At 42.2% G+C, this 70,490-nt stretch overlaps 3 protein-coding genes and 1 long non-coding RNA gene across 5 annotated transcripts; 3 read left to right on the forward strand and 1 right to left on the reverse strand.

The window, feature by feature from the left end:
* Positions 1 to 215: 215 nt before the first annotated feature.
* SEC23B (SEC23 homolog B, COPII coat complex component) lies at positions 216 to 16,627 on the forward strand. Of its 2 annotated transcripts, none has more exons than XM_084514826.1 (20): positions 216 to 394; positions 567 to 802; positions 1,796 to 1,853; positions 2,500 to 2,586; positions 2,800 to 3,036; positions 3,297 to 3,382; positions 4,169 to 4,313; positions 4,845 to 5,003; positions 5,835 to 5,950; positions 6,747 to 6,870; positions 7,347 to 7,427; positions 7,785 to 7,874; positions 8,363 to 8,469; positions 8,646 to 8,799; positions 10,202 to 10,279; positions 10,563 to 10,724; positions 11,521 to 11,607; positions 13,038 to 13,193; positions 14,195 to 14,260; positions 16,205 to 16,627. In XM_084514826.1, exons 2-20 carry the CDS (start codon positions 582 to 584, stop codon positions 16,292 to 16,294), a joined length of 2,304 nt encoding a protein of 767 aa, XP_084370952.1. In that variant the 5' UTR covers positions 216 to 394; positions 567 to 581; the 3' UTR covers positions 16,295 to 16,627. The 2 variants fall into 2 exon arrangements, with proteins under 2 accessions (XP_084370952.1, XP_084370951.1); XM_084514825.1 differs by having other exon boundaries at positions 216 to 389.
* Positions 16,628 to 16,661: 34 nt separating this feature from the next.
* LOC311434582 lies at positions 16,662 to 21,077 on the reverse strand. Its single transcript, XR_014691573.1, has 2 exons — positions 20,730 to 21,077; positions 16,662 to 19,548 (listed from the first exon to the last, which is right to left on the reverse strand). It is a non-coding gene; the product is annotated as an uncharacterized lncRNA (long non-coding RNA).
* A 15-nt stretch (positions 21,078 to 21,092) lies between these two features.
* On the forward strand, positions 21,093 to 21,912 carry SMIM26 (small integral membrane protein 26). Its single transcript, XM_084514831.1, has 2 exons — positions 21,093 to 21,269; positions 21,499 to 21,912. Exons 1-2 carry the CDS (start codon positions 21,152 to 21,154, stop codon positions 21,684 to 21,686), a joined length of 306 nt encoding a protein of 101 aa, XP_084370957.1. The 5' UTR covers positions 21,093 to 21,151; the 3' UTR covers positions 21,687 to 21,912.
* A 915-nt stretch (positions 21,913 to 22,827) lies between these two features.
* Positions 22,828 to 43,172, forward strand: DTD1 (D-aminoacyl-tRNA deacylase 1). The gene is made up of 6 exons (XM_084514829.1): positions 22,828 to 23,172; positions 24,043 to 24,133; positions 26,362 to 26,597; positions 32,101 to 32,198; positions 41,508 to 41,684; positions 42,557 to 43,172. The coding sequence occupies exons 1-5, from the start codon at positions 23,130 to 23,132 to the stop codon at positions 41,661 to 41,663; spliced, it is 624 nt and encodes a 207-aa protein (XP_084370955.1). The 5' UTR covers positions 22,828 to 23,129; the 3' UTR covers positions 41,664 to 41,684; positions 42,557 to 43,172.
* Positions 43,173 to 70,490: the final 27,318 nt, after the last annotated feature.

The raw sequence follows: 70,490 nt of genomic DNA on the forward strand, positions 1-70,490 counted from the left end.
CCAAGTGTAACGCCACGCCTAGGAGTGCGCTGCTACGGGGAATTTTCGTCATCCCCTCAGCCAGCCCCTTCCTCCTCCGCCCCCCAGCCAGCCCAGCAGTGCCCGTGAGGGAGCGGACGCCGCCTCCCCCATATTTACTAAGGGCACCCATTTCCCTCCATTCGCCTTCTACCCTTAGCCAAGATGGCCTCCCGACGCCGCCGCCGCCACGTTTGTTGTGGTCACCCCTTTCGGAACGCTATGCGAGGGGCGGGTGCCCTTAAGCAAGATGCCGGCGGGGCGTGCCGGCGCCGCCATCTTGTGTGCGGGCAGGCGGCGTCCCGCTGAGCTGGCCTTACCGGCGGAGCGGGGCCTGCCGGGACCGGGCGTCAGCGGCCGGGAGCGCTGAGGTGAGGTGAGGGCAGGGCGGGTGGGCGGCGGGGAGGGGGCTCCACAGCCTCCTCACGGCCTCGCAACAGCGCCCACCTCACGTTTGGGCATCGACTGTGGGATTTTCGTGTTTCTTTGCTGGTTTTGGTGAGTTTTTAGCCAACCTGCCTGAACGTGCTTTGCTTCGTTCCTTCCAGAGCTGCTGCAGCCCCATGGCGACCTACCTGGAGTTCATCCAGCAGAATGAGGAGCGCGACGGCGTGCGCTTCAGCTGGAACGTCTGGCCCTCCAGCCGGCTGGAGGCCACGCGCATGGTGGTGCCCCTCGCCTGCCTCCTCACCCCGCTGAAGGAGCGCCCCGACCTGCCGCCGCTGCAGTACGAGCCGGTGCTGTGCAGCAGGCCCACCTGCAAAGCGGTGCTCAACCCGCTCTGGTACGTGGCGCTCGGCTGGGGGTGCTGGGCGAGAGGCGTTATCCTCATCTGCCTCATTCCTCCTTTTCCTCAGCCTGGCGCTTGTCAGCGTTCTTCGTGTAGTTGTAGTGAGTCTGGTAAAAGCACGCTGGGTGTGTTAAATGTCAGAACCTGAAGAGAGAGGATTGTCTTCAGGAGGGCTGTTAAGCTGAAGGTAACATGAAAACAACCAATCCTGTTACCATCCCAGAGAACTTTGTGGTAAATGATGAAATGAACAAACGAAAATGCTGGTTATATTGACGTTGTCCTCTGGGCCACGGCGTTCATTTAGTTTCCTGGTTTTATACACATCCTATTAGTCGTGGGTTGTCTCCAATACGAGCATCTAGGTTATCTTTGCGGTTTTCCTAAGAATTTAAGATGAAATCTTTGTCCCAAAATCACATGGTGATTATGCTTACGTGGAGCGTAGCATCAGGCTGAGGAAAAAGGAAGGAAACTAGTTAGAGGAAGTAGGAAGAGATCAAAGCCATGAAATAAGAATATGGTCAGGCTTTACTGCACTAGCAGTTATTGTATGTATTGGGCTGAGGAGAGTAAACTCCTCGGTGCAGTTTGTTCTGCGTTTATACAGGATGTGGGTGGGTGGCTCCTGCTGCTCTGTGACTGGAGCACTTGTGTGCTGCAGCTATACAAACAACGGGATCACTGAGATAGGCCCAAGCGTAGTGAAAGAATAATAAGACGTAAACTTTTGTCTACCAAAGCTGAAGCTTCAGAGAGCCGTTGGTGGTCCCTCATGCTGACAAGCCTGGAAGCAGCCAGGCTGGCTGAGCTAACAGCCTTTCTGACATTAGAACAAGAGTCTGAATCGCTACAACCCTGTCATTCAAGCTGTACCGTCTGGTGTTTTGTTTCTTCCTCAGTGCCATGAAGCAGTGTAGATAACTGTGAAGCTGGGCTGTAAGGTTGTTCCTACAGTTGTACTAATGCCTTGCCTTTTCCCTGCAGCCAGGTTGACTATCGGGCCAAGCTCTGGGCTTGTAACTTCTGTTTTCAGAGAAATCAGGTATGTTGAAAAAAGCCTCAGCCTTCCTATGTTTTCATTGAGTGTTTTATTGATGGCCTCCCCTGGCAAAGGATGTTAAAAAGAGCAGAAATTCCACCTCTCTAGATTTCATCCCTTGGCCTTTTTCTCTTAATGAACCCAGGCCAGAGTACTTGTTAATGAGCCTGTTTTATGTGACATTTTGTGTGTTTTCAACATTTTTGTCAATGATTTTACCAGCATGGAGGGCACACAAAAGAGAGAGCGAGCTTTTCACGTGTTTCCAGTGTGGTTCTTTTTGTGCTTGACATTTACTGTCGTTGCCAAGTATGCACCTTAGTAGGTTTGGGAAGACTTCTGCCATTAGAAAACTTTGCATGGTTAAACAATTTTTCGCTAACACGTGGCTACTGCTTTAGTCCTGCCTTTCACTTAGAGTGGGGTGAGTGAGTAGCTGTCTGTACTGCTTGCCACCGATGTCTGTGCTTAGGAAAGCAGCAATATTAGGAAAGCCGGGCTCTTGTCATGAATTAATCAGATTGGTGTGGTGGTAGTAAATAGGATTGAACAACCACATCACAAGCAGGGCAGCCTCTGTACTGCAGAGGAGGGCCCTACATTTCTGCCCTGCAAATTCCTTGTCCTAATTTTTGGTTCTGTTTTTCAGTTCCCTCCAGCGTATGCAGGCATATCTGAAGTCAATCAACCAGCAGAGCTTATGCCTCAGTTTTCAACAATTGAATACATTGTGCAGGTAAGCGAGTCATAGGCAAGTTTGCAGCCCCCAGAACTGTCTTGTTGGTGATATCTGTTGTATGTATTTGTTTTAATTAAGGTAATGGAAGTAAGTATGACTTATGTAAGATGCTTAAGATAGGGCTCATTTTATTCTTTTGACTGGAGTCATGATAAGAAGTGTCACCTAGCATGTGTACATGCGTAGTAAACCCATCTCTTTCCACACCAGCGAGGTCCACAGACACCGCTGATCTTCCTGTATGTTGTTGACACGTGCTTGGAAGAGGAGGACTTGCAGGCGCTGAAGGAGTCCCTCCAGATGTCCCTGAGTCTGCTGCCTGCTGATGCTCTGGTGGGGCTTATCACTTTTGGCAGAATGGTCCAGGTTCACGAACTGAGCTGCGAAGGGATTTCCAAGAGCTACGTGTTTAGGGGCACAAAAGACCTGACGGCTAAGCAAATACAGGTATGTCCTGCCATCTGTCAGGCCAGTGGCTTGTTCCTGTTAGCTCTGTTGACACCGCTGCTGTCTTTCAAGCTCTAAGGGAGGAAAGAAGGTTCAGTGCTCTTTATTATTTGTTATGCCATTACCTTCCCAGTGCCTCCTATGTCTTTTTGTCATTGTGAATGTTTAGAAGCTTGTCCAAGATAGAATGTTTATATCTTGCATGACTGATCTATTGATGATTTCCTAATTTCCTAAACCTTTTTTCTTTTGTTCTGTAGGATATGCTTGGGCTTTCAAGACCAGCTGTCCCCATTCAACAAGGAAGACCTCTTCAGACTCAGGAGCAACCTGCTATTTCAAGCAGGTAGGTGCTACATCAACACAGCAGAAGATCAGGGAAGATGTTTTACGACCCTTTGGGATCACACTTCTAAACCTAGGTTTCCTAAGAGGATTTTTTTGTAAGATGACTTAAATGGTGTTGTCTTGTCACAGTTATTTCCCTCCGTCATGGGATATGTGTGGATGGGATTTACTAGAGCTATGTTTTAGGCTCCTGTAGTATCTTGGTTTTGCAGTTGCAAGAATGTAATTGCCATTTGGGCTGGATTGCTACTTGAAAAATATAAGGTAGCAGTCTTTGGAACCCATATTTATTGCTCAGGGGTTGTATGTGTTTAGAGCAAGGTCTTTTGGTTCACCAGCCAACAGGGACCTTGTTTGAGTAACACGTCTACATGTCACCTTCTGTTCCTTGCCCAATCAAGTCCAAAAAATGATTGGCTGGCAGGCAGTGACCGTGAACAATGAAGCTGTATTTGCCTTTGTTGAACGTGGTGTTTTCTTCCTCAGTTCCTCATTTTCAATGTGTTTTGGTATACAAAATCACCAGTGAAGTCCCTTTCCTATGCTTTGTGTGTTTTTTGCTTTCTCATTGGTTCCTGATGACTTGCTTTGGTCAGTTCTGTTATTTTGCCCAGGCCTGTTATCTTGGAAAGTTTGTACATGTAGGAGTGTGCCACATGACTTTTTGCTTCTGATAACTCTGTCTCAGTGCAATTTAAGTGTGCAAGGAACAGAGGCACTTTTCTTCTCTTAAACTGAAGGGATTTGTAAGCAGGAAAACATTTCATTTTATTTTTTTTTTCAGGTTTCTGCAACCAGTTCATAAGATTGACATGAATTTAACAGATCTCTTGGGAGAACTGCAAAGGGACCCGTGGCCAGTGACCCAGGGAAAGAGGCCTTTACGTTCCACTGGAGTAGCTCTTTCGATTGCTGTTGGCTTGTTAGAGGTACTCTTGCTGCTGCTGTTTCTTTGAGATGAGCTGTCTTTGCTGAGACACGTGCAGGTCCCAGTCCAGCTTGGTTTGTGGCCCCTTTACACTGGGACGCAGCGATGCGTTTTGTCTCTACTGGCATTTGACAAGAGTTAGCACCAGCTGGTGCAGAGTGGGCTGGGAATTTACATTAAATGTAAATTACATTACAGAAAATGCAGGTGTTTAAAGGTCTCTGATCCTTGTGCATATGGCCACGTGGAGTCGATTGCATGTACTGGGCTTATCTGAGGGTCATCTGAGATATATGTAGAAAGAACAGAAACTGCCTGCTTCCTGTTGTGACGCTTGATGTAGCTTGAGCCTAAACCAGAGGGTGCCTGACAGGAAATGCATTGCTGTTTGTCAAGGCTGCCTGTAACAGCGATCAGTTCCTAATGATATTGCAGAAGAGCAAGCAGATGCTCCTCTAAATAAAGTGTTGTCTGTTTTAAACACCCTTTTACTCTCCCCACTCGCTAATGTAAGGCCTTATTTTTATTTTAGGGCACGTTTCCAAACACAGGGGCCAGAATAATGCTATTTACAGGTGGGCCGCCAACGCAGGGACCGGGCATGGTGGTGGGAGATGAATTGAAGACACCCATTCGTTCGTGGCATGACATCGAGAAGGACAACGCAAGGTTCATGAAGAAGGCCACCAAAGTAGGTGCTGGTGTCAGCTGGGGGCAAAGCCACCGGCAGCAGCTTAGGCTTGTTGCATGGCACAGTGTGTGTGTAAAGACAAAAATGGTGTTGTGAGTGTTGGGACGTGACATAAGCCCATGTAGACAGCTGTCCAATATCCTTCTTCAGGGAACAAACATCCCATTTTCTTGATATGGGAACAGTATGTCTGTTACACATACAACATACGTATGTTTGTATGTGTCCATGAAATGTATGAGTTTTTCTGTGTATTAAGGTCGAGAGAACGGTGAAAGAGACTTGCTGTTAGTTACTTCTGCAGCCTGGACTTGTGCCTTCCCAGAGAAGTATTTCAGTGCTACTTCCTAGCTCGTGGTGGGTGGAGATCTTTGAATCTCCTTCAGAGAGGAGGATAAAATAAAGCCTGTACTCCCAAGATCTGGTAGCTTCCTCAAAGGTTGCTTTGTCTCTTGACATATGAAAGAACAGTCAAAATTTCAGGCGTGAGATGTGCCTGGCAGCTTAGAGGAAGCAGTATCATACGTGCCCTCTTTACTATCAGCTAGAAACCTTTGAATTTCTTGTATGTTATCACAGATAAAGAGCCTGTGTGTGGATGAGGGTAGCAGTTCATGTCTTCTCTGTACCTGTGACTTGCAATTCAAGCTTATCCAAGGGAGACATCCTAGGAAGGAGAAGTGTGCTCAGGCAGACAGCCGTTTACCTTTACACTCCTGCTATTGGTTTCATTTGTGCTTTGTACCTCAATGTGTTGGCCTCGGCTGGAGAGCAGAAGAGACATTGCCTGATGCAGCGTCCTAAAACTGTGGTGTTGTCTCTTCTCCCCAGCACTATGAGACTCTGGCCAACCGCACTGCAGCCAACGGGCACTGCATCGACATCTACGCCTGTGCCCTGGATCAGACCGGACTGCTGGAGATGAAATGTTGTGCAAACCTCACCGGGTATGTTCACGGCAGGAAACACAAAGGTGGCACCTGCATTTTTTGGAGGGGAAGAATGGTTCAGAAAGCAGCTAGTTTGCAAGACAAAAGGGAGAGATTTTTGTCATTTTATTCTAAACTGTGGTTTGAATTTGCCAGGAGTTATGTGGCAAAGCTCCCCTGATCCCAGTCCACATTTCTGAAGTCTCACAGTAGCACATGAATTAACACAGCTGGTAGAAAACTTGATGTCGTGCTTTTGAGAAAGGTATTCTAAAGCATGGTGCAACATGTCTTTTGCAAACGCCTTCTGCCTCCTTCAAATGCCTTGGGAGGTAACAAGCGTCCTTCACAGAATTGATGGGATGTAGATCCCATGTGTTGTGGTGCGTGCATGACTGAGGCACCATCAGAAGAGCAGAGCTTCAGGCACGGAGGGCAGAAGCTTTCTTTGTGTGGGCAAGATTTTCTCTGCTTAACAGCTCATTGCGCTTTCTCAGGGGAAGTAGGCTGAGCAAAGCTCTCTTTGGGTTGAGATGTTTGTAACCCCTGAGCATTTTTAAGGCAGATGAAAGGATGGCAAGAAATAAATTGAGAAAGCAAGCTGGAAAAGAGCATTAGCTTGTCTGGCTTTGGAGGCATTTATTAATCTGTGTTCTCTAATGTGAATTCTACCTATGCAAATGCATGCTTTTAAAACAGTTTCTGCCCATGTTTTCATGCATGAGAGTTGGGGGGGTGTATCCTTTGTGGTTTACTTCTGTTTTCCAATTGTTTCAATTTCTTTTTTTTTGTTTTGTTTTTGTTTTCCTCTTAGAGGACACATGGTTATGGGAGACTCCTTCAACACTTCTCTCTTCAAGCAGACCTTCCAGCGGGTGTTTAACAAAGGGTTCAATGGGGACTTTCGGATGGCTTTTGGTGCAAGTTTGGAAGTGAAGGTGAGAGTCCAGTTAAATTGGCTGACATTAATTGGAAAATGCAAGTGCTGTTGATTGGAAAAGCTGGTTAAATATCTCTGTGGTAGAATTTTCTACTTGTTTGAGGTCAGCTGTAGTGCCTGCTTTGCAAAAAGTACTATAACGGATTGAGCGGAGGGTTTTATGTTTGAAAGTTTATTAATTTTTTCCTCTTTCTTAAAAGTAAAATTCTGAATTCTGCTTTTCCTCACTCAGCAAGCAACATTTCATACTCTCTCATGGTGACTATGGATATGTCTCCACTGTTAAAATGTGGCCATGTAGATTCTCCTATGTTCACCAGCTGTAGCAGTAGGTGACCTGGGAAGGTACTCAAAGGTGCTTTCCCTGGTAGCCATATATATTAAATTTCTGATCAAAGCTGAGCAGCTGATTCAGTCTCTATATGTTCTGTTCTACTAACTTTCTTTTTGAAAACTTTTTTGACCTTGTTCTAGACATCTAGGGAGCTGAAAATTGCAGGAGCTATTGGACCATGTGTATCCTTGAATGCTAAAGGACCGTGTGTTTCTGAAAATGTAAGTTTCCAATCTGGTAAGAAAACAAACAAACAAAAAAACCCCACACCTATACTGAAGTAGGAAACAGTGCAAAATTTCTGGCTAGACCTAGAGGTCAGCTAGAATGTGAGAGTGTATCTTGAATCTTGAGATTCAAGAAGAGTGATTTGGAAAGGAAAAGGCATTTTTTCCTAGATTAAGTTCTTGCCCTATAAAATCTTTTTGTAACTGCATGCCCTTCCGTAACTTAATCCATACCCGGAAGATAAGAAATGCAGAAGGACTGCCATGACTTGTAGCTCTGGTTGGAATTTAACGGCTTGCCTTACCCACTGCCACAGACAAAAAGGCTTTTCTCTTTTCAATTCTGTGCAGGAACTTGGAATTGGAGGAACATCTCAATGGAAGATTTGTAGTTTGGATCCCAGCACAACTCTGGCCATTTACTTTGAAGTGGTAAATCAGGTCAGCCCTTGCTTTTCTCTTTTTGGTCTTCATTTTTACAAGCTGAGTAGTTGTAACAGGGCCAGGAAACAAAATGGCATTGCTTGTGTTTTCGATGGATGGCTGTAAAGTGCCAAAGTAATTTTCTTAAAGGTTGTTTCCATATGCATAAATTGCATGATGTTTTTATTGTACAAATTCTTGTACAAGAACTGCATTGTTTCTTCTTGTCTTCTTCTGATGGCATTCATTCGCAAAGAAGAAATAGTCTTTTTGCTGTTAGGTGCTCTGGAGAATAAACGGACAATTGCTTTCAAATTCTTGGAGAATTGATCCTCTGAGTTGTAATATGAGATGGCTCACAAGCAGATGTTTTTCTCTTCTCTTGTCCATCTCAAGCTTGAATTTACTGTATGATTATTCAGTTGATGCCCTGGAGTTGTCCCTGTAGTGTACAGAGCTAAGTCAAAGCCAGCCTGTATTGAAGGCTTACCTTATTTCATTTGCAGCACAATGCACCGATTCCTCAGGGAGGCCGAGGGGCAGTGCAGTTCGTCACTCAGTATCAACACTCCAGTACACAGAAACGCATTCGTGTCACCACCATAGCCAGAAAGTGAGTATCTCGTGCCAGTTCTTTGGCAGAATGGCAGAAACTTCAGCACAGACTGTGCTGGAATTGTTTTAGCCTTTTATTGCATGCATTGGCCACGGAGTATTTGGCATGGGGGGGATAAATCTGGTTTGGGTTTTGCTGACAATGAACGCACTAACCCTTTACTAATCCTTCAGCTGGGCAGATGCACAGAGTCAACTCCAGCACATAGAAGCTGCGTTTGACCAGGAAGCAGCTGCTGTGCTGATGGCACGGCTAGGAGTGTACAGAGCTGAATCTGAGGAGGGGCCTGATGTCCTGCGGTGGCTGGACAGGCAGCTGATCAGACTGGTAAGACCAGTAGGCTGCAGTTGGGTGCAGTCTTAATTCAAATAAAAAGGGTCTATTGGAATGAAAACACCTTTCTTTTTCCAGGTTGGCTTGTTTCATTGTGCTCTGATCACAGTCCCGTAGTTGTAGTGATACTTGGAAGATGATATGATCAGTAAATTTGTGGTGGGGTAGGTAAGCATCTCATTGTCCTGAAAGGGCCAAACCTGAGATGAAAGAAGTGATAGTGGAACCGTGATGGTGCAGGTGGGAAGGGACCTCTGGAGGTCTCAGCACCCTGTTCAAGCAGGGCTAGCTTTGTATTACAGCAGGTTGCTCTGGGTCCTGTTCAGGTCAGTTCTGAAGATCTCTGAGGATGGAAGTTGTCTTGCTTCTTGACAGCCCGTTCCAACGTTTGATCACAGTTACTGTGACTTATTACTTTTGCATTATATGCAGTCAGAATTTCCATTTCTCCAGCTACCCACTAGGTATCAGCAGACAGCACAGTATGACCCCAGGTCCCACTCTTCACTAGGCTGAACAAACTCAGCTGCTTCAGCCTCTGTTCCTGCATTGGGTGCTCCAGCCCCTGACCAGTTTGGTGGCATCTGCTAGGCTCACTTCAGAACGTCCTCTTACGTCTTGCACTGGGAAGTCTCAGACTGGACGCAGCCTTCAGATGGGTTCTCACCAGTATCAACTAGAGAGGAGTTGTCACTTCCCAGCTAATGGCATTGTCCTGTGTCCTCGTTCTGTCTCTGTCTTCAGATTTCACAGGCTGGAATTACTTAAACCAAATCTGTTCCAGGATTGTCTGAACATGTGTGCAGATTTGATACTGACAGTTATGGCACATCAAAAACTGGAAAAAAACAGCCAGTGTCAAATAGGAATTTGAGCACTGAAACACACATGGGCATGCCACATGCTGAAATGATTGTGGAGTCATTTATCATTGATAAAGAAGTTCTAAATTGATAAAGAAATTTAATGAAAATGCTTCCTGTTTTCAGTGAAGCAGTTAGTGAAATTCCAGTCTGCCTCTGCTCTAGAAGGAAGCAGAGTTGATGCAGAAGTGTTTCATAGTGTACAAAGCATAAGTATGATGTAGTATCCCTGATCCAATGGAAAAATGGATGGTACTAGAAGCACCATTTCTTTAATTCTCAGATAACTTCGAATCTAGATTCAAAACTCTAGATTTTTCTTAGTGAGTTGTCGTTCTCATTCCAGTTAGATACAGAAGTCACTGATATATATAAACTTAAAGGCTATTGTTATTTTACTTCTTGTTGCATTCATGACTTGGTTGCTCAGTTTAAAAACATAAAAATCCTTTCAAAAAAAAAAAGTTAATACTGAGGGGTGTGTGTGTGTGGGGAAGAGAGAGATAACCAAATATGCATTTTGCTTTCTACAGTGTCAGAAATTTGGACAGTACAACAAAGATGATCCCAACTCCTTCAGATTGTCAGAATCATTTTCTTTGTATCCTCAGGTAAGAATTTATCTTCTTGAAGCTCTGGGAAAAATGTGCAAGGGTGAGGGAGAGTGATGATAAAGCATCTAGTACCGTGCCTCAGATTCACAAGGGAAGGAACAGATGCTTTTGGCTTTGGTGGGCTGGTCCTGTAGTTCAGTGCTGCAAATGACTGGTAGTGAGGATTTCACTGGGAGATTTTTTCCAAAGAATTTGTTGTTCACTGATACAAATTTCGGAGTACAGAGCTTTTAGCATAACCTTACTGACACTTCTCTTCTTACTCATCTTTATGTTGCAGTTCATGTTCCATTTGCGACGCTCCCCATTCCTGCAGGTCTTCAATAACAGTCCAGATGAATCTTCTTATTACCGTCACCACTTTGCTAGGCAAGATTTGACCCAGTCTCTCATTATGATCCAGCCCATCCTTTACGCTTATTCTTTCCATGGACCTCCTGAGGTAAGCCTGTGTTTAACAGAAAGAGGTGGATCAAACCAAAACAACGAGCACTCAGTCAGAATAACGATAGTTTGTCAAAAAGGCCACTGTGTTTTTTTTAAATCAAGGTTATTGCTAGAAGATGACTTGGGATGATGTGAAGTATACATTATATTTTCAATAGGCTTTCTTTCAGTATGTAAATCATACTTTCAGTAGGCTTTTAAAACGCACACATATACACAGCAAAGAAAAACCACCAAAAACCAAACACCTGGTGAATCTTGAAGCTCTCAGTAGCAATTCTGTGTCTCTGCCAGAGACTGCCTCCTCCACTGTGTAAGTCAGCAAGCCTCAGCCCTTGCAGGTCATAATCTCTCACCAGCTGCTTGTTTTCAGCTGTTTATGCAGCACTGTTAAACTGCTGGACAAGCCCTGACAGCTACCTTGAGTGGAGTGTGGCAGGAAAGCAACGCAGAAGCTGCTGGAGTAACACTTTAAAACGTTCTTGGCAGTATTTGCCAGAGTCCATGTATATTTTTTTTTTTGAAACTTTTGCTTAAGATCACTTCAAACTAAATTTGATAGCTATAGAAATTGCTTTCACACACATTTCGTACAGTAGCTGAGGACCTGCTGCTCCATTCAGTGATGCCCCAGGAGGCTGATGGTGCTCTGCAAGGCATTCTCATGGGCTGAGCAGCCCTCGGCAGTCTCCTCTGTACATGCGTGGCTGAGCAAACTGTTCCCCCCCAACTGTGAAGGTTAATACAGTTCTGAGGGTGAAGTAGTGACTGACCTTCTTTGTTTTCTGCAGCCGGTGCTTTTGGACAGCAGCAGTATTCTTCCTGACAGAATCCTACTGATGGATACCTTCTTCCAGATAGTTATTTACCTTGGTGAGGTATGGTGAAATGCATTCTTGCTCTCTGTTTGCACTCTTCCTCCTGCCATGCAGGCAAACAACGTCACTGTTAGTACAAAACAAACTGCTTGTAAAGCCTGTGCTAGCATAACGATGTCATACACACGTTGCCAGTTGTAAGGCACAAAAACCCTACTGGAGTAGCTACGGATGTGTTCTGCAGTGAGCAACAGCTGTCATGTTAGCTTGGTAATGCAGGTGAACTTTCCTTGCCGTGCCTGGAAAAGGCCAGAGAAGGATGAAACTCAGCAAGGCAGAGGGAGCTGCAGTGTTTTTCATCAGATACGTGACACAGTTGGTTCTTGGGTTTTGACACTTAAATACTGCTACTCTGAAAGAAGTCAGTTACGAATTTTGGCAGTTTCTGCTTGTAAATATTGGATGCTCTTGAAGTCTGCTCCTGCATTCCTTCCATCATCACTGATATAAGCACTTAGGTGCAGGCTCCTTCTGAACCTTCAGATTTAGGTCAATATCCAAAGCCTTGAAGCTGGCTTGCTTTCTTCTTCTTTCTCTGGAAATACCACTTTTATTTGATATCTTTTTAACCCCCCTCATATCCTTTCGGTCCTGCCTGGGGAGTAGTCCACATGCAGTTTCTTCTACCTAAACATGAAATCAAATTTAGAATTTAAATGAACTCATCTTGGCTTATGGTCAAACATTCCTATTAGTTATTTTTTTATTGGAGGAGGTGTCTTAACTCTTCCCTTCATTTTTGAACTGAGCTATTGATATTTAATGACTGTTGTTAGAATGCTTAAATTTTGGTATGATAGCTTGCAGCAGCTCCATTATTGGCTCCCAACATTCCTCCACGTAGTGTTTGTTCTCTCTGAGAAGAGAGCAGGGATATGCAAGTGAAATGAGCAGTAGAATGGTGGAGTCAACAACAACAAATCTCCCAAAGTCACCTTAACTGGTGTCTACATATCTTAAATGTTCTGAAGTAACACACTCAGCAGCTGGGTAAAATTAGACAAAGGAAGAGTGAGGTGTGTGATCTGCGTATGTGAGGAGCAATTGTCAGTTACCAGTGTCACTTGAAAATAGTGTAGTACCGTGGTTGCTTTATTTAAGACCAAGTCAAATTCCAAATGTCAGTGATTTTATAGCTGCTTGGTACTTCTATGTCAATGCAGGCTGACACATAATGGCTTGCAGTTTTCTTTGAACAAATTGTTCTTGTATTGCACAGTCTGCTACCCAATTTTGTGTTGAGTGCCTTTTCTTAAATTAAGGAACAAACAGAAACTAAACAATATTATTGACAGAACAGTGAAAGCTTGTTTGTCTCGTATTCTGTAAGAGGAAGTATGTGTGATGTTCTGTTGCCTGAAGAAGCCCCAGTTACAAAGGGGAGGCTTGTAGACATCTCTACCACTTTTTATCTTCCTCCCTGTCAATAGACTATTGCACAGTGGCAGAAAGCTGGTTACCAAGACATGCCTGAATATGAAAACTTCAAGCACCTACTGCAAGCCCCGCTGGATGATGCCCAGGAAATCTTGCAGACTAGATTCCCAATGCCACGTTACATCCACACTGAGCATGGGGGCAGTCAGGTAAGGAGGTTTATTCAGGAACACTTTTTGTTGAATAAAGCAAATACCTGTCTTTTCCTGCTTTACAAAAGGAGTGGTTTTGTAAGTTAAGTACAGTGGTACTTTAGCTTTTAAAAGTATAGAGCTTGTATATTTTCTCATGAGCCACTTTTGTCTTTTAATAAGCCAGTCACTCTCGATGTATGCTTTTGAAATCTGAGAATGGAAGGTGGGGGGATTATTCCCCCAAAAAGAGGTGGGAAATAAATGACTTGGCTACGTATCTAAGCTTACTCAAGACAGGGAGTGCGGTTAGTTTGCCATGACCATAAGTCACACTGAATGATTGAACATCTGTTCTTTTATTCTTGGATGCTAGATGAGGATATAAAATAGTTCCTATTTTTGTTCTTTCCAGAACTGCAGTAGTTCAGTGCTTCTCTGTGGCTGGGTTGTTTGTAGGGGTGAAGAGGCAGGAATCCATACTCCAAAACTAAATTTTGGTGTTAATTTCTGATATTGTGAGTGTTACCTTGGTTCTCCATTGACCTCTTTTCTGCAATGCAGATGGGGACTTGCACGGGACGCTTCTGGTGACGTGGCTGTGTCACGTGGAACCAGAGCTGCCCTGCCAAGCAGGCACCGCTTGCTGCAGCAGAGCTATGTCCCTTGGGCAGACCTTCAAGGTGACATCCTTGCTTTCGAAATGGAGGCGCCCATAGGGAGCTGCCACCACCTGGTGGTAAACTCCCTTCCCTGCTGTTACTCGGTAGATAATGCAATTAGCAGAACTTGCAGTTTTCTTTTTCAGACAACAGGAAGATGCCCCAAGTTTTAAGTTCAGTAAAATTGTCTTTAGAGTAGGGCTATTTCTGAACTTCAAACCTGTTTAAGTTAAACTATCATCTTGCTTGTAAAAGCAGAGGAAAATCACTATTCATGTATCTAAGGTGGTAAGTCTTATGAAAGCTGACGAGGCTGCCCTTCTGTAAAAACAGTTTTCCCATGTTTTGTTTTAATAGGCCCGGTTCCTCTTGTCTAAAGTGAACCCTTCTCAGACCCACAATAACCTCTATGCATGGGGCCAGGTAAGCAATGGAAGAGCTGCTTATGTTTAGAAATGCTGTAAAATGTACATCTACATATCTGTCTGCATAGTGGCAGTCCTGCTTCATCACATGCTATTTGGCCACAAACTGGCTATGTTTGTCCTGCTCTCACCTAACAGCTTTTTGCAAGACATCTGTGGTTGGATTTGAAAACTTTACAGTGCTTTGCAGCACAAAGCAGCAAGGTCACTTCTATGCACCAAAGGATTTATGATGGAATTACTGGCTGAGATTGTAATAGGTGTAGCATGTAAAAGACACAACTGACTTACTAGATTTGTCTAGTAAGGTTAAATTTTCATTCAACATGATTATTTGGGTCCATAGTTGTTGATAGTTGGTACTGGTGGGAGCGCTAGATGACAAGATATTCAGAATAGAATTTTCAATTGTAGATAGCAAAACTCCTGCTTCTGTTCTTTGGTGGAACATTCTCCTCAAGAAACTGGCTGCTCTTGGCTTGGACTGGCGCACGCTTCGTTGGGTTAGAAACTGGCTGGATAGCCGGGCCCAAAGAGTCGTGGTGAATGGAGCCAAGTCCAGTTGGAGGCCAGTCACTAGTGGCGTCCCCCAGGGCTCGGTGCTGGGGCCGGTCCTCTTTAATATCTTCATCGATGATCTGGACGAGGGCATCGAGTGCACCCTCAGTAAGTTCGCAGATGACACCAAGTTAGGTGCGTGTGTCGATCTGCTTGAGGGTAGGAAAGCTCTGCAGGAGGATCTGGATAGGCTGGACCGATGGGCTGAGGTCAACTGCATGAAGTTTAACAAGGCCAAGTGCCGGGTCCTGCACCTGGGGCGCAATAACCCCAAGCAGAGCTACAGGCTGGGAGAGGAATGGTTGGAAAGCTGCCAGGCAGAGAAGGACCTGGGAGTGATGGTGGATAGTCGGCTGAATATGAGCCAGCAGTGTGCTCAGGTGGCCAAGAAGGCCAACGGCATCCTGGCTTGTATTAGGAACAGCGTGACCAGCAGGGCTAGGGAGGTGATCGTCCCCCTGTACTCAGCTCTGGTGAGGCCGCACCTCGAGTACTGTGTTCAGTTTTGGGCCCCTCGCTACAAGAAGGACATCGAGGTGCTTGAGCGGGTGCAGAGAAGGGCGACGAAGCTGGTGAGGGGCCTGGAGAACAAGTCCTACGAGGAGCGGCTGAGGGAGCTGGGCTTGTTCAGCCTGGAGAAGAGGAGGCTCAGGGGCGACCTTATCGCTCTCTACAGATACCTTAAAGGAGGCTGTAGTGAGGTGGGGGTTGGCCTGTTCTCCCACGTGCCTGGTGACAGGACGAGGGGGAATGGGCTTAAGTTGAGCCAGGGGAGTTTTAGGTTAGATGTTAGGAAGAACTTCTTTACAGAAAGGGTTGTGAGGCATTGGAACAGGCTGCCCAGGGAAGTGGTGGAGTCACCATCCCTGGAAGTCTTCAAAAGACGCTTAGATGTAGAGCTTAGGGATATGGTTTAGTGGAGGGCTGTTAGCGTTAGGTTGGAGGTTGGACTCGATGACCTTGAGGTCTCTTCCAACCTAGAAATTCTGTGATTCTGTGATTCTGTGAACCCATCCCCCCTGTTTTCAGCATTTTGTGCTTAGGACACTGTATTGTTTTGTAAGAAGTAACTAGTATACGGATACATACCTAATTTTTCTGCAAACAACAGGTATTTATATTCTTGTATGTGTAGAGCTTTGGGCAGGAAACTTCCTATTGCTTTAGAAAGAAGAGGCTTTTTTGCTGTAGGTGCAGACGACACGGAAGGATGTTGTCAGTGCAGTTGTCAAAGAGGGGTGTCTTTTGAGTAGGTCTGCCCTTTATAAGGAAAAGGTGATTGATTTAATAGGTGATCAGTGTTAGTAGACTGCTAACTTCTGATTTGGTTTCAGTTAGTCCCTGGTGCTATTTGAGACTCATTATTTTTTTAAATTGTTTGCAGGAATCAGGAGCTCCAATCCTGACAGATGATGTTAGCCTCCAGGTGTTCATGGACCACCTGAAGAAGCTGGCAGTGTCCAGTGCATCATGACTTGGATCGAACAGAGAAGCAAGAACAGAAGAGTTACGTGGATCATGGTGATGACAAAAGTGGAACGATCTATTTACATTTCCTTCTCTTTTAGAATACTGTTTTTAAATACTGAATGAAATAAATATGCGGGGAGAGTTTTGTACTTTGCCCTTTTAGATATTAATTTATTTGTATTCCTTTTTGTCTCTGTTGTTCACTCCACATCTTTCATACTGTAATTAGAGCTGAAGTAGCCCTTAGCAGTCTTTACCTTATGTTGTAACATTCTTTGCTTTTAAACGGTGTATTTTAGCAACCTGCAATAACGAAAAATAAAACTGGGTTGTTATACGTGGCGGTGATGAATCAGAAGAGCCAATCTGAATTATGGTTCAGCAAAACAGAATTTATTCAAGCAAGTGATCAAGCAGATAAAACAGCGCTGGGTGACCGGGGAGTCTCTGCTCACCCTTGCCAGAGTCCCCGTTTTCTAGGCTAGTAGTTCTGGGTTTACGTGGCACATCCTGGTTCCTGGTATCCTCTGCGACTGCTCATCCTGTTGCTAGGGGATTGTCACGAGCCCCTCTGGTGGTCGTGGGGATGAAGGTCGTAGTCTTCCTCTGCGTTGTGGATTGTGGCCTTGCTGGTTGGAGCACGCGCAGTATGTGCCAAGGATCGTCTTTTCCTTAGTTGGACATTCAAGTTACTGCCTTTTATTTAACAAGATATTGGGGTTGGGGACTTTTCCGGCTATACAAAGTTGCAATGGTTGAACCATTTTGTAAGATGAACCCCATCAGTTTGATTGACAAATTCATCATGCAATATATATTACAATCCCCCCTTCTGGTTTTTATTATTTTGTTCATCAAACCAAGTAATGGTTTCTCGGGCTAGGGAGAGGATGGGAGTTTCTCTATTAACAACCTCATCATCCTCTTGGTGTACATATTGTTTAAATATCAACATTAGGGGTGCTGCCTCCAATCTATTCTTTACTAATCCAATGACCTTATTCAGTATACAGGGTCCAAAGGTTAAAATAAGCATTAACAGTACCAACAGTCCAGTTATTGGCGATAGCAAGGTAGTTAACCAGGGAGAACTTCTAAACCAAGACTCATACCATCCTTGTTGAGCTTCTCTTCTACACTTTCCTAGCCCTTCCCGAATGCTGCAGAGTCCCCCTTGCTGTAGGAAAAGGATATCCATCCCTGTCCTGTTCTGTAACACTACCTCCGATAATGAAGTTAGAGACTTTTCCAATGCTGTTACTGACTTTTCTGTTTGTTCCAAGTCCTCGTCTACTGCTGCTCTTAGGGAACTAAACCCTTGTTGCTGTTGGATGGGAGAAGTTATTCCAGTTCCTGCCCCCACCGTCCCGAAGCCCAATAACGTGGCTATTGTAACCACCGTTATAGGTTCCCTTTTTATGATGTGATGTGTTTCAGTGTCCCCACCCCTTCTGGATGGTATAATATCCGTGGAATAATAGTGACTTGCATGCAGTATTCTCAAGAGGCATTAAACACTTCAGGGGATACACACGGGTTAAGCCCTGTTTTAGAACATATCCATCGAGCTCCCTCCTGAGGAATGACCCACTTTTTGTTAGTTTTGTTGATAGGGGGTTGGAGGGAGCTACAAAGCATTTGCTTAGATTTCGGTACTTTGCAAACTCCTGTCCCAGAGAGGTGTTGCATGGTTATCCCGGTTTTCCTCTCTCCCCAAGAGCACTAGGAGGGTGAGGCGTCAGTGCTCACTAGTTTCATTCAGGGTATCATGAGTAGCTTGCATTGCTTTCCAGAGAGGGTTTTCCTCAGCTACACCTGTAGGAGGTGGTATGGTGTTATCCATAACCAGGGTTACTGTGCTTGTCGCAACTGGGAGAGGTGGTATCTTTATCTCGGGTCCTTCGAGGACTTTATTGGGACCAACTTCCTGAGGGGGATTCTTTACTTTTTCCTTCTTTATAAATATTAAACCTCCTCTATCAGCCCCAGGTTCCCAATATCGCACCCCCCATGTTTGCCCTGTGAGCCAGGCAGGGTCGGTTGGGTTCGTTACATTTACATAGAGTTGTTCGCAATTTCCATAGGGCATCCGAATCCCTCCGCTCCAGTCTCGGCTTGGAGGTGTACACCCGTAGGGTCCGTATCCTACAGTTAGGAACTGATCCTGCCCTGCTCCTGGACTCCAATCCGAAGCAATTGTTTCACAGCCCCAATAAGCACAGTAGTAGGAGTTGGGATAGTCGCAATATCCCCTTCCTGGGTTCGAGCTGGGGCAGAAGTAAAAACCCTTTTGGTTCAGACACGGACTTATGGGTGCTAGTTGACAAAGAGATGTGAGGAAACTTGGTGCACCTGCCGTAGTCACTTGCTTAATGATAGTTTGGTCGTCCCACCTAATTAAACTCCACTTATAGAGCTGGTGGGGGCTCTCTTCTCCCTTTGCTACATCCAGCCAGATTATCAGGAATCCCATTACCCATACAAACCAAGTTAAGCCCGAGAAAAATGGAGGGGTCCTACCTTTACTACGGGTATCCCAGAGTTCTTGGTGGGCGCTTTGTCTTTTACCCTTACCGCTTCCTGTAGAAGGTGGGAGGTGTTGGGGAGGTACTGGGGTAACCTGGCTTGGAACTGGCATTCCAAGGGGCCTCGTGGGCTGATTTCGGAGGTGGTTCACCAACCTCGATCCCCACAGCATTACGTCTCTGCCTCCTCGTTTGCTTAGAGCAACAGGGTGTACCATCTTCTTGGCAGCAGCCGTAGTCTTCAGGGGAACCTCCTTCATCATTAGCCAGCCCACCTTAATTAATAGGCTTCACTCCCCTAGCTCCACACCTTACCCTGGCCACTGTCCTTCTACAGGCCACTTGAAGGGTTTTCTGCCTTCATTGGGCAGAGCTTGCTAACACAGAAGCGATGCTTCTCAGGACTTATAACACCACTCTCTGGATTCCTTTATGATTTTCCCGGTTGCCACCCCCACACGCAGTACCTGTCACAATCACCTCTAGGAAGATACCCGTAGGAGCAATGAACCCTCCACTTTTCTTTACAAACAGAAGGATAACAAATACAGAAATCGGCCCAAAAACCAATGCAAAAATCGGCACAGAAGATAGTTTCACCTATCAGTTTTTCTCCAGAAAGTGATCTTCAGATTGTCGGGGTTTCTAACCGTCTCCCAGTGAGATTCTTGGACGGGTCCCTTTATCCTACTAGCACGCGTCCATCCTCGTTCAACCGTTCAAACTGTGGTGTCTGTGGTGAGTAAAACGAGAAAGGATCCTTTCCAACGAGGGGTCAGGGAGGATTCTCCCCAAGCTTTAATCATTACCCTGTCCCCTGGCTTAATCTCGTGTATTGCCATATCTAAGGGTGGCCTCTGTACTACTAATCCCTTCTTTATTAGCTCCCGTCTTCGCTTCATGAGCTCGATGATATACTCTTTTAACTTTTGGGTGTTCAACTGATATTTCTAAATCATAAGGCATCCCGTACAACATTTCAAAAGGGGAGATCACAGTATGGGTCCGAGGTTGTGTTCTCAGCCACAAGTGCCTGTACTCCCCAGTGGGTCTGCCTGTGGAATTCTTTCATTATTCTCCATGCCTTTAGGAATAACTTCCCTGCCATCGGGGAGTGCCCACCTTCCTTCTTTATCAACAATTCCCATTTGTTGCAGTTTTTCTGCCTCTTGGGCAATAAAGCTCTTGCTACCTCCTGCTGTTTCTCTGACCTGTTCTGCTTCTTTTATTACCAGTAATGCGGCCCGTTTTGCTTCCTCATCAGCTAAGCTATTTCCCCTGATCTAAATAGACGTACCTCTTTGGTGACCTTTCACATGTACAACCGCAATCTGTTTAGGTCCTCTCAAGGCCTTCAGGGTTTATTTTATCAGAGCCTCGTGTATCAGACCCTTCCCCTGAGAATTTATTAACCCTTGTTCTTCCCAGATTTTCCCAAAGGTGTGAACCACTCCAATGCATATCCAGAGTCAGTAAACACAGTCCCCAGCTTTCCTTTCAGCAGCTGTAAAGCCCTTAATACTGCATATAACTCACATGCCTGGCCCGACCAGGTTGCGTCCAAAGGACCAGATTCTTTTACCTCCGAGGTGTTCCCATCTATTATGGCGTAACCTGATTTTGGGTTCCCATTTATTACCCTTGATGATCCATCTACAAAAAATCCGTTTCCCACCCCACACCTGCATACAGTAACGTACCACCTTTTCTCTACTTTTACCTCGTCTGGACGGCCAATCCTCCCAGTGGGCAATCATTAGCCCCAAGGGACTATCTGGTGGTATATTGGGCAATCCTGCCTTAGGGTCCCCCATGGGGTCCGAAGGCTTGCTGTCCACACTCACTTCGCCCCTCAGGACAGTCTCATTCAGGCACATTTCGGGAATCCCACCGCGGCCGAGCGGAACCACTTACCACACTTATTTCAGTCCTGAGCCTTCGTTTGGATCTTTGTGCACAAAAAATATGGGGTACTGCAGCGTTCTTTTGCCTGCTTGCCTGATTTAGGGTACAGGACTTGGACGGGGTGTCGTCCACCCGGGGGCCATCTGAAGATGGGGGCGCCTCCCCTGAGCTTGGATCCCGGGCCAAGTTAACCCGTATCCGAGTCACGGCACCAAATGTGTTATCGGATTGGCTTGGCCTGCCTCCTTTCCACTTCCGAAAAAAAATAAGAAAGAAAAAGCAGTAGGAAATATTAAAACTAATTTCAGCCGCTGATTGCCTGAGCGCTTTCTTGGGGAAGCTGTGAGGGAGGGTCGGAGGGCGGGGCGGGCCCGGCCGCGTAATGGCGGCGCCGCCGCCATGTCCCGCCCCTCAGGGGGCGTGAGGGGATAATGGCGGCGCGGGCGGCCGTGTGGAACGCCCGCTGGGCCCTGATCTACTCGCTGGGCGGCTGGACGGCGCTGGGCGGCATGGTGCACTACAGCTACCGCAGCGACGGGGCCGGGGACGGTACGGGGCCGGGAGGGCTCGCCTGAAGGGCTGGGGGTGCTGGATGTAGACCCCGGCCCCGGGGGGTGAAGCGGGGGGGGTCCGGGGGTGCTGCTGGCTCGCTGTGACTCCCCCCCCCCGAGCTAGGCCCTCCTCAGCAGGCTGCTGGTGGGAAATAACAGGACTGAAATGTTCACAGCAGTGAAACACTACAGTACTAAACTTTTTTTGTTTTTCTTTTATGCCTTAGAGAATGAAAATCATCCTCCAGTAGAAGACTCGGATTCTCGGGAAGTAGTCGTTACAGATACGCCTATAGGGATAAAAATCACAACGGTAGCAACGTATAACAAGGACTTTGTGCCTCCTGCTACTCGGCTGCTCAGGCGTGTGAAATCTTTCTTTGACCCTACTGACAGCCCTCCTTCTGAAAAGTGAGTAGTCTGGAAAACTGAACTCTGTGCTGCCGGGGGAGAGCTGCCTTGTCTGAGAAAGTCGTCTTGGAGCTTGGCATCGCACCGTCGGTCAAAAACTCTCTTGTTTTGTTGAAACAGCAGCTCCATCACTGAAATCACTTTGCAAAACTTGTAACCTTCTCGCCTGCTTAGATCAATGCTATATTTGCACTTGTGTTCAAGTTATTAAACATGAATAAGTCATCTAAGAGTGGTGTGTTAATGAGCCTGTGTGCTGCCTGGTGTCCTGTGCCCTGTAGTCTGACCATGTACCCGCTGCAGCTTTTTGTGGAGATTTCCCAGCTCAGTGGTGGTGCTTGTTCTGTTACAAGCATGAAGAATGTTCTGAAAGACCAAGCAAGCTTTGTATTGTGTAACGTGGCTCCAGGAGTACTGCTTCCTATAGCAAACAGCACCTCTATACGAGAGACCTGCTGTCCCCTCGCAGGTCTTTGTGGGCACTGTGTTCAGGTACAGGGACCAAGTCTTGTGATTTGACCCTGTGTGCAGCTGCCCTCAGTCCCTATACTCATTACCTCTTTCTCTGAGTTTGCTAACTTTCATTTCTATAGGGGTTTCCCCTCCTCTTAGAGCTTCTGGGTCCCTTTAAAGGAGGTTGCCTCTGCCAGGCTCTTGTTCATATATGGGTATCCCTAATCCTTACACATGCTGCCTCCCACTGCTGTGACTGTAACTTTTGTTTCTATAAGGTTGCCCCCATGTCCTTGTGGACATAGCCTCCTTTTTTTGGGGGCTTCTCCTGTATGCTGCCTCCCATCTGAAGGAAGCTGACCGCATCCCCTGCATATGCAGACCTTCCTTTCTGTGGGGACTGCCCCTGCCCTTGCAGACACCTCCCTGTTTCTACAGAGGCTTCCCCCTTTCCCTTTGGCCTTTTCTAGGAGGATGCCTGTTTGCTGCTGATCTTTACACAGCCTCCCCACAGACTGCAGATGCCACCTTGGTGTATAGAAAGCTGCTTCCCAGCCCTCCAGCCCGTCTTGTAGGGGGCGTTTATACACACAGCTGCCCCACCCCAAATTCCCCAGGGGCTTTTATACCGCATTGCCTCCAACTTACAGACACACTTTAACTACTGGCTCCCCTGTTCCTACACCTACCGCCTCCTCAAGAAGCCTTCAAGAAGTTTCCTGGGCACCTACAGACACCGTATTCCCACAGAGGGAGTTCCTACGGAAGGCTGCTGGTACCTCCCAGCAGCTTCCTCGCCTAAAACCCTAAAACCCAGGGTTTGGGGGCTTCCCTTCAGGGTCTTCCCTATCGGCACCACCCTCGGCGCCCCTCCAGGGCTGCCGCAGCACCTCCGCCCCGCCAGGGGACGCTGCCAGCCCCCCCCCGGGCCTCCCCTGCCCAGCTCCGCCGCCGCCGCCGCAGCCTCCCCGATCCGGGCCTCCGCTGCGCCACCATGAAGGCCATCGTCCAGCGGGTGGCACAGGCCAGTGTCACAGGTCAGTGGGCGACACCGGGACCGACAGCGGGACACGGAGCGGGGGGCAGAGGAGGAGGCGCTCCGCCCGCCCCCGCCACGCTCCGCCCGCCCCCGCCTCCTCCTCCTCTCTCTCTCCCCCCCCCTCCGTGTCTCCCCTTCCACACCTCGCTCAGCCTTCAGGCTGTGTGGGGAGCCGTGGGGAAATGGGGTGAATTCGCGGATATAAGTCACTGGGGGGGATTTTGGCGTTTGAGGGGAGTCCTGGTGCCTCTCGGTAGCGCTGCTGAGCTGGTTGTGGGCTGTGTGCGGTGTTCCTAAATGGTGAAGTGAGTGTGGTGAGCAGGTGCCTCACTGCTGAGACCCTGCATTTGCAGGACTTCTCTGATACCTTACTGGAAGGGACATCAAAGATCAGCATGTTCCAAGCCCCCTGCCACACACAGCGATGCTACCCACCACATCAGGTTGCCCAAACCCCATCCAGCCCAGCCTTGAACACCTGCAGGGATGGGGCATCCACAACTTCTCTGGGCAACCTGTGCCAGTGCCTCACCACCCTCACAGTGAAGAATTATCTGTATATAGCACAGAATCATTAAGGTTGGAAAAGACCTGGTCCAACCATCCTCCTACCACCAATGTCACCCACTAAACCATGTCCCCAAGCACCATGTCCAGCCTTTCCTTGAACACCCCCAGGGACGGTGATGCCACCACTTCCCTGGGCAACCCATCCCAATGCCTTACTCTCTAGTAAAAATAAGACTGATAAAAAGGGTTCAGAATGATGTTTTCTGTGGTGGTTGTACAGCTGAAATTAATACTTACCTGTGTCACAAAATGAGATAATGCATTTAATCTTTTTTCTCTTTTTTTCCCTCTTCCCTAGTGGGTGGTGAGCAAATAAGTTCAATAGGACGAGGCCTCTGTGTGCTGCTGGGTATTTCGTTGGAAGACACGCAAAGAGAACTGGAGCACATGTAAGTCATGTATTTCCTTTTGCCTTGTACTCTTTTGTTTGTAAATTCGTGACTCTGAATCAGTAATGCCTATGCTGCTAGTCAAGGAAATGAGGCACTCCTGTTGGGAAACACAGATTTGCCAGTGTTAGTTCTTGAGATTTTACCTGGAATGCAGTTTTTTTTTAGTTGGTGTTTTTTTTTTATGTCCCATTGAGAAAATAAGTTTTTCAATTCCTGTTTATGTGTATTTTTTTTTTGTAAAGAAGAGGAAGAATCAACATTTTCTTTTTTTTTTTTTTTTTCTTCTTATCTCCCTTATTTGAATGTCTGACCTTTTTACTTTAAGAGTTTTACCCTAGAGGACTCCATGCTTCACGTACGGTACATATCAGAAACCTCAGACTCAGTTTGTGCGTGACAAATTCTCTTGTTCCAAAAGACTGGAAAATCCCATCAGTTATTTTTCTGTAAAGATGAATCAATTTTGGCAGCCTGGAGGCCTGGCTCTGCCATCCCTTCCATGGCCACAAAATACTGCAATTCAGCCACCAAACACATGAGAGAGAGTTCTCCAGGCGATTATTCTGTCTCCTTCAGGCTTTTTATTATTCTGGGGCTGATAGCAGTTTATATAAAGACAAAGAAGAAACAGATAATTCAAGAAGAGGGAAGACAGTGAAGAGTGGAGAATGTAAGTGAAGGTGAGAACAATGCTTAGCAGATAAGGAAGAGAAAGTACAATGTGAGGGTGCAAACTGAAGGTCGGAAGGTCTTAGGAAATCCATGGAAAATGGCAGAAAAGCTGAAGACACTTTAATCAAGACATGCTCCAGTGTCTTGCCTTTCTGTTTGTCTCTTCGGTGTGTGGCATTCAGTATATTGTTTTTTCTCATTCCTGCCTTGATGAATGACAGATGCTTTTGAATATTGCAAGTGGGTGATCACCAACGACCGTGCTCGCAACGCCAGGATGTTTGGATGGGTGACGCAGAAAAGGCAGGAAGCCGGCATCTGAAAAGAACAAATAACAAGAAATCAGCTTAACCAGGCTCTTCAAGTGCTATTAAAGGAAACTTTTGTAATCCTGTAGATGAAACAGCAAATACCTTTTTCATTAAAACACAGCTGTGATGATAATTTAAACCTATGTGCCAGGCCTTTCAAAGCTTCTAACTGTGCTTCATTCAGAAGCTGTTTCTGTTTGCCTTTGACGTGCACAAATTGGCAGGGATATTTTTCTGTGACTGTGCCTTAGTGGTGGCAAAGCCTGAAGCTAGCCCATAATAAAGTTTCACCTTTACTTTATGCTACCTGCCTCACCTCTTGTGCAGGTAAAATGTCTGGCTGATGGCTGCAATTGAAATACTTTGCACTTGATGTGCTTTACTTGGCAGATGCTGCAGGTGTGGAGAAGCTAAAAGAAGAAACTAAAGACTGGAGAGTAGCATGCGTTCACTCTTGTAATCAAAGTCCAACCATTGATTGGGTTGTACATCTGCCTGCTGCTTTTTAGGATTCATTTGTGAAAGGCCCCTTGTCCTTGTCCTCTTTGAGCATTCAAACCAGTCTTTTCTGGCCCCCACATCCAAACATCAGCCCTAATGCAAATCTAAATGACAAATCCCGGTCACCACTTTGCTGCTCCCTCTATTTCTGCACTGTTCCCAGCTTTTCTTTTGGTCCTGATGGAAAAGTGCTTTCCTTACAGGGCTTGTGGCATCTGGTTTGGGATGCATGCTAGTGGGAGACCAAGCTGGAGGAGTGTGTGTGAATCATGTTTGGTAACAACCATAGTTCAGGATGATCTCATTTCATAATGAGTATGATTTCCCAGTGCAGTAGGAGGAATAAATTGCCAAAGCTCTACTTGTTAAATAACGTTGTGACTCGTAAAATCAGATAGTAAAGAATAGGCTTTCTGGCTTATTATCCCATCTTATGGCACCCTGTGATGGATGTGCAGTCGTTCTGTCCTGATCTTGTTCTCTACAAAAAGACGGAAGATGTTAATTAATGGTCAGATAATATTATGTCTGTGTGCAAGACTTTCTTTGTTACGGCTCTACCTAATGTGAGGATATTTCTGTGGTTTAGGAAGGAAAGGATAAAGGGATCTGTTATGTGGAGACAGAATGAATGTGCATCTGCCATCCCCTTTATCTCTTCCTGTGTGGTACGTATTACTTGTACTCGTTGATCCTGCATGGGACAATTCAGAAATTTTGTAAATCTTTTTCTCCTTCTAGGGTTCGAAAGATCTTAAACTTGCGAGTGTTTGAAGATGAAAGTGGGAAACACTGGTCCAAGAGTGTGATGGATAAACAGTACGAAGTGTTGTGTGTGAGCCAGTTTACTCTCCAGTGCATCCTGAAAGGAAACAAACCCGACTACCACATGGCAATGCCCACAGAGCAGGCGGAGAGTTTTTATAACAACTTCCTAGAGCAGCTAAGAAAAGCCTACAAACCAGAGCTTATTAAAGGTAAGGGTGAAAGGTTGGTAAGGTCCTTGATGCGACCAGTAGACCTCATATGTGTGTTCTTCTGTGATTGTTACCTTATTCTGTGAGTGTCTGTGTTGCAAAGCAGCTGTCTTTATGCAGCGATAGATGAGCAGTTTTACAGTGCATTTACAAGCAGCCTGATGGGGTGATCAGTCCAGCTTTCCTCTAGCCAAGCCATTTCTTGGTGTTCCTCTGGAACAGTTTGATGTTTAGATGTTCCTGTGTTGTTGTCAGATGTACAGCGTGAGCAGTGACTGACCACATAACCCAGGGAGGCTGCAGCCATGAGAACGAGCTCTGGGGTTGCTCAAAGGCTGGATGTCCTGGTGCCAGGCTCACCCAGGGCAAGCATTTCTTCTGAGGGGTAGGTGGTTGGCCAGGCTGGAAGGCATTGCCGGCGTGTGCATCTCAATCTGTCACTTTATTTTTGCGTTCTGGTAAGTGATAATGAAGACAGTGGGAGGTGTAATGTGCTGCTTGAAAACAGCGTTTGATGTAGACTCTCTTTCCTCATCTATATGCCATTTATGCAACAGTTTTCTCTTTACCAGAAAATGCCTGGCTTCCCTTTGCATTTGTGCTTTATCCACCTTTAATCTTTTCTGTTTGCTTTCCATCCATTTGCAGATTTAGACTTGAGTTTTTGATACGGTTGTCCAGAAGATGAGTGTAGAAGGACTTTTTTTTTTTTTTTAATGGAGGTTATTAATAGACTGAAGCGGAAAAATTGAGATCATGATATGGTCAGCCTTACTTTCCTTATGAGGGAAAAGGGGAAAAAAGGCAGAAAAATAGCTGGGGGAAGGTTTAGAGGTTAATCTCAGTGTTGACTGTAGATGAAAGATAAGGTACCGTTACTAAGAAGTGTTTTCCAAGGAGGTGCAGTGAAACATGTGCATAAAATGCTTGTCTTATGTCAACTTTCCAATAGCTTGATATATTCTTCCAGTCACCCTTTGCTGGTGATAAGGAGTGCACTTCTTACACCCCTTCCATGCATTCCTTTTGGTCCGTAACAAAAAACTTCTCGTCTAATGAATTCAGAGCGTGTGCTTTTTGAATTTTTATCTTTTGTTGAATTGTGATTAAGTTAGGACCCATTCCTGTGCCTCTGAAACTGATAACAGAACTTCCTGGGAAGCCAATGGGAATAAAATTTGCTCTGGTAAGATTTGATTAAGTTGGGCCCCTTTGTCTGGGTAAAGTAAAAGCAGGTATGGGCTTGCTTCTTTCACTTAAACAAGGTCCATGAAGATTGATCGTATCAACATCTTTACATATCCACATCTTTATCCTTGGGATTTGGAAAATGTTCTGTTTCTCAAGTATTTTGTGTATTCTGACAGCAACTTTTTAACATTCTCTTTTCAGTCAATAAGTTGTACTCCTGAAATGAATAGCCACTGCTGTTGAGTGCCCATATCTTGGCACTTGATTGCCAGTGTTTTCTTCAAAGCCAGCCTTTGCTTCTGTTCTTTTTTTTCATGCTGAAAACATAGATTTGGAAATGCCAGAGTGGCTGCCTGTGCTACTGTGTCAGATAACACATGCGTTTGAAACTGCTTTCAGCAATGGAACCACCTGTTAATTTATCATTTTGCTTTATTTCTGTTTTGTTCCAGCCTGCACTGGGCTGCATTCAAGCCTGTTAGTCTCTTACAATTGAAGTTTCTGTTGTCCCAATTGCTTTGCCAGTGTTTTTTGTTTGTCTGCTATTCATTTCTTTATCGATTTGTGGGTGCAAGGTTTCTGTAGCCTGGCAGTTTCTGGGATAGCAGGCTAAGCCATGCAGTTGCAGCAGCGGAGTTTACAATTCCCCTGAGCTGAGGTGGGTTAAAAGATGGAGCCTTTGCATGCTGGCTGGCCACATGCGAGCAGGACTGCTCGGGAGTAAATAGAGATTTTTGCAATTGTGATGCCTGGGCTGTGATTTAGTGCGACATGCAAATGTACTGAATTCTGCACTGAAAAAGTTGTAACAAAACCAAAAACATAACAAAAACAGAGCCTGGTGTCTGTCCTGCGTGCCACTAGGTTACAAAAGGTAATGGGGGTGCCCTGGGAAGGAGCGCTGATGCATGAGCTGAGGGGCTATTAAAATAGGCTTAGTTTATCAGCGTGAGGCTCTGCCTGCTGTCTCCAAAATGTGGCCTCGGATATTTCTCCTCCACACACGTGCAGTTGTAGTCACTGGAAGATTAGAGTTTGATTCTCTGGGTTGGTGCAGGTGGCTTTCCCTTTGATCTTGCAAATACACTTAATACCTTTTAGAAGAATCAATTCATTATTTAAAAGGGTATTTGTGTACCTGAGTCAAAGGCTCCTGAATGTGTTGCTGTATTGCTTAAGAGCCTTGTGTTTACTGCTCCTGCTGTTGTTTCCCTAGTCTCATCTGGCTGTCAGAAGTTCAGGTACTACACATGCTGGGGCAGGCAACTCCTCCATCTGGCCTGTGGTTTATCTGGAACTTGCCAACTGGGAGCTAAGAGTGACCAGTGGTCCCCAAAGAGAAGTGCAAACTATCCTCTCACACCCCGAGCAGGGGAACATTTGACAAACGGTATCTTGAAAGGAGAGAAGGGTGCATCAGAAATCAGTGCTACTCTTGATTTGACACTTCTTGTTGTGGAATTAATTCTTAATTAATTCCTAAATACCTCAATTCACTGTGAGGAACAGAGCTGGTGAATGCAGGTCTGAGCGCTCTGCACAAGCTAGTATCCAAAAACTAGGCTTACACAAGGCTTCTTCTTGCGGGTCAGACCTTCCCTCTCTGTCCTGAATGTGGATTAATCTTCTGAGGCAGTGAGGATTAGCGTGGCAAAGAGTGTGAAACATCTCCCTGCCTTAATAGCAAGATCTGAGGCAATGTGGGAGGACTTTTCCACAACAAGGAGGTTAGTTCAGATTAAGGTTTGGTGCAGGATGAAAGCAGAATTATTCTGTTGGATCAATTCCCTTTGTGAGCATTGCCACTTTGGAATAAAGTGCGCTTATCTGGAGCAAGGTTACTCACATGGGGTTAATTAGGAATAACTTTCCAAATAGACAAGCTTAGAAGTAACTTCTGAATAAAATCAGTGTGAAATTTCTAGGTCATGAGGCTGGAGATATGTCCAAAAAATATTCTGAAAGTGTATTATGTTTCATTTTCAAGTCTTTACATCGTAGGTTTGTCTTGTCTTTCGCAGCTCAGATGATAAAAATCCTCTTTGCCTCTGAAGAAGGCGTGTGCCAGAGTCTAAGGGCAAAGGAATTTGAAGAGATGGGTGGCCAGCAGAATAAACTTGTCATTTATAGGATCCTGTTTTATTGCAGAGGAGGCTGCAAGGAGCTGACTCAATCAGTTAAGAAGTCTTAAAATTGCTTACTACTTTGAAGAGCATTGTGGTATAAAAAGCAGGAAAAGAAATAGTATTCAGGGGTAAGTTGCTAGTGTTTCCCATGGACATTACAGGACCACGTGTGGGATAAATTTACCCAAAGTTACCAGGATAACAAGTGACATGGTAGGAGGGTGGATTCTTTCAGCTCCTTTCTTTCTGACTGAAATATGAAATCGGTCCAGAGAGGCTTCATTTTGCCTTGGGACAGAGATGGAAGAGATCAAATCCTCAGTTTCTTTGCAGTCCTGTGCAGAAGAGGGATTTGTCTCCATCAGAGTTTCAGAAATTGCATGAAAGGGCACAACAATCAGCTCAGCTCCTTTGCAGCCTTTCAGCCCAAGTACCACAGAGTTGCGCTCTGAGGTGAATGCAAAATGGAGCACTACCACACATGTTGGCTGTTTTAGGAGGAGTCAGGCTTGTGTCTCAACTTTCAGGAAACCAAAACACAAAAATGATAAATGCCCTCTCAGAAAGCCTGTGTGAAGTGCCTGATACTGAAACTACTGCTGATGTTGGGACGAGGGAAAGAAGGCAGGAGCAAGTTTTTGACACCGGCAGCCAGCACTGGGGGAGATACTGCTGTAGAATGATGAATGATGAATTGGGTATTGATGGAAGAAGTGAATTTAGTTTTTAGCTTTCTCTTGTTCTTTCAGGCAAGACCAGACCCCCAAGCTGCAGAGAATAAGAACTGTATTACAGTGAGGCCACTTTTTGAAAAGAGCCAGGCTAACTGGTGCACCGCTAGAACCTTTTAGTTTTGTTGTATAAAGAAGCTGCCAGCACAAAAGGCCAGAAGCATCCTACAAGGAAGGCACACGCTGCACAGGGTCTGTAGTTCCTGAAACTACAGGACACATCACTTTTTGGTAAGGAGGGGTGGCAGCTGCTTCTAGGAACAAGATCAACTTTGTAATATATAGTTTGCAATCAGTAGTTTGAAGATGGAGGCGAGTGGTGGCCCACAAGACATTTTGGAATGAGTGCAATAATTTTGGAGTATGTGAAGAAATTCTCATTTGGATGGCTTTTTAAATTGCTTAAGAGAATGAGATTGCCACGACTGAAGCCTGCTCTGCCTTTCATACTGTGGTGTTTGCAAGGCACTGAGAGGAAGATCTGGAAGAGAGGCCACAGAGGAGGGCAGCGTTTTCTGCTTTTAAGTACTGTTTCCATTAGCTCTTAATCTTAAACTCTCTGAGCAGTGCTTCACCTTGACCTGAGGTGAATTCTCCTTGGGTCAAAAGACTGGAAGTTTAAGTGTGAGGAGAATGGGAGAGAGCTGTTACAAAGATGTCCCTCAAATGCAGTTCTGAGGCAGAGACAATTAAGGTGGAAAGTGCTGTGACCTGGGAGTGCTGTGAGGGTTCTGGTAAACGTGATGGCTTCTCTACCACTTTCTCAGCCTTGAAGAAAAGTGCTGGGGAGGATTTTGTTTGCTTGTTTTAGGTCCAAGTGTGCATGGGAAATGTGAATGGCTGTCCTTTTTCATGAGCAAAGTACGGGAGAGGGAGGATACGGTTACAGAGAGCTATTTAAAAAGTATTCTTTAAAAAAAAAATAAATTTCAAAAGCTATTTACCAAACTCCTACAAAGAATGGCCTAGGTTGGAGACAGGAGCATAGAAATTACTGTATCAGATTGGGATTGCCCTGCAAACTGATGTCCCAAAGTAGTGCTTCAGAATAGTTTTTTTTTTTTTTTTTTTTTTTTTTTTTTTTTTTTTTAACCCTTTGCCCATATTTAAGATTTCTTCAAAACTTCAGCTTATTAGCTGGACTGGATCCCTAGACTTAACTGTTACATCCTTTACAATTTTATCTCCTGCCTACGAGAAGTGTCCTGCCTCACCTGAAGTGTGATTATCTGTGGACTTGTTCTGTTTTGTGGACATCTCTGTACTTTGCTGTATGTTTGTTGTCTCTGAATATCAGAGCACAAAGCTGAGTGCATGTAGACTTTTTTCTTAGTAACTTTCTGCAGTTCCTTAATTGGCTGTGCTTTATTTACTTATCACTTATTTAAGTAGCACATTTGGGAAAGATTTTGGTACATGTTACCCTTTCAGTACTTCTGTCTCTATCCTTTTCAGACGGCAAGTTTGGTGCCTACATGCAGGTACACATCCAGAATGACGGTCCTGTAACAATAGAGCTGGAGTCCCCGGCTGCCGCTGTCGACCCTAAACAGGTAAACGAGCCTGGAAAGGGCAGATGTACGGGGCTGTGCCTCCTCTGTGAATTCATACATCTGCCTTTATGTGTACTTGGGAATACTGGCATGTAAGGCACTCTGTGGCAGCAGAGCTCTTTCTTCAGAGTTTGTGTGTTCATGCACGCTGTTCTGTTTTTCCCTCTTTTGTTCTAACAGAGGTTGGAAAATACAGGGAATTAGGCGTCTCCTGGGAATTCTACATAGCTCAAAAAAAACCACCATACATAAGGCATTTGGAGCCCAATGGGAAAAGAACATGGGACAGTCTAAAGCATCGTCTCTTATACTGTAGTTTCTCCTTAAAATTACGAATTCTTACTATTGAAAGAGGTTGTCAACTGAAAAAAATTACATCAAGAAAATAAATAACAAAACCAACCCAACTCACAGGCACCAGGAGAGGGTACACAAGAGCAATCAACATGGTGATTTAAAGCACTTCCTTTGCTTGCTCACCGTGTCTTTGAGCGTCATGTTGCACAAACTGACTAGCTAAAAGCTGAAGTAATATCTTCTAGATAAACTCCCTTTGCATATCTCAAACCTATTAATTTTCTTAATTAAAGGTATTCATAACAGTAACTGATGAAAGCAGTGCTATACTGACAAATACTTTACCTTGAGCTATCTTAAGGACCAAAGTAGGCACTGAGTAGAGAACATCAGACAGAACAGAATCAAGTTATCCTAGTGCTAATGTAACAGCTTAATTGGCATTTTGCTATTTGGTATTTCTGACTATTCAGCTTCTCATATACAATTCCCCTAATTACAGAATTACGGAGAAGTTGAGGTTGGAAGGGACCTGTGTAGGTCACCTTCTCCAACTCCCTCAGTGTTTGGGCAAGGAAGAAGTTTTACCAGTATGTATATGCTGTTGTTAGCTGGAGGTAAGCAGTTCTGTCACCCTGCACAACAGCCAGGCCAGCCAGAGCAAGTGTCAGGGCTTTGCCTATTGGATTCTGAAAAACCTCCAGGGATGGAGATGCCAGTGCTTAATGGGGTAATCTTTTACAGGGCTTTACAGCTTGAATCTTAGGCTAAGTCTTTGTAACACTTCTGCAGTTTAAATCCATCCCAGTTATCTTGTTTCCTGTGGTCACAGATGTTTTTCTTCCTGTTTGCTGTTGTTTATTTGTGTGTATGAAGAGAGGAATGTTGTCTGTACCAAGATAACAAAACCCATCTGATTCTGCTCTGGGATTATTCCACATTTGCCTACTTTTAATCTGAACTTTTGAGATTCAATTTAGTCTTTCTATTTAAACGGCAGAAGGTCTCTATCAGCGATCTGTACTGCAATGCTGAGCAAAGGATCAGTTGCAGTAAAATCATTCAATTCTTCAGACTGGTGATGAGACCATATGTGATTAGCAGCAGGTGGACCAATCCTACTGATGTGGCATGTATGGCTAAAGCATTTGAGAAGAGAAAGCATTGGAATTAAAATTATATAAGGTAACAAGCTGCTAACAGCATGCAGCTGTTTATTTTTGTTGCCTTAAATAGCTAGGGTATATTGTTTTGGAGGTTTTTTTTTTTTTTTTTTTATCTTCAAATTCTGCTCCTTTTGTGATGTTTTAGCCCCTAAAAGAGCTACACACACCTGTTCTCTGCCTGTCTGTACTCTCACAGCTGTAGCACAGAGTTCACAGCCCAGGCCATATGTAATTAGGAGCAGCAGCAGCTCTGTCTTTGGATTAAGGGCTAGCAGATGTAAACACTCACATTCCCCTGCGGAGGAATGGAGCTGCTGCTGATTTGCTGGGAAAATATAACTTGTAGATATGTGGATGGCAGAGCAATGGTGTGCCTTGATCTCCCGTTTGAACTGTTCTACATTTCCTACATCGTCTGTGAGGGTAGATCAAGTGTTTCTGAAAAGTCTTGCAGCGAGGGTAGATTGGGTATTTCTTGCAGTTACGATGCAGGAAACAAAAGGATTTTTCTTAATGATCTAGTACAAAACACAGGCACTGCAGTTTCCAACCTTAACCTATGAAGCAATTTTTGGGTAATCCCTTTTTGAATTTGCATGCATCCATTTGGATAATTGCAGAGGTAGGCACCAAGACAAAAGATGTCTGTGCTATCTCAGTTAAGTTTGTTGTGATCATTGCTGAGTTTAGGTTAGCAATGCCCAGAGTGCTTTGTATTTTTATATCCTATGTTGGGGAAAGCTAAAGAGATAACGTGGCTTGTTTCAAAGGATTTTGTAGCTAGTAGAAGCAGCCAAATGGAAAAAAAGTGGGAAGAAGTGTTAGGGGAAGTGACATGGACACAAGTGGAAAAAAACAAACCACAAGTGTGAAGGTGTTTTGGTTCCCCCAAGAGGGTATTGCTTCAGCTTGTGTTTTTGTTTTGGGGAAGGATGGAGATTGTTTTAGTATTGTGTGATCAGTACCATTGTACTTATGCAGCTGGTGTCGAATATTTTGTGATCCTAATCTATGGTAAATGGCTGTATGGTGATGACCTCCATCTGCAGGAGGAATGGATTTTCCCTGATTTTTCTTTTTAATCTAGTTTTATTTCCTTCCCACATTGACATATGCACCATATGAGAAATAAAGTACAGTCCTTTTCTGAACTCTGTTAGCTGACGTTTTTCCTAGATGTTGTGTTGCCTCTTTGATATTTGCCTTCTTCCAGTTATGCTGAGCTTACTTATTAAACAAACACGAAACCTAAGAGTTCATTTTCTTATACCAGAAGTTTTGGTGAGAAAAATGAACCAAAGAGAGCTCAGCTTGTTATCACTTTATCACTGGTGATAAAGAATGGGGAGGAGAACAAGTGGGGATATCCCCACGCAGGGATAAACTCCTCTGCTAGGGAATTTTTCCAAGCCCCTGGGAGGACAGTTAGACCAGGCTAACTTACGAACAGCAGGTACCACTTTTCTTGCCTCAGGCTGAAGTTACAGATACTGTAACTTGATTGTATGCTGCTTACATTTCTTTTAGGAACAAAATGAAGTATGCAGTGCCATGCGTGAGCTGCTCATAGGCCTAAAGGATCCTGTCCTCTTCTTAAGGAAAAAAAGCTGATAATGCTTTGATCATAAGACTAAGGTACAGATATGTGGAAAGGAAAAGGAAAATATTAGATGATCTGCTGCCTTCTTAGCAGGCTGTGAGACAGTCTTTGTGCCACAGCCTTTCAGTGGCTTTATTTTTGCAGTAGGACTCTGATAACCATTTTATCTCAGTGCTGTCATCGCTTAGTGACATTAGTACTAAACTGCTTTATTTGTAGTGACCCTATGATAGTTTGAAGGATTTGTCTCTTTTGGAAATGTAGCCTGTCCTTAAAGTTGTTGTAATCCCTCCCCTCTCCTTCTCTTCATTTTTTACTTTGAGGTTTGAAATCGTAGCAGCTTGGACACAACTACTGAAATTTAAAACATACATCTGCAAATCATCTTGTGGTTCCAGAAACATGAGTACTGCCACTGATTTTCTGGCAGACTGCTAACAGAACAATTCTGCCAATGGTGTCATTCACTTTTTCCTGGTGTTATTGATGGTTAAATAAAGGAAAAGCTGTCTGGAGAGCAGAAATCAATCTCTGTGTACACATTGATCACAGAAAATCAGGAACGCTGGATGTATTTGTTTGTTCAAGCAAGACTGACAGAGAGGAGATTTAGGATGTGGGAAATTAACTTGAGCAAAACAAACAACTCAGAGAATTATTAGCATTTTCAAGTGGGGGACTTCTTGTGCTAGTTCACATGTTCATCCTACAGCAAATTGGTTTCAAAAGTAATGTATGATAGTATTACAGCTGATGGAATGGCAGACATTTCTGAATAGTGAAACGTTTCAAAGAGCAGCCCAGCTTTCCACTATAATTACTTAATTTTCATTTTTTTTTTTCATGCCTGTGATGTACTATTAAATTGCATCAAGCTAGGATGTGCCAAAGAAGCTGTCAAGCCAAATGTAAATTCTGACCTTTTTCCAAAACTGTTACTCTGTATTTCAGACAATCTGTTGGGAAGGAAGCAGTGTCCACATGGTTCAAAATGTCTTGTTTATCAGCAGTGTCCCAGCAGTGTAGAATATCTGTATTGCAACGGCAGATAAGAAAAGTTAGTTTCTGTGGACTGAAGACTTGTATTTTTGTGTATTGTCATGAGGAAGATGGTCTTGGACACTTGAGATATTTCAAGATCTTTCTGACTTCTTCCATGCTTAGGAAATTCAGCAGCAGGCTCAGACCAGATACTGATTCCCCAGGGAGGCAAAGCACAGATTTTGACTAGTAGTCAAAATCTAGTCAATCAGATTTTGACTAGTAGTCAAAATCTAGACAGATTTTGCTGGCTAGTAGTTTCTGAACAACTGATCTGTTTGTGGGTTGTGATTCTTGCCAAAGTCGTAACATGGAAGTCATGCCAGGGTACTGTGGCTTTAGATAAAATGATCAGCATTTGCAGGTTTACATCTGAAATTATTTTGCGTGATTTTTCAGGCTTTGTTACTCCTGTTTTGTCTGTACGTAAGGCTGTCTTAAGGGCTTGAGGGGTCCTGATTCTAATCCTGTGCCCATATTTTTGTCTGTGGTATGTTCATAGCTCAATGCAGAGGACGTCTGGTCTTGTGTTATAAATGTGAATGTTTCAGTGCTTGTGCAGACATAACCGCACTACACACAGGTCACAGAATTGCTTAGGTCAGCAGAGACCCTTTTGATCATAAAGTCCAACCATCAACCTAACCCTACGCACTCCAACGCTAAACCATGTCCCTAAGTGCCGCACCCACGTGTCTCTTAAATATCCCCAGGGGTGGTGACTCCACTACCTCCCTGTGCAGCCTGTTCCAGTGGCTGCCCAATTTCCCTGAAGAAATTCTTCCCAATATCCAATCTAAACCTTCCCTGATGCAACTGAAGGAGCTGGCAGCAGTGCTCACCAAGCGACTTTCAATAATTTATCATGAAATTACTGTAGAATTAAATTATTATAGAATATTTTGTCTGCTTCTTCATCCTGATGAGGTCGTCTATAACGTGCTCCTACCACATTATTTCCCTTACCGAAAGGCACTCAACCCTTCCATCACCATAACTAAGCTCCACGCCATCAAGACCCTTCCTAACGTAGAGGCCTACCTCCCTCCTCTCCTTCCCTGCCTGTCCCTCCTCAATGCCTGTAGCCACCCATCTCAGCTCACCTCATACACCTCACTGAGGCCTGTGGTATTGTAGCCCTGAGACAGGGCTAAAATTCTAGCTCCCCTTTCTTGTTTGTGAAGAGGCCTTTAAGTTGTGCCCTAAGGAAGCTGACTACTGCTCTTAACGTGCTCTCACTGACCTCGGCTCCTTTTCTTTTCTCTGAGCAGCCACTGCTGATGCTGACCAGCGTTCCCTGTGCCCAGCAGCTGTAGTTTAAAGCTCTCTTTGCCTGTAATTAAAGATGCTTCTTCTCTCCTCAGACAGACAGGCCCCATCCGACCCTAGAAGAGCAGGCTTCTCCCTGTACCTCTCAGAAGAGGGTCACCCACTACTATCACCCGTCACACTGGTAGTTACTCAGGGAGCAGATTGGGCTGGTTTAGTCAGCCCTGCCATCTCCTCTGGCGTGACCTGTCCTTCATCCTCAGCGCGCAGAGCAGTGGAGCAGTTCTGCCAGGGCACCTCAGGCCTGGGGGAAGTCTCTTCCTCCTGCTGGTCCTTGCCATTTTAAGCTTACATTCTTCTGTGTTACTGGCCTCTCTTCCTTCTCTGTGTGCTGGTGGGGTTGACAGGGTTTGGCTGTGGTGTGCTTGGCTCCAGCTGTCTGCCTCCTCCTCAGCCTTCTCACACTGCTGACCGCTCAGCTTTGCATCATCAGCAGACACAGTGCTTTTGCTACAAGACAGTGCTGCGTCTGCTGTAAGAGGACCACGCTTTGAATGCTGAGGAGCCTTCCAAGAGGTCTCAGCATGAGTTTAGGGTTTTAGATGTAGAGTTAGGTGTTTCCCATACAGGTGCACCATCTCCGCAGCTAGCCAGCAAGCATCGTGGTACGGTAGACACAAACAGCTCATGATAGGTCTAAAGATGAGATGATAACTGTCAACACACTCTGTACTTACATGAAAGGCATTAATGATACGTTTCATTGAGCTGGAATTGTGTATCTGAAGAGTTACTTGCTGTAATACTAAAAAATGAGCCGTCATGATTTTTTTTTCAGCTTGCAGGCAGGTCTTTTGTGGCAGAGCATGCTTCTGTGATGTCCTTTTCAATCAACCAAGCGCTTTATAAGCAAGGACATGAAAAACTTAAGAGATGTGTAATTCTTTTATTGCCTGCATAATGAAAATCAGTCTATTTTGTGAGTACAGAGAAATACATATTTCATCTCTGTGCCCAAACTTTGGCTTATAGACTGATCACGGTACATGCACAGACTGCAGAGCATGTGTGTGTATGGCCATAGGTACACACAAATCTTTATTTATTTCAGTGTTACTTGAGTTTTAGATGGATGAAACAGTTCATTTACAAACTTTAACTTGTTATAATTTACAATAAATTATTAATTTTTATTTATAATAAGACATATGATTAAAATTATCCTCTCCCCTCATATAAATGAACTTGTCATTTTTCTTTGAGCTGGGTGAGTACTGCTGTCAGATCATGCCAACATGGGCATTGTTCTATAAATTCAGGGTTATTCCTGGTGTTGTTTCTTCCTCATCTATTAAAGATGTGAGGAAGAGGTTTAGTTAGGTTGTCATGCTTACAGTCTTGGGCATGCTACAGAGCTAGGTGTGAAGATGGATCTGGACTTTTCTCTGGTTATTCTGTTTGCCATCAGTGCTTCTCCACTACACCATTCTCAAACTAATTAGCTACAGAACCAGTGGTAATTTATGAGGTCCTTCGTGATAAATGTATGTCATAACTTTAGAAATTGTTGCTTACTTTTTACTCTAGAATATGAATATGAATACTACAGAGATTTCAAAAGAGAATTTGATCCCTTTGTACTTAAGACTAAATGTACATAAATAAATTTATAAGCCCAAGATATATAACTATGTATACTTCAGAAGTCTTAGCATGCTACTTGCCCTCAAGACCACCTTGGAAACTGGCCAGTATAAGCACGTTTGAAATGCTAATATGGCATGCTAGTATATATCGAGCCATTTCTGCCTCCATGTAAATTATATATGAACAAATATATCTTATTTACGTGGATCCTGTATTCCATAATGCAAGGTTCACAGTGTGAACACACCACTATTTCCCACGTTTGGGAAATCTGGGGTTGGCTTTATTGGGTTAGCTCCTCAAAGGAAAAGGTAATTCAATTTAAACTATTGTGTCTATGTGATTTAGGCTTTTTTTTTTTTTTTTTTTTCTTTCAAGTAATGAGAAAGAGAACACTAGTTAGAGAGGAGTGGATTTTCCTGTTTCATGGAGTTACATTACAAAACTATGTGCTACCCAGACACTTTTTCTGCACCATTATTGCTGAGAAAGGGTCACTGCTGAGAGCCAGGATGAAAAAAAGAAAGGGGTACCAGCTGCAGCAGCTGTTTAGGTTACTGGTTTGTTGCAACAGGTTTGCCTGGTTTGGCTTTGCGTTGCGTGTACTTTGTAGTTACCAACTGTTAGGTTGAAGGCCAGGGAGGAATGATGTACACACATCAATGATAAATGATGTAGATGTTTAAAGGTGAACAAATAAATATTTTGCAACCTAGAAACTGTGCTTTCTGCAGCCTGCAGCTAATGTACCGTGCCTTCCCACTTCAATACATTTTTGTTCTCTGAAGGTCTCCGAAACCCCAAACCTGGTTTCAGCAGCAGAATGAGCCCAGTGCCATTTGTATAAATAAAAACCAACTGCATAGACATCATGCAAGTACTGTTAATCAATGCTTAGCACCTTTAATAGTAAGGGCTCTCAAACATTTGTTTCTCTTCTTGCAGATGCACTCGCTTTCTCAGTCACTTTTAACATTCACGTGCTGTTTATGTAGGCTTGTTGGCAGAATAGTAATGTGCATCTATCAGACACGTGAGTTAGAATATTGTCTGTATCATGCCCTGGGTGCTTGTTCCATATCTGCATGTGACAAGGACTGGATCATGCTAAATAGATGCATTGCACTCTGCCATTTCGCACAGTGAAAGTAAACTAGTTTTAGTTGTGGAAAAAAAAAAATATCAAAGAATACATGTATTCTGTTTCAGCCGAGTAGCCCATGTGTGCAGGTATGTAAGGATGGTGTGTATGTGCCATGAGGTACAAGGGGATGCTGTGCATCCTCCCCAGACTCTGCATTCTGCCCTCAAAGCTCATAGTGGCTTGCAGATTTACATCTTCACATGCATCTTCCACAAGCCTGTCTAATTCATAATCAACACACTTAATCTCACTTACTCGATTCTATGAAGATTTCACCTCAGAAAAGATCATGCTGGCCAAGTGACAACTTATGAGTAGCATGCTTTATCCTGGGGGAATCATCATGGAAGCACTTCAGAAAATCAGAAAATTACAGAAATTGACCAAGCTGATGGACTGCACGCAGTGTCCATAGTGATTTAAGTAACTATCAGTTTGTAGCATCCCCAAAACTTACTGCAACCTGCTTCTGAAAAATGGGAAAGAGGTGTAACAGTGACAGCTAAGTGCAGCTTAGTTTGTCTTTTCTAGAAGCATTGATAATATATCTGTGGAGAGGTGGCAAGGTGGTGTTAGCTGAAGGCTTTGTCCAAGCTGATTTGAAATGGTTATTCTATGTCCTATGCGATGCTAAAGTTCATCTCTCTTTTCTCTCTCTTTTTTTTTTTTTTTTCCTGGTAGAAATAAGTGTGTTGTATGAATGGATGCCTGAACTTGTTAGAAACCTGCAGACTGTGACACTGCTACTTAAGACCCAAAGCAGAACAGGAGGTTGGTGGAATCCAGCCACCCCTTCTGGTCCTTGTGTTTTATCCTTTTCTGTGTTGGCAGATCGCGTTGAGCAGGAAAGGAACTCAGAGGAAAAGCAGAGGATAGTCCTTTGAGTATGCACAGTTCTCATTTGCACTCAGGGTTATGATCATGTTAGTGTATGATAATTCACTGTCTTCTCCAAATACCTGAAAATCTAAGCCTTTTTTTTCTTTTGTTTCTCAATGATATGTGTATAGCTATGTGATAGCTATTACGAATCTAAGTTACCAGTGTGCTACAAATGCTCACATTTACGATTTTTTAGAAATACTGTCTTCTGAAATGACTTTATTCCATAAAGTGTTTTCTCACTTTCCTTGCTTTGTAAATAGCTGACAAAACTTGAAAAGCAACAGCAAAGAAAAGAGAAGACCAGAACCAAGGTACCCTCTGAATCAAGTAGAGAAAGAAATGCCCCCCGTAACAAGGATGACCCCAGCGCAAGCAGTGGAGCAGAAGGAGATGTGTCTTCAGAAAGAGAGCCTTAGCTCCTCCAAAGCAGGCCTCAGGTATGGCTTTTACACTGCTGTAAAGTTGTGTCCTCCTGCTTGGCAGTCTCTAACCCTGGGCACTTCACTGAAGCAGTACCTGGAGTCTACAGAGAGTTGTATTCGAAGTGTTGAAAGGTGAAATTCTGGTAATCTTGCTGGTGGGTAAACTTTTTGATCTGCAGCTGGCAGAGCAGAATGCCAGAATGGAGAAGTGGGTGAAAACCTCTCCCTAGTTGTGTGTTTGGCTGGAGTTGTGTGTCTTGAATCTGGCCCAGCCACGACTGTTTTCAGGCTGAGACTGAAGTTCCAAAAGGTTGGTCTTAGAGCACAGCAGTGACTTAACTGAGAATCCTGCTTTGTGCTCTTCAGTGCTGAGAGATACACGGTCATGTTTCTCTGCCTGTCTCAAAATCATCCCTAGCAATGGAAGTGGGAAAGATTTTGGAAGTTGGAGACAGACTAGAACTGGAAGCTACAGTTCCCCTCCCCTCAGTGTATCCTCTTGTTTTAATATTGGTGATGAGTAGGCACATTGGGAAGGAGGATGTTGTCTTAGAAACTAAAATGAGAACGTACAGTTTTTCAACAACTGTTGGCCTTACTGCGATGCTACAGGAACACAAGCTTTCCCCCACAGTTTCTGGGTTATGTGCTGATACAAGAACATTTTAGAGGGCAGGAGTTTGCATGCCTTATGAGTGCTTTAATCAGCCTGACCTTTCTAACAGCATTTGAAAATCTAGGTTGCTGAATATTTCTAAAATGTTGCAACCTAGCATTAAATTTCATGCTGTGACAGGAAGTCAAGATACTTCTGTCCATGTGAGTTGAAGGAACCCTATACTTTTCTACTCTACCTACAGTAACGTTTCTGTTTGTTTGCCTTCCAGAGTATCTCATACAAAAGCTACACTGGAATCTTGAGGAGAGACCTAACAGACATTCACCTCAGCACCACTCTTCGAGGACTTTGGATAGGAATGGAAAATGGAAAAACAGAACCAAGACAATAGAAACCTATATCATTCTGTATCGAAACAACCAAAGCAATGCTATCAGATTCAGTTGTTAATGTGTAGTATCAGTAGTAAAAAGGACTTGTAACATTTTTGTGTATGTGTTTTCACATGACTGCTGAATAAAGGATGACTGTAGGCAGATTGTAGCAGAACATTCACTGTCAGTACATAAATTCCATTTCAAAAATAAATCAGGGTTTTTCCTTAAACTTACACTTGAATTCTGAAAGTTATCCAAGCAAGCTTGTACTTTGATTCTCATTCTCTGATGTCATGTGCTACCTGTTTCCATGGCAGCCTGTAGGTCTGTGTGTATTTTGGTATATTGTCCAACTGCTCTGTAACACCAAGTTAGGCAGTCTAGTCTTTCTGCATGGGTTAAGTTATTAAAAGGAAAGATCAGCCACTAGTTGTTTATCATGTGAAACACATCTGTCTTGTAAACTTTTTTAAAACCAGAAAAGACTTTATTAAACAAATGATGCTAGCTGAGTGCCTGTTGGTGTTTGTTGCATAGCCACATCCATAGCCATGTGCGTGACAATGAGGGTGACACAGAGCAAAAGTGACAGCCAAGAAACACCTCCCAATGTAACTCATCCACCTCTCCTTTGGAAACTTAGAAGTCAGGTTTCTGCCCTGAAATATCTACCCTTTCCAACACGGTAATTCCTTTCGATACTTTGTGGTGGTCATCAAAGTGCATCAGCAACTGCTCCGCGTACTGCATCGTGTTGACATTGATGTCAGACAGGTTTGGGAAGGAGTCAGGAAGCAGCAGGCTGCAGAACTGCTCTCCTCTGGTTGGTAAAGCCATGGGAGATTCAGGCAGGCTGAGGCAGGGGAGATGAAAGAGGGCAAGCAGTTGCATTTGACTTCTTTCAGAGATTGCAGTACCTTTTATGAAGTGTATTCTGGCTTGCCTTAGTCCTATGGTCTTCACTAGCCACTGCCATGGCCACCATCAAAGCTTTGTGTGATTTTAAGGGCAAATCACTGGTGATAGTTGTTCTTCATCCAGACATGTATTGTACTGATACTGCTGCACAGTGTGCAACCACTCTGACACGGCTTTTTAAAATGCACAAACCTCAAGGTTCTGCAAGCCACGCAAAGGAGTGTTGAGTAGCCTGGGTAGATTAAAATGTTAGATTTACTGTTGCCTTAAAGGATGTACATAATTTTTCGTCTGGCTATTATCTGAAACTTGGCTTGCCTGAAGCCACAGCCTTGCCACAAGCAGGACTTCTTCATCTCCAGGTGCAAGTGCTGGGTCTTGTCCCTTCAGGGTGCACTCTCCTGGGACTGGAGCCCGCTAGGCTGTTGGCACATTAGTGCTTACTTGGCTGCAAAGAGCACCTTCAGTTGGGAAGATAGAGGAATGCCCACCTCACAGGTGTTGAGGGCTGGTTCATCAGCAGTCGTGTCAGACCTGTGTCATCCAACTTAAGTTTCCTGCTTGCTCCAGCATCTTTGAAATCTTGCCTTCTGCTTTGCAATCTGTTCTTAAGAAGACAAAGGCATGAAGAAAGTCCTACAGTCTCCTTGCATCCTGAGAGGTAGAAGCCAAGCTAAAAAAAGAATGATAAATACTGAAAAGAAAAAGCATAAATAATTCCCAGGGGAGGCAAGCTTCGGCTGTATTTAAGCAGAGGTAAAACAATGGCTGTTGGCCAAAGATGAGTGCACGTGCTGCTTGGCTCCCAGCCCAACCACACTTTCCCTGAGTGACCAGATTATGTGGACTTTCTGTGCCTCTCCAATCAGTAGTTGTCCTGTCTCATGTGGGAGATGTGAGGATAAACTTGAGATGTGGTTGTGGTCTGTGGGGATGGAGATGTCCCCATGTGGGGATGGTTCCTGTCGCCCTGTGCCTGATGTGTTTTCACGTACTGTGACTTGTTTCAGGGTTTCAGTGCAAACCCAACATGCCAAGCTCTGTTAAAAGTGCCATTTAACAAAAATTTATTCCCTATTCTGCTGACAGCAAAACTGGGAAAAGGCTGGTTCGAAAGGGCAGTTACACAGCTTAGAAACTCAGTAATCTTACCCATGACTTTTGTTGCTTATAGCGAGCTATAGAAGCAAAACCCAAGGACTCTAACTCCTGTATCTGTTCCTCTGCATGGTGTTTTTTTTAGGCTTGGTTGGCTGCTAGTGCCCCGGTGGGCTTTTGTTGGCTGTGAAATAGGTGAGGATCTTAGAAGGAATGGTAGTTTTTTTTTTTTTTCTTCTTTTTTTTTTTTTCTTCCCTTAATTGCTGAAAATGACCTTATTTAACAAAAAAGCACATTTATTTAATAATAATGCTAAGGGACAGAATTTGTGAATAAATTGCAGATTTAGCCTTACAGTCCTTTCTCCATTTTCCTGTCCAGATTCACAGAGCAGAGGTGTTTGCCAGAGCTCACTTCTTTGTGATTTATGGGCTAGAGCCAGAAGATGATCCTCAAAGAGGGCCGTGGACAATTTTTATAGCTATAATAAAGTGGCTTCTCCTTCAGAGACCCTTCAGTGTCTGATCTCCAGCTGCACACTGACCACCCTCACGTTAAAGTTGTGCAGCAGAACCTGCGGGGTGGTTATTTTGGGGAGTGCCCCCAAAACCAAATGACCTGTGGCTGTTTGCCTTGCTGATAACACTTCAAGGATGCTGACTGAATCTTAGAGCTGCCTTCCTGCTTCTGCCTGTGCTGGCGCTGCTCTCTGCCTTGCTCTGCCTTGTGAGCTCAGGCAAAAGTCATCCTCGTAGGTGAAATGCCTGGGGAACATTAGAGTGCTGTGAAAATCATATACATGACAAGTGAGGGTCAGTGCTGTTGTCCTCAGGCACAGGAACCTCATTAGGCTCTTGTTTTGTTGTGGCTTTGGTTATTTAGAGTTCAACGTATTTGTAGTCTCTGTGCAGCTACCACGTGGTCATATTTTAACAAGCTATTCTGCCCGTACAACAAACACACTCATAAAATTACAGAAGATATTCTCAGTAGCATTTCTGCAAACACTTGGTAGCGTTTGTGGATAAGACGAGCCTGCAAGAAAGTTGCATTGGATTTATGAATTGAAACTGAAAAATTGAAATTCCCAGCAGGTGTCTGGGACATGATATGAATCCAAATACAAATATTTTATCTAACTTCTCTTTTAAAATACCAGCTAACAAGGGAGTGCCTGAAAATCATCCTGTATGGAAACACTGGCTTGTACTGTCTACTGTAGGTCTTGTGTTTCTTTCATCCTTATATTCTCAGCAGAAGATCCCCAATGAAATCTCCTTGGTAACCAGAAATTCTGCTAGGAGACCTTTGACAATCTTCTGTTAATTTTCATTGATTGCTGCATCCAGAAAAGATAATCATTACTGCAGTAAAAACCAGTTTCAAAAGGCATTTTGCAAATGCCTCAATTCGGGTACTGATGGATTACGTTGCTTTAAAAAGTAGGATTTTAAGGATGGGGCAATGTGACTAAGGGATGCTCCTAGGATGGGCCAAAGGTATTTGAAAATATGTTTGGATTATTTTGATTAGGTGTGTCAATACAATTGAATTAAAGGCAATATAACATACAGCTATAGACGTAAATGCTCAAAAATCTCCTAACTGTGGAAATAAAGGCTAATTGATCAAGCTCACAGTTTCCAGTTTTGGAAGGTAGCATGGACACTGAATTAAAATGGTTTGATTTACAGATTTGCTGGTTCTCAGAGAAATCTCATTTGAAAACCTTGGCTCTAACTCTCTCTGTTCCATTTCGGTGGTTCTGTGATGACAGGTTTCAGTCTCAGCATCATTTATTGCACTTCTCTGAAAGGCACCATCATATTGACACACCGCAGAGCTAGGGGAGTGTGAGTCCTTCTAAACCATGCTTCAACAGCATGCCGAAAACAAATCTGGATAGCGGTGCTGACAAAAGTGCTCTGATTAATTCAGGGGCTGGCAATTAAAACAGATCTGTAATTCTTTCAGCAGTCCCAGGGCTACAGATAGAGCAGAGACAGAGCTTCCTTGTGTGCACCATGGGCCTCTCATACAGGCTGGGCTGTTCCCCGCAGCCCCTTGGGAGGGGACGTGCTCCTGTCCTGCACCCTAGGGGTGGCCACGAGACCCCCCCACCTCCTCCAGCCACTTCTCTGCCCCATGATGCTGGTCGGCTGTGCCCAGGTAGCTACAGGATATTCCTATAAGCTAGTGCTTCCAAAAATATTTATTTTATTTTATTATTTTATTTTATTTTATTTTATTTTATTTTATTTTATTTTATTTTATTTTATTTTATTTTATTTTATTTTATTTTATTTTATTTTATTTTCTATTTCATACTTCATTTTTATTTTATGCTTTTTTTTTTGTTTTCCTTTTTTTTTAATTTTAGTCTCCTGCTCTCTTGCTAAGGCTTTCTCTCAAGCTTCCACTTCTAAACATTTGAAGGCTTTTGATCTCTCATTTCTGTATGCTCTGCATGTATTCCCATTAACCTGCTAATGGAAAAAAATAATTGAGTATTCCGAGGTTTTTTAACGTTAATAAAAAAAAAAAAAAGAAAAGAGCAACCAGCAGCTAGGAGAAGTGTTTGCCTTGCTTGTGTTCTGGCAGCACTGTGCTGATTGGCAAGGAATTGGATATTCAGTTTTATGCTGATATGCTTCAGACAGCCTGCGGATGATATTAAACTATAACAGCGTTTGTTATGCTGGCTGTGGTGTGTCATGGGGGTAACCAGAGCAAGACCTGTAGAGAATGACAGCAACTTTTCCAACCGCACCACTTGTTTTCTTTAACAAACAGCATCTCAGGCTGTTAATTTTTATATGCTGTTGCAACAGGAGATCCAAATTTACCACAATGATTTCTCTAGTTTTGCATCAGCTGTGTTTTTTAGCAATTACAGTTGCTTATTTTAACCATTTTTATGGTTTTTGGTTGCATAATTAGAATACTTAAAACCTGCTGTATGGAACCTTCAGAATACAAATGATCTGATTATTTGGGCTTAGTGTTTTACTCCCATCCATACTCAGTCAGCACCGTGGCTGCTGTCTTAACTTTATTTGCAAGTCCATTCACATTTTTTTTTTTTTTTTAAGAAAACGAAATAAATGACTTGCTTAAAATAGTTTATGGCAGGTAGAAATCTCGTGGGGAAATCTTCATTAAAGGAACACTTGGTAATGGTATTTAATGCCATGTGTAAGCGGAGGAGGCCAGACTGGCCCAGGGAACAGTCCTGGGGTTGCACGGCCAAGAGGATTTTAAAATGGGAAAATGTAAGATACAAAGGAAAAAAATAAATAAATGTGACAATGGTATTTAAAACAGGTTTTGTGAAAAACACGAGTGGTCTTCATAAACCGTTATAGAGCTGGAGTCTTAATGAGACTACAGAGCTGCACATGCCTGATACATGGTTAGGGTTGTAGTGTTGAGGCTCATACAAAAATATACTGAAAATATTCTTGTAAAGTATTTATTGAATATGATGAGTACTTGATTTTTACCAAAAGCACTTGTGTACCAAGAAGATCCTTTTAAAAATAACTACTCCTATATGTATATTTTTTTCCCATTATAATTAAATTTAAGGGGCACCTCTGCTTTAATAAGGATTTAAACACTTAATGTCAACAGTTCTTTTTTTTTTTTTTTTTTTTTTTTTCTTTGGGAATTTGGCTTCAGAAACAATGTTTTAGAGAGCTGTTCCATTGAGCACTTTGACAAAACAGTAATTCTGTTGATACAATGCATATGTTGTAATGTTTGTGTACAGGGCTAGTGGCTCAGCTGTGAAGTAAGAAGAGATCTACACTTTTTTTAGGAGAGCCCTTTGCTCCCTGTGCCTATTTAGTTCTTTCCTCTTGTGTTTAGGTTACCTGGGGGGCACTAACCACTGCCAGCTGAGGCAGGAAAGCAAACACCTGTTTCACATTAAGAACTGGGTGTGCTCATTCATTTTATATGGATGGCCAAAAAGCTTATGGCTATATGGTGGTAATATAAATCTTCTTAATCAATTTGCATTAACACAGGTGTACGCCAGACTGAAGTATTTGGGGGCAAACAGTTCCTATGGTATACGTGCATGTTTCAAGGTTAAACCTGCAAAAGACTTCCATGGCAATCCTTCTAAAGCTTTGAGCACATTGTCTTACTGTAACAGAAATGCCAAATCATCGCTCAGAGGTTAAGGGATCACATAGCAGGAAAGTGGACGTTTATCATTTTAAGGCTATTTTCCTTTCTGCCACCAGGTGTCAGTAAAACCTAAGAAATACAAAATCACTGCAGTGGATTAAGGTGATTTCTATTAAATCATCCTTCTTTACAGGTAAATAATTATTTAAACGTTAATTAGGATAGTTATTTCCTTTAGAATTTGTGTGTTTGTCGACAAGTGCAATCTGTGTCCTTCTGTAGATGGCTGCTCTGTTCACGCACTGTAGGATATACGCATTTTTGCATATTTAGAGATACGATCAGTATTACATTTGTGCAAAATCCTCAGGCTGGTAAGGAAAACGCAGGTGGGATTCAGGAGCTGGCAGCTCTGCTTTGGAGGTAGCAACCCTGCTGGGAACTCTGCTGCTAAACCTCCCTGCTACTTACACTGCAGCTTTGCTGGTGCCAGCATTTTCTCTGTTATGGTTATGGAAACTGGGAGCTGGAAATGAAGTAGGGCTTCTGAGGTGTTGATGTAAAGCTCTGCTCCCTTGACTTGTATTTGGGAAAGAAAGCACATGAGCATCTTGCACTCAGAGGCTACAGCACAGATGATATTTCTGGAAGAGGAATGTTGAGGGCTAGCCTTTGCTTGCACCGCTTCTCCCGCACTGCAGGTATCCATCTCACCCCTGAAATGCAAACAGGAAAAAAAAGTTTTTTTTTTTTTTTTTTTTTTTTTCACATTTCCTTTTAGCTTTATTGCTTTGTACAAAATAATGACAATAAAAACTTAAAACCTTGGATGTCTTTTGTTTAAAATGTTTGCCAATACAGACGGCGGTGATTTTGGCACTGTCGACATGTATAACACTGATTTAGAGGTGAGGTTTAAAGGTAGGAGATGTTTTTTTTCCTGGGATAAATGTAGTGCTTACAAATACCGTAACTACTGTTTAGTGAAAAATTATCTGCCTACAAAGATAGCTTGTCTTCTAAATAAAAACGGAATAAAACTGTGCTCAGATAAAAGTTTTCTTTACGGTGGAAGGTTGCCTTTGCTCTAGGTAATATGCTCTATATATCTTATCTCTGCGTATGCAGATACTTTGTGGTTTAAATTAGGTTGCAGACGTACATTTCATTATTGCTGGAGAGTTTGTTCGAGATGCCTTAGCCAGGACGCTCTTCATTGTACAATGGATTTGTACTTGTATACGCAGAGAAATAAAAAGCCTGTGATAGCTGTAAATAGTTTTTCATTAAGTTCTTTGTTGTTGTTGTTTTATTTGGGTTGGGGAGATACATGATAAAAATGCAAAGAGAAAACGCGTTTGTTGTTAATTCTAAAATATATTTGTTCACATTTTTTAAGTTATCATTTCAAGATAATATTTCAAAAGGACAGTAAAATGGAATTTTCCCAGCAGCTCTATGGAGGGTTGATTGCTGTGTTTTCTGGTAGGTTTTTAGAATCCCTGCCATGGTCTTACAACTTTGGGTTTTGTTTTTCTTGGAGCAGGCCAAAGGAGCAATCAGTTGGGTGAAATTCGAAATTCTTTGGCGTGTTTTCAGCAGTATTGCGAACAACCTCGAGAAGCCCAGCCAACAAACTCCCAGCCAGTATGGAAAATTTCAAAAAAGTTGATAAAAGTTCTCAAAAAATCAATCTGAGAAAAAAAAAAAAAGTGAATCTGCTGACATATTTTCTGATGTGCTAGTTTATACCATTTTTACACCATAAGCATAATTTCCTTTTACTTAGAAGAGCTGCTACAAAGGCATAGGAAGAAACTATCCCTTTGGGTAGTTTCTTTTGGGTAGAAACTTGGGTGGGAAGGTTGGGAGAGATTCAAACATGGGATTTGTATCAAAATCAGAGAAGGAGGAAGAACAGAACAGTGGTTTGGTAAAGGGTCATTTTATTCTTGCTTGGCCTTTCCCTTCTTCATTAGGCTGGGGGAACCTCAGTGGGACCTGGTAGAGCCTCTGTCCTACCCTAGTGTCTGTGCGTGCACATTGTATGTGTGTATATAGATAGGCTGATCCTCCTTGATTCTGTGTTTGGATAGCCTTGCCTCTGTGCTTTGAACATCACCCACACTACTATTAATGGTAATAAATGGAAACTGAAGTGTGATTTTTTTTTTTTTTTCTTAACACCTCATAAGTCTCATTAGGTTAATGTGGATGGGGTGTGGTAAGAAGAAGGTAAAGAAATGAGGACTCCAAGAAAGGGGAGGGAAGCTGAAACAGTGAGTTCTTTGTTATTTGTTAAAGAGAATGTCAATAAAAAAGTTTAAATTTGGGGGAATTTGTTGGAACGTCGTCCATGGATTCACCTGTAATTGTCAAGTAGTGATCTGCCTGCTGCAAAACTGCCTCTGTGTCTCAGGGGTAAGAAGGAGGTAAGAAATACACTTTTATTTCCTGTTTAATGAACACAGATTTTTAACAGGTCTAACTAAGATGTTATGAATAAATTTATATTTCCCACCCATTTTGGAGAACTTGAAATCCACATTGATCTACTATGAAACCTGATTAGAGATATTATAGATGGTGTAAGGAATTGCACATTTTCCTATAATGTTTCCTTGTTTAAGCTATATTGTGCTAACCAGAATGTTCCTACAGATAATTGTGGTGAAATATGGTGTGTTATTGTTATAAAATCCATAAAGAAAAATGATTGCAGTATTTATCTCTGGACTAATGTCCTCTGTCTAAGAGAAGCTGTCATTGAGAAACTCATGGAGATGGAGTGGTATGCTGATAAGAAAACTGTCTTGAAGAGCAGCATGGCAGTAAATACTGAAGGGTGCATTATTGCAGGAGTAAAAATACAGAGATGAAAATTGCAGCTGATTATGCTGAACGTGGTTTAGGAGAAAGGATTCAAAATTAGCCCAGAAACTGGGACTCACCTCTTGATTTCAACTTCTAAACCTGTTTGCTGTTGTCTGCTTTGGCGTTTAAACTATGGTGTTTGTGTGGTTTCACGTTTATTTACCCATAGATATCCATATTTATCCTAGAAAAATTTAAGGGTAAGCAGGACCTAAGGCCAGGGGGAGTGGTGCTGCTACTGCTGCAAGTAGCACTGTGGATTTTCCTCTGACCTATGCTGGAAAAGACAGAAAGAGATGAGAACAGACAACATATTTTTTTGAGTGTTGTCTATTTGAAATACTTCTATCTGTAAAGAGAAACCCAGAATACATTGGATTCCTTTTTTATTTTATGCTTGTAGCCTCTTAGGGAAATGCCTGGATGCATTTAATGATTTTGAATACATTTTATCTTATTTTCCAGTATCCCTTCCTTCTACACAATCCTTCCCCTCCCTCTGTTGTGCTGCATCTATCATATTTCCATGCTGAAAGATGAGCCCATCCGATGGGGGCTTCTACATACATGCAATTTCTAGCATAGCTTGTGAAGTGTTTTTTGTGTTGCCTTCAGAAATGTTCTAAAGGATTTAAGAATAACATAAAAATCACAAGAAAGGAAGAAAAGCTGCTTACGTGTACAGTTGTGAACCATTTTGATGCCCCAGTGGGGTAGTGTGGAGTAAATTGGAAAAGAAAGCAGCTGGAAGCTTGGATGGGATCTGAGAGTTTTTTTTTTTTTTTTTTTTTTTGGAGGGAACCAAGTGGAGTAAGTGATGCCTTGTGTATGAATTTAATGTAGAGTTTCTAGACAAATGGCAGGATGCCCAGCGCTGCCTTGTGTAAATGCCATAGGAGATGAATTAAATGCACTGTAATGGTGTTCCCAGAATAGCTGCTGTAAATAAAACATAAAATATATCGACCCATGGTCTGAAGAGCTCTGAAGTGGGGTCTGTAGGGTGACCATCTGTTAATCTCTAAGTGTATATGTAACAAGAATTTGGGGCATCAACACTTTTTGTGACTTGCTAGAACATTCATTTAACCCGATGCAATAATTTTCATCAGTCAGTCACCAGTAATTGTGTCTCTCTGAAGAGCAGTGTTTGATTTCTGAAGTTCACCCTCTGTCCCATCTATGCTCTGCTAGTAAAATCTATTTTATATTAAGTCCCAGCCTTACCTTGGACATATATACTTCTTCTGGAGGCCAAAATCTGTTTGTGGACTGGTGACTCCTCAAAGATGCCAGAGGAATGAGGAAGAATGGACATAACCTGCCCTTTTATCCCTAATGTCCTGTATATGTTCTTGTTATTGTTTCCTGTGTAAAACAGGGGAGGTTCTGAGGAAGGTGAAAAGGCCTCTTGGTCCATGGTATTATTCATATGATAGTGATACTTCCAGATCTTCTGGTCATCCAATTCATTTATTCCAGGTTTCTTGCATCACCAGCATCCAGCCAAAATGGAGATTTACTTCATGACTATGGGTTGGCAGAAGATAAGATAAAATAAGCTGTAAATGATGCTTCTAATGGGAAAATATGGAGATGCTGGTGAGAAGAGCAACTGCACTTTGTATTCTGGAAATGTGCTGCGCCTTTGTTGCATTGGCTTGGGTTACTGAATGCAAGATATCTTCGAGACAACATGGCTGTACACAACATTTTTCCTTGTGTTTGGTTTGAGAGTTGCCAGCCTTTTCCCTTCCAGCAGATCTATGTATATGCACCTGTTGCTCCCAGGCAGGGATACTAGGTTAAAGGCTGGACTAGATAATTTTAGCGGTCTTTTCCAACCTAATCATAATTCTATAATTTACCAGGGTAAGTCTGTGACATCCAATGTGAGGTTATTACAATGCCCATTGCCTTCTGCTTTCAGGTTTCCTGAAAAGCTGCATAAGGTTTTTGAAGCCTTATTTGCCAACAGACATATCTTAAATTTGTATCATGCAGACACATTTAACCATCACCTTTTGGAGGTGTGATGCAGTGTCTGACAGGATGAATCAGTCATAGGTCTAACGAGAGATGGGTCTCCTCTTCTTCTATCGATGTCTTTTTGGGGATTAAACAGTTAGTAGGTTTTTAATATATTTATTTATATCTCTGTTTGCTTCGATAAGCAGAAATAGTTGCATTTTACACATCCTCTTTAATATGAAGGTAGATGAGGAATCATTTGTAGTGGTAACAGGACTGACCCTGTGCTCCCCACCTACAAATTAAATCAGAAGTAAAATCCCATGTTATCTTCAGTTTGCATTGGCTAGATCTGTGTCAGGCCTGACAGACATGAGGAAATTGGCTATTTGAATTTTTACTTGAGTACGCATCCAGAATACTACATTCAAGGCCTGAGACTCAGCTGGATAGAAATAGCCAAGAAAGTTCCTACAGTTTCAATGTACATTTTTACAATGGTCTGATGAAATTCCAAATAAGAAGATTAATAAGATATTAAATAATATTTTTTTTTTCTTTGAACACATAGAGATAGCATTCTTTCAAATAATTCTGAAACTCTATCATTGAATGTGAAGTTTAGCAGTAATTCTGATTATTTTGCACAAGGGATCACCTCGTTTTATTTGTGGTAACTTCCATACATGCATGTTGTGTTGGGGTTAATGAGTGTTTTTAAAACAAAGTGCCATGACTCTGAAAGTTAGAAAATAGATTCTATTAAGTTTACTTGACTGTGATTTCTATTGCTGTGCCTCCTGGAGAAAGGGGAAGGTACTTGTCTTTTGTCCGTCCACTGAAAAATTCCATTCCATACCTGAAAATTTTTGTCTGCCTCTAAGTAGTGCTGCAAATAATTTCTTTTTCATGAAACACAATAGAAGGCAGTACGTGTGTGTGTTTGATTTACTGACTAGACTACAAACATCATGGTAATTGGTGCTGATTGATCAGTTAGGAGAAATCAGTTTTGTGTTTAAGAAGGGAAGGTAAATGCAGAAGTGTGATTATTTTGGCATGAATGTAGCAACAAAACCATGGAGTTGTTTGCTGAACCCTTTAATTACATCTCCTTAAGAAGAATCTTTTTTTCTTTACTGTTGTGTTTGAAGCTGCTGAATAAGGACATGCAGGCATTGTGAAGTGCCTGCTCCCCTATTAATGGACACCATCCTTGGTGAGGATGAAATTCTTAAATTACAGGCAACCTGCAAGTCTATCAGATCTTTCCCATGTACTGCTGCATTCTGAGTGGTAATTTATATACAGTTTGCATTGTTATCAGGCAATTTTTCCTAACCTATCCTAAGAACCAAAAGGCAGTCTAAATGCTAATGAGCTTGAAATGCACTACAAGAGTGTATCCAAAACTATGTGAGCTATTAGGAAGCAATAAGTATTATAAATATTGCATGTACTTAGGAGTTCATTTATTATATTTGGGAAGTGAATCTGTTATGAGATCTTTTTGAGAAAGAGTTCTGTTTGGTATCCGCTTCTAAGTGAGATATATGGCCTATTTCCAGAACAGAAAAATGCGAGCTTAATGGTTCTAATAAACTAATTTAATTCCCATTTCTATTTATTGGGTAAAAGAGAAAATGTGAAAAAGTGAATTAAATTTGGCTAATTTGTTCCACCATTAATTTTTCATCTTATATTTAGAGAATCAAATATATTGCACATTTCTGACTTCAGTTTGGCATAGATCGTGTCTGTTTCCCAGTGTTTTTTAAGAGCAAAAATATTCATTTTCGGGATACACTGAGAAAATAAAAAGCCTCCTGGGGAAAAAAGTAAACAAGGGATGTGAGGATGATTTTGAATTACATCTTTGTTTGTCACTGCACAGCATGGAAAGATGGAGAATTTAAGAAAGCTTCTATCCCCTGGTAATGGTCATGAGTAATTTAGCTTATGTTTTTAAAATTGCATTGAATTGTCATCAGATACTCTTTTAGTACTATTTTTGGACATTGTTAATTCCAATATTTTCAATTTAACTTTAGTTGCAAACAGATATGGGAAGCCATTAATATGTTTCGGTAATTTTATGCTTTTTCCCTTAAGTAATAGCATGAATAAGAAATCAAACCTATGAGATCAAAGACCAAATTTCAGGGTATTGTTAAACATCCTTAGTAGCTCTAGCAAAGTAGTTTGGTTTTGATGACATTGCTCATGTAATAGGATATTGTTCAGTGAATGTAGAGTCCTACAGTGACAGCAATAGTTTCATTCACATAGAAATATAAAACTTGTTAAGTGCAATTATTCTTTTCAACCAAAACTCTGTGTACCACTATTAAACCTGAGGATGCCTTAGCCTAACCAGAGAAATCATATTAACTGGTCAGTTGATACCCATGGGGGAATATCTCTAAAATAAGTTATCTTCTTTTGTGCTGATCTTTCAAAGAATTGAACTGATGTTCCCCTGGTCCCATAAGAGCATTATCTTCTTTTACAGTGGGAATAGAAAATCACATGTAACATTTAGGCAGGATTGGAGATAGTAAGGAGCACTGAACATGATTTATAGTTCCACTTCTTACACATTTTTATTAGTGTACAGTATATTGCTAGTAATTGGTAGCTATATGAACCTAACAATCTGTCAGCTTAGCAAGATTGAATAAAGGCAGCATATTGAATAAAGGCAGTATCCTTCATATGGAGAAAGTGATTTTCCTTCTGTAGTATGTTATTTTAGCACAATATAAGTAGTGCAGCATAAATAACTGCAATCTAAGGATTGTGACTTTTTGTTGCACTGCAATTTTTAGTATTTTTGTGATTAACTTAAAAACAGGGTGACCAATATGATGTGTCCTCATGGAACCATTGTGTTAGTATGAAGAAGCTATAGACCCCCAAATTTTCTTTAAAATAGTATTTTTCAAAAATAAGTGAATTCTTTCCTATTCAGGAAAACAGAAAACTTGTTGCTATAATCCTCACATGTAGAATTTGAGAAGGTTGCTGGCTGTGATATGCTGAAGCATGGCAGTTTAAACAACAGCAAGTTAGTAGATGTTTTCTTAATGCTATGTAAAACCCGTTAAATGGTCAAGTCACCCTGTGAAGTCCCTAAGCACTAATTAACAGTCGCTTGTTTATTTTGTGTTGGGTAATGATCCATCATGTAATGTACTGGCTGTTTGTCATGTGCAAACATCATCTGCCAAGCAAAGGAGAAACCTCTGCTGTGGCCTGCTGTGAGGGCTGGCTGTGCCATGTGTGGGTAGCAAAGAGAATACCCTGCTTTTAAAGAAAGAAGAGAGTTATCATGCTGCCTGGCATTCAGATCTTTCAATCCTTTTCATATTTTCAATATCCGGTAGCAGTCCCAGAAAAGTGAATGACTATTCTGAATTCAGCCTCTAATCTGAGTTTGATCCATCTCATAATGAGTTCATAGGGATTTCCACAGTGCTGAATCAGACATCGATTCACTTAACGGGCATATGACTTTTTCATTTTAGAGTATAAATAACAATAACCTATGCTTCATATGAGACTTGAATAGCTCTTAATTGGAATTACAATCATGACCATGAAGAAGCAGAAGTAATCATATGCAAATAACGAATTAGCTGAGCCAGCTAAAAAGGCAAACCCACAAAGCGGTTCCTTTAATCCTTCCAGAAATGTACTTATAGATTTGCCCAGTCCCTATGAACTAAGTAGTTTTGCAGCAGAAACTCAAGAGCAGAAAGAAATTCCTGGAGCAGCAGGTCATTGCAGAGAAGTACCTCTGGGGAACACCTTCATTTGCACGTGACTGAGAGCACAAATGTATTGAAGGCAGGCCACTAACTGCAAAATGACTATCAGATGCTTGATCTTAACCATTACCAAAAAGAGATGAACTGTCACTGAAGCTGTGCCGGGTGGAGGGCTTTTCCCCAACTGATGAGGAGGTCAGATCATAGCAGATATAGGGAGAGCTGGATTTTCTTCAGCTTTTCAAGAATGAAAGATTGGGTTGCACAGCTGTCAGCACTAGAAACCTCTTTAAGTCAAATACTGCCTTGGTAGCTTTTACAACAAGCCTGCAATCTCTGTGCAGCGTCAATAAATCCTTGTATCAAAGGAACCTGCATTTGTTTGCTAATCTCTGCAAACTATGGAGGGTGTGGAGAGGTGTGAACTATGAAACAGGATGATTATTCTGCTTCTGTATCTCAGTAAGTGCTGTTGAACAGAAGGAAACGTTCATTTTGTCTGCAGTTTGTATGCTCACTTCACCTCCAAACTTCACAGAAGTCTGGATCTAAATACATGCTATGGGCACTCAGTATTGCTGTGAAAAGGATTGCAGGATAATATGACATCTCTGTCTCTGGTTCTAATTAGAGTGCATTTATTCCTTGCATACTTAAAATAATGGAACACAACATTTTAGCAGCTCTTGAGTCTGTACGTAGCAATGTGATTTACCCAGCTAGTCATTGGCACAAAGCTGTGCCAAAGCACACTGTTCATTATGATCATATTACTGAATGATAAATTCTTTTAAGCAAATTCAGTAGTGCAACAAATAGGTGGGATTTTGTTCTTAAGCTGTAAAGACTATGAGAAATGATGAGAAAATTAAAATGTAATTGTTCCATAGTACCAAGCATTTACAGTGTATGGGAAAGGATCTGTGACAAAGTGGAAGACAAAGTGCACCCCCTTGTATCCTAATGGCGGTAATGAAGGATGTTTGGAAATGTTGCCTAAAGAAAGTTCCAGTCCAGATGCTCAGAAGTGCCTAACCTTTGGCTGCAGGTCATTCACTCACGTGTATGGTTTTAGAAAAATACTAAGTATGCATCTTACATTTTGAAATTATTCATAACTCCATTGGCCTTTATTTAACATTTGTTTTCTATTTTCTTTTTCCTGATGTGCAGAGTTTTTCTGTCCTCCTTCCTCAACTCTTTAGATATCAGAGTTGCACCTTTAACACCTGAAGACCTGTGGGGTTTGGGTCACATGCAAGAGTGAAACAACCTTGTGGAAATCTCCTCGGAGAAGCTCAGCTCTTTGAAGAGGAATCTTGTAGAACATAATTGCTGTCTAGTTTTTTTTTGTTTTCAAAAACCTTTATCAACCCATCTCTGTCTTCTGGGAACTTGACTTTTTGCTGTAATTGAATCAAACAGACTCTTAATTAGCTAGATCCTTTTCAGAAAGTACAACTTATTGCAAAATACAAATTTACTTTCTCCTCGTGCCTGTGTTGGGCATGAAAACAAAGGAACAAAAGTCTTGTACATACTTTTATAACTAAAGTTTTCCTCCCACATACATTCATCTCTCTCTTGTTTCATTAGTTTTGGAACAAGATCACCTCGCCATGGAAGAAGAGTATTATTTCAGCACAACAAATCTAATGAGCACTTGAAATTGAATGATAAATTCTTTTAGATCATGACCCTTGTCATCTTTTACATGACTTGATGTACACAGACCTAGTATAAAACAGTAAATTAAATAGTGGTTGCTTTATCATACAACACTTATAATTACAGAAGAAAAACAATCAAATATAAAAAACGTACTTTTCAATGTGCATGTATACATATGGTAGGTCAGTGAGCTGCCTTCATGTCATTAATCACTGACTTTTCCTTTAATAATGCAGATTCTCATTCCTAACTTTTCAGGAATTAATTTAGGTATTATTATTATTATTTTAAAATATATTGCTATCTCTTAAGTCTCCTTGCCCTCCTACCAAACAAATTTAATGCATAAAATATTATTCAAAGGGTTAAATATTGACACAGCTCAGGTCAAGATGTAGGATCAAATCTCAGCCACTTAGGAGTTTCTAATTTTGCATACCATCTGCAGCTATAGTGTCAATGTCCTTACAGATTTTCATGGGAACTTTGAATTGCAGGATCACAGAATGGTTAGGGTGGGAAGGGACCTCTGGAGGCCATCTGATCCATCCCACTGCTCAAGCAAGGTCACCTAGAGCAGGTTGCCCAGGACCACGTCCAGGTGTCTTCTGAAGGTCTCCAAGGAGGGAGATTCTACAGTCTTTGGGGAACCTGGGCCAGTGCTCAGTCACCTGCACAGCACACGAGTACTTTTTGACGTTCAGGGGGAACCTCCAGTGTTCCTGTTTATGCCCATTGCCTCTTGTCCTGGCACTGGGTACTACAGTTAAACAGTCCCAACTATCTCAGCTTCTCCTCATAGGAGAGGTGCTCTAAGCCCTTGATCATCTTAGTGGCCTTCTGCTGGACTCTTTCCAGTACGTCTAGGCTTTTCTTGTTCTGGGGTGGCCAGAAGTAGACAGAACAATCCGGATGTGGCCTCACTAGTGCTGAGTAAAGGGGAAGGACCACCTCTCTTGATCTGCTGGTGATTCTTTGCTTAATGCAGCCAAGAATACCAGTAATCTTAGTAGCAAGGGCACGTTGCTGACTCCTGTTCACCTTGGTTACCATTAGGACCCCCAGGTCATTTTCTGCAGAGATGCTTTACAGCTGGGTGGCCCCGAGCATACCATGCTTTCAATTTAATACCAACTGGGGTCATTGCTCCCAGGTGCAGGACTCTGCACTTCTCCTTGTTGGACATCATGGGATTCCTGTCAGGCTACGTCTCCAGCCTGTCTAGGTCGCTCTGGATGGCAGCATGGCCCTCTGGTGAACCAGCCACTTCCCCTGAGTGTCCATGCACCTGAGAGTATTTTAAGCCAGAGAGAATACCAGAGACAGTGAGAATTTTTATGTGGTAGAAAATGCATCTGATTTTTTTTTTTTTTTTACTTTGCCTAGTTGCTGTCTTTCATTTTACCTTTTGAAAGAGTTCAAGTTTGTTCACCCTTTATAGACAATTCTCAGGATTACAATGTGAAGTAGCACCAGAGGCTGGTGCTTCTTTAAGGAAAAGAACTTCATAAAGCTTTTAAAATCTTTTTTTTTTTTTTTTTTTTTAAATAACTCAAATCCTAACACAATAGATCATGAATGTTTGATAGCAGTGAATTTAGTTCATCCCCATTAAAAAACATAAAAAAAAAAAATTAACAAATTGTCCAATTGACCCCCCCTGCCTCCTCCTCCCCCCCCCCAAAAAAAAAAAAAAAAAAAAAAAAAAAAAAGTAACTCAAGGGTCTGGCTTGTATTTGTAATTCCTGATCTGAGTGTCTCATTTTGCCTTGTCTTCCAATTGGGACCAACTCTGATTTCTTTTATTTCCTATCAGGAAGAAAAATCAAATTAAACAACATTTTAGCTGTTATTACATTCCAGAAGATTTTTGTCTGTAGATGACATGACTTCTTAGTCAAGTGAGGCTTGAATATACAAGATGTAGGGAGGTTATTTGAGAAATTGCCTTGTAATTTCTCAATAAAAGCCTATTCTTTTAAAAAATAGTTTTCTGAAGGTGATATACTTCTTTTCCCTGATAAAAGCTGTTGAATGTGACAGGGATAATCTTTGCTGAAGTTTTTGTTTGCCTTTGAATTTATTTTGCTGATATCGATCTTGAGTATGTGTTGAACTCAAATGTTAAATGAGACATAAAGTACTTATAAATAAATATGGCTGCAAAGTGATCACATTTCACTTAAATTTCTTGAGAATTAAATAGCAGTAATTAATAGGATAGCATCTTCTTGCAGTTGGCTTAGGAAGTACTTTTAAAAACAGTAACACATATGTAGCATTGGTCTGGGGATGGTACCAGACCTAATAAAATAACTTGACAGTTCTGCAGTTCTCCTACAGGGAAAGAGACTGCAGTGATATTTTGCTTGATTTTACCCTGCTTCAACTAAAAGCGTTTATTTCAAGGACACAGAAAGGACACTTTTTTTTTTATTTATTAAATGAAGTTTTTTTACCTAATGGTACCTATCACAGCCCAGAGTGTCTGTGGTTGGGCTGCAGATCAAGTAGATTGCTTGAGGCAGGAGCTCATCCAGATCCTGCACTGCGCATGTGAAATCACACACCAGGATACTAGCCAGTGTGCTTTACCCAGTCTCCTATAAATTATGTATAAGGTTTGCAGTGAAGTGGTGCCTGGGGTTTATTTGTTCCGATTTTCATTGCAAACATCTAGGAAATGTCTTAAAATATCCTTGGTCATCATATTGTGTCCTACTCTCGGTGTATGATACAATAACTTAGGAAAGAGATAGATGATGACTGTACTAAAAATGTACTGTAGATCATACAATGAGGCAGGTAGCTTGCAGATCACTTCAAGGAAGTGAAATGTAGGGAAATTGTTAACTAAAAAAGAACACCCAAACTGTTGGTCAGAATTTAATCATGTTATAAAAATATTCAGAATAATGAACGTTCAATAATGAAATGTTGAAATAAGATTTACTGCTAGCTTCAATGTGGGCAGGGGAAAGCAAATTATTTTGACAATATCTTTCTATTTTTTCCTGTGCACAAAGGAATGAGTTACTGGGTGAGCTGAAATGGACTGCAGATTCAGTGGCCTTGTGAATATGTATGTCCTCACATACAGATTGAAGTCTGTAGCTCTGGTTGTAACGTTGAGGGTAGACAGAAATAGGACTTAACATCATGAGCTCCTTCTTGACAGCTCTTGAATGCTTGGATCCTGCCACTTCCACTACATCCTGTAAAATATTTTTCAGTAAATATATAAATATTTTATTATTATTTAAAAGTAGCATTTTAAAATGCTGATGAAAGCTCAATGAGTTGCAGATCCTCCAACGAATACAGCTGAATGTATGTCCTAAAATGTTCCTGATATGAGGCTAGTCCCTAATTCCGAAGTTCAGTATGTTCATATCTAATATGGCAGTTTCAAGGTAAAACCTAAACTAGTGGGCATGACATTTTCTGTAAGGTTTGGAGTCTTCAAAACTAGTTTTACATTTTAAGCTGATACTTAGAAATATCTGCACTCTGGGTGGACCTGGTGGGTTTTTCCGTTTGGGAAGATCATTGGTAAAAGAAAATTGTTTTATTAGAGGTAATCAGCAGAAATGGAATGGCAGATGCTTTCTGTGATACACTAACAAGATGTGCTGTGCCTTGTGTGCTGTTTCTATTTTTTAAAATTTAATTAATACACTTATGAAATATGTGATCACCCTGCTATGGATTAATATAGGATATTGCCTGTACCCTGAATAGTTTATTTTGAGGCTTCTTGAAGCTGGGCCGCTCCCTGCCTACTGCAGACCAGTTGCCAGAGCACACAAGCTATGAGCTGAAGCACACAAACAGCAGGAAGAGCAGCTGCTGTATTTGCAATCAGGTGGCTAATCCAGCGCACTTACTGTGTGGGTTCTGGTAAGCAGATAATTCCCTATTTCTTTTTTTAAAATGTTGTATGCTACTCTCCAAAGCTGGTGCAAGTCTTGTATAACATGTGCACAATCATTAGTTACCACAATCAGAGTTAGTGAGGGTTATAGAAAATTTGGAATAAAAACTTCATGGATAACAGCTAGATTCATTAAAATAAATTTCTTTCACTTTTTTTTTTTTTTTTTTTTTTTTTTTTTTTTTCCCCACAGAATCACAGAATTTCTAGGTTGGAAGAGACCTCAAGATCATTGAGTCCAACCTCTGACCTAACGCTAACAATCCCCACTAAACCATATCCCTAAGCTCTACATCTAAACATCTTTTAAAGACTTCCAGGGATGGTGACTCCACCACTTCCCTGGGCAGCCTGTTCCAGTGTCTAACAACCCTTTCAGTAAAGAAGTTCTTCCTAACATCTAACCTAAAACTCCCCTGGCTCAACTTAAGCCCATTCCCCCTCGTCCTGTCACCAGGCACGTGGGAGAACAGGCCAACCCCCACCTTGCTACAGCCTCCTTTAAGGTATCTGTAGATAGCAATAAGGTCACCCCTGAGCCTCCTTTTCTCCAGGCTGAACAAGCCCAGCTCCCTCAGCCGCTCCTCAGCCCTGAACAAGCTCAGCTCCCTCAGCCGCTCCTTTTTTTTTTTTTTTAGGAAGAAAGCTGAGATTTTTACCACTATCCCATAGAAAGGCATCCTTTTCCATTCTTACACTGAACATATGTTAGCCCCCAAATTCATCTGAGTAAATGTGAGAAGGAGAATTTCAAATGCCAAAAAAGAGGTCAGAAGAGGTAGGAAATGAAAGGAAAATGAAACTGTGCCACAGTTAGGAGGGAGCAAATGGATACAGTTAGAGATTGTGTCAATGAAAGAATAAGACCAAAATATCACTCTGATTTTGGCATTTTTTTGCATGTAGATATAACTTAGCAGTTATTTCTAATATTTAATTAGATATTATGGAATTAAACCTGTATTTAAAATTATGAATTATTATTATTGTTGTTATTATTATTATTAGGTTATCCTTGAAAACATGCTTAGATTTTACTTCCACATTTGTGAGCTTTTACCAAAATAATTTGATGTGTATGAGCTCATTTCACTTATTACTTAACTCTAGGAAAGGAGCAGAATTTTTAGATTTAATTAATTTTAAATATTGAGATGTATTTCAGATACTGGTAAGATGTCAAAATGATTTTCAATAAAACTATTTTTTTAATCTAAAAGTCACATTTAAAAATGTTGAAAAAGTTCAATGTTATGGCTTTTATAGTTTTATTGTTTTTCATTTAGAGAATTGCTGTCATTCATCAACATTCATGCCTTTCTAAGCAGTACTTAGAGAAGCATGTTTGCAGCTTGGTACATCTGTGATTCTGTAATTGTATTTTCATACAGAAAACTAAATGTGATTGAAAGGGTAGACATGCTACACTATTGCTATCCGGTGACAAACATACATATCTGACTTTCCAAATACCTAATATATCATGCTTTTTAATATTTTGATATTTTAATATTTTAATATTTTTGTAATACATAAATGCTTTTATAGAAATTGCTTGCCTCATTTAAAAATATGTATTTTTAAAATAGTGCTTATCACATAATCTAGAAAACTGATGTTTCTGCAAGCTCAACTATAATATTAGTTACACGATCCTGGAAAATGACAGGAGAATAGCAGACAGTAAATGACATTTATGCACATGGTTGATTAACTGTCTCTGGCTTGCTGTGCAAAGCAGTTGCATGATAGGTTAATCTAAGTGCCTCTTACCAGTGGCAAAGCAAAATAACCATTTGCTTAAATAAAGTTAGGCAATCAGCTCTTTACCCTTCATGGTTTTCAGTAATTGTATAAGAAATTATTTTCTGCTGGTTGCAGTCAAACATGAAGTCCTTTAAAGTTCTAAAAAGAAATAATAATAACACTTAGAAAATGCATAAAATAACCTTTGACGTGAGTCTCTTGAAAACAGCAAGTTATTAATTTTTTTTCATCTGGTATTGTTGTGCACTTAGAGCATTTAGTTTTCCACTTAGATGGAAAATCAGGAAGGTATACATCTAGCTAGGAATATATTCTGTGAAATTACTTGGCTTTTTATCATAGGTAGTGCTGTAACAGTTGCTGGTACCTGCTGTGTTTACCAACTTACCCAGTTAAAATTTCATTGAAAGTTCTTTGTACATTGTTAAGATTTGAAATGTTAAGTCATGCTGATTTCTGAATATGCATAAATGCAATCTCTGGTGGAAGGTGAGTTTGAAACACTTATGAATTCTGTATTTTTTAAAAAATGAAGCAAATACCTAAATATGCTGGGTCTGACTTCTTTTTTGCCAAATGTGATGGAAATGCTTATAACATCCTGGTAACGAGAGACCTTGTTAAAGCCTAGATGGAAACAGAATAACAAGCTGCTGTACAGGAGAGTGTTGCTTGTTACTGAGGTATATATATTTGCTAACAGATATGTTCTTCTCCAGTCTAATTTATTTCTAAAAAGTAACAGAAAGATAGAATTGCATTAGTAAGGGTTATTCTGTCAAAATTACTTTAGAATTGTCTTGGATATCTTTCAGTGCTTAGGGTGTAGATTGTCAGAGATTTGTTAGGAAAGAATTCTAGGTATTGTTCCCATTAATATTGTAAAAGTATTGTATAAAACAATGACATTTTATGGGAGTGTTTTGTTATGTAGGATTGATCCCCTGAATGAGAATGCCCTTGATGTCATTCTGGAGCTCAAGAACTGGGACAGACTGCCTCCAGCTGTGAAGTGAAACCTTCTAGGCCACAATAAGGAGATATCAGTGGCTTCCAGCAGACCCTTTGGTAAGCATACATCTGGGGAACCCCTCTATGTGCACCACTCTCCAGAACATCAGTGGTCCTAAATGCAATATGCTAATGCACAATGGCATCAGCGGGTCAAATTATCAATAGCAATTGCATGTCCAGAAACTGGGGAGCAGAAATAGCAGTTATTATTTATTTATTTATTTACTGGGTTTACATAGCAAGGCTTTAGTAGCAGTGGGGCTGCGGGAGTGGCCTCTGTGAGAAGATCCCAGCAGCTGCCTTGTCAGATCAGTGCCAGCTCCATCTGGATCCAGAAGGGACCTGCTGCTGGCCGGAGTTGAACCTTTGAGTGGCATTGGTTGGACCTCTGTGAGAGCCGATTTAAGAAAGGGATAAAAGTCCTTCTGGGCAACAGCAGCTGGGGGAGCAAGGAGTGAGAACCAGCTATGCAGCCCCCAAGGTCAGTGCAGCAGGAGGGCAGGAGGTGCTCCAGGCACACAGAGGCAGTTCCCCTGCAGCCTGTGGAGAGGCCCCTGGTGGAGCAGGCTGTCCCCCTGCAGCCCATGGATCCCACATGGAGCAGATCTCCACGCTGCAGCCCGTGGAGGAGCCTCTGGTGGAGCAGGTGGATGTGGTCTGGAGGGGGCTGTGTCCCATGGAGAGCCCCTGCAGGAACAGGCCCCGGGCTGGAGCTGCAGCCCGTGGAGAGGAGTGGTTGTGGTGGTTTGCCCAGTTGGGTAAAACCACCACACCTTTCTAGAAAAAATAATATATATTTGAACGCATTTCACTCATCACAGTGTTTAATTCATAGTTAGCTTGTTTGAGGGAGGTATCTTTAGTATGGGTTATATATCCACATCATCATAAACATGTCTATACTGGTGTGTACACCTATACATTCTGCAAGTGCAATTCCCAGATCTGTGATGGGGTGAGGACCTGGGATGTGGTGACATATCCTGCCTGGCTGTATAGGCACGTGGAGGTGGAAGCTGTCAGGGGTGCACCCCAGGAACCGGGTGTAGTCAGCCAGGTTTCTGCTGTGTGTGGAAAACAAAGTGTGGGCAATGAGCATAAATTTGTACTGCACCTTCCTAAAATGACTTGTTCATCCTTCTGGAAGACTGAAGGGAAGATAATTTGATTACATTTTTGAGGCAATATCCCACTGGCTTTGTTTATTAGTTTTAAAATTTGATTTGTATTTCCAATGAGGTGTCTATCCTTCTGTGTTAGCACTTGCCAGTAATTAAACCACAAACCACACAAATTATCATAATAAATATTTACAGCTCATTGTCACTCCTATAGTCAAAATGTGGTCAGCCAAAAAAATTCAATAACCTGTATAGAGCGGTGCTTGCCATGTTCACCCTCCAAGGAAGCAGCTTTAACATATGGACTTAGCAATATGACTTATACATTGTTATTGAATAACTGGGGGATGAATGGCTGAGTTTCAGATTCATTTCAAAAAAAATAAAAAATATCTTCTTTGAAAGGCACTACATTGAGTTAATGTTATTAAAGATGACTTTCTTTGGGATATTATTTTAAATGCTAATTAGCATATTTTTTGAGTGAAAAAGGGTTTTACTTGGGGAAATTTATTTAGCATTCTTTCTTTAGCTAAGTTTCCTTAGCTATTTGAAACTCTGCATTTAAAAGAATTGTCACATATATTCATGTTTCTTTGTTTGTGAGTTACTTAACTCAGTATATAATAGCCACGAGAAGGAGTCTGCAGTTAACATTTTTTTAAGGAACACTTTCCACACAAAGCAAGGATGTGGTGGGCAGCTGGTGTTGCCCAGGCTTTTGGGAACTGTCCTTGGTTGTCTAACTGAAATTATAGCAGACAAGCAGCTACATTGCACAGTGAATGCACAGTCTCCAGTAACCAGACCCTAAGAGAGGAGAAAGGAAAAAAGAGTCAGGAGTTTTCACATTTTTATTCTTTCAGCCAACAGCAATCAGGATAGGCAGGCCAGCTGCTGTGCTGAGATACAGCCTTTCCCACTTGAAAAGTACTAAGCACTTGCATTGAGATAAGCTTGTCACATGGCTGAGCATAGGAAATTAAAAATGAAGGGTTTGTGCTGACAAGTTCAAGAACTGGTGTTCACACCTCCAGCTGATGTGTGTCGCTGGCATACTGAATTTACACTCCTGCCTAATTAGGCTCCTGACACACTGACCCTGCTGCACTAGAAGAGCAGCTGCTGCTCTTCTGCTTGTTGCAGAGACTGAGCTGCTCATGGTCAGCCTGGACACTGCTTTAGCAAGGACATCTGCATCTCTGTGTACTTATGTCAGGCTGTAGCAGCCTTTTCTGTCCACTTCACAGCCAGCCCCTGCCATGCAAGAAAGTGTTCAAGCACTGGGACAGGCTGCCCAGGGAAGTGTTGGAGTCCCCATCCCTGAAGGTATTTAAGAGATGTGTGGATGTGGCACTACCAGACATGGTTTAGAGGTGGAACTTGGTAGGTCAGGTTGATGGTTGGGCTTGATGGTCTTGAAGGTGTTTTCCAGCCTAGATCATTCTATGATTCTATGAAAAGGGACAGACAGGGACTCCTGGGAGATACAGGTCCTCTAATGAGGTATAAGGAGCCATGTGCAGCCAAATAGCTCTGCAACCAACCAGCTCAGATCCTGCATTGTTTGTTAACTGTGGAGGGGCACTGACATTCCTATCCTGGCTCCTCTGGAGCTACCTGGTACGTCTGTTTCAGCAGGGGTGTGTGGAGCTACCACAGGTCATCCCAACCAGCCAGATGTGGTGCAGATGCTTGCCCTCTGTAAGACAACAGAGGCAAGGTCTTCTGCAATTGCTCATTTGGTGAATTGAGTCGATATCAATAGTAAGGAGGTGTTGCTTGTGGCTTGCTGGCACTGGAGTACTTCCCCAGAAAAACACAGCACAGCTAGGGTTTTAGAGCAAGCCATCATCCCAGGTTAAAACGGAATGTTGATTGCCATTTTGGAAAGGGGAAAATCAAGCTCTGAAAGTAAGTAATGGTAAAATACTTCATTTATGTGGTTTCTGAATTTGCACTAGCTATTTAAGGCATTTCTCAGTGGCATTATGAATTGTTAAGTTTGCCTTTTCTTCTATGAATGTTTTAACATTGTTCATCAGAGATAATAAATAAATCTTTGTGTTGCAATTCAAGGAAGGAAGTTACTATAGGATCAACAGTACCTTTGTTGTTGTTGTTGTTTGTCCATCAGGATGCCTGGAAATGAACTCTCATTTTTTTAATAGAAAACATCACTTTCTTTCATGTGTATACTGTGCTGTGCTTCATATGGGACTTTCTCTGTCCTTCACCCTGAATGTTACTCAGAGAAGTATGGAAGTAAAAGGTGACATAATAAAAAACATTATTTAAAAAAAATGTTTAAGCTTTTTCTTTGAACCCCTGCAGTGTTGAAAAAAAGGTTTTGCTTCAAGATGATACCGAGATGATACCGATTTCTTGCAGCTAATAAATTGTCCTTGGAAGAAATAGTTAATTTTCTTCTTGACTTTTTGACTTTTTTTTTTTTTTTTTTTTTAAGAAGTGGCTGATGTATTCCTACAGTAAAAGAAAAAGAGCAAACCTCTTCATATCTGGTGTAACTTCTGAACTGCAGTGCACTTAAAGGTTGATGAATTGAAAAGTTTCAGTGCAACCTCCAGATTCTTTTCCACTTTTACATCTAAAAGGTCTGTGTTTTTAGTCACTTGATGTGTATACAGCACTCTTCAAATAAGCTGTATGATACTAAATAGCAAGTATGCAGTGGAAGACTTTCCCAAGAAACTGATTTCTTCTGCAATTCATAGCAGGACTTCCATTTTGCAGCATAAAAAGTATTGTAGAACACATGAATAATGATTGAAATAAGGAAAGCAAACATCACTTTTAAAAATATTACTCATGTTTTTGATTGCATATGTGACTAAATGGAATTACTTTATGGTAGTACTGAATGATGTTGAATGCAGTTCATTAATGTGGCAGGTTGAAGCTAAGATTTACATTTGGAAAGCTACTGCCTTTGATTGAAAACAGCATCGAAAGTATCAAAGTGCATAGACTTCATTGCTTTTTGGATACCACCATAAGAAGCAGTATTTTTATTGGTGAGAATGTGCTAAAATCCCTAGCTTTGGATTTACAGTGTGATAGAAGTATCATTATCCTGCATTTACTGCTGAGACTTCTGTACTTTATTGATAAGTCGTATGACTTACCCACTGGGACTTGCCACTGGGACTTCCAACATTAATCTCCTTGTTCAACACAGGAAAGTAACCAATACTTATCTGTAGTTATTACATTACATCAAATGTGCAGCAGACGTTGTGTAGTTCCTATATGTTATATTGTATTCAATTACACATTACAAGAGGTCTTGGTCTATGAAATGGACCATGCCTTAGCTTCTGGGAGCGTGACTGTAAGCTCCTGACCAGCTGCATTAATTGTGCTATGGCTTCCATAGCAGAAAAATACGTTCTTACTGAATTCAGACCAGTTTTATTTTATGTGTTGGGTTTTGTTTGCAATGACAATGCCACCAAGCTTTGTTGAATGTTAAAGTTTTTTCATTAAAAAACAGATTGTTCTAAAGTCTGTACCAGTTGAATGACGACG

Source organism: Aythya ferina (genome assembly GCF_964211825.1).
Source record: "Aythya ferina genome assembly, chromosome: 3".
Classification (NCBI taxonomy): Eukaryota; Metazoa; Chordata; class Aves; order Anseriformes; family Anatidae; genus Aythya; species Aythya ferina.

Excerpts from the sequence above, each read along its gene's own strand:
- SEC23B (XM_084514826.1), top strand. The coding sequence starts at position 582 with ATGGCGACCTACCTGGAGTTCATCCAGCAGAATGAGGAGCGCGACGGC. Across the intron at positions 1,854-2,499 it reads TCTGTTTTCAGAGAAATCAG|TTCCCTCCAGCGTATGCAGG; the intron begins GTATGTTGAAAA and ends TCTGTTTTTCAG. Across the intron at positions 8,800-10,201 it reads ACAGGCAGCTGATCAGACTG|TGTCAGAAATTTGGACAGTA; the intron begins GTAAGACCAGTA and ends TGCTTTCTACAG.
- SMIM26 (XM_084514831.1), top strand. The coding sequence starts at position 21,152 with ATGGCGGCGCGGGCGGCCGTGTGGAACGCCCGCTGGGCCCTGATCTAC. Across the intron at positions 21,270-21,498 it reads CAGCGACGGGGCCGGGGACG|AGAATGAAAATCATCCTCCA; the intron begins GTACGGGGCCGG and ends TTTATGCCTTAG.
- DTD1 (XM_084514829.1), top strand. The coding sequence starts at position 23,130 with ATGAAGGCCATCGTCCAGCGGGTGGCACAGGCCAGTGTCACAG. Across the intron at positions 23,173-24,042 it reads GGCACAGGCCAGTGTCACAG|TGGGTGGTGAGCAAATAAGT; the intron begins GTCAGTGGGCGA and ends CCTCTTCCCTAG. Across the intron at positions 24,134-26,361 it reads CAAAGAGAACTGGAGCACAT|GGTTCGAAAGATCTTAAACT; the intron begins GTAAGTCATGTA and ends TTCTCCTTCTAG.